Below are 72,089 nucleotides of genomic sequence, written 5' to 3'. Positions count from 1 at the left end.
AGTTGTGATTTTGTGTTAGGCTATTCCTTTGGTTGTATATTGTCACATGGAGAGGTTTTGTGGTTGGGAGATGTAGTGTGAAACCTCAATAAAGTCTGAAAACTATGATGTCTAGCACATAGTCTGTGTCTTCCTTTCTCTTTTTGCCTTCTATTTATCCAGTCCAAAGCTCCCTCTTAAAATGCATGCTCTGTCGGGTGCCGGTGGCTCATGTCTGTAATCCTAGCTACTCAGGAGGCTGAGATCTGAGGATTGAGGTTCAAAGCCAGCCCGGGCAAGAAAGTCTGTTATCTCCAATAACCACCAGAAAACCGGAAGTGGTGCTTTAGCTCAAGTGGTAGAGTGCTAGCCTTGAGCTGAAGAGCTGTGGAACAGCACTCAGGCCCAGAATTCAAGCCCCACAACTGAAAAATGTATACTCCCAAAAATGCATGCTCTCATTTTTGTATACCCAATAACCTATACTTTTACCCTCAAACAGAGTCCTGGTGAATACCTGATAGCCAGAATGCCTGGCCTACATGCTGGTTTTTGGCAACAAGGTAATAGGGGGGAGGCATTAGGGAAACTCACCAAAGAAACATGAGAAATGTAGTTCATTCTTTCATCCTAACTGTGAACTTCAACCTAACAGTGAACCTGAGATTGTTCAACTCAAAAACTACACAAGGCAAGTCCAATTCACCATGGAGAAATTAATTTGTCATACACCTCCATCCAACACAAGCTTTCCATCTAGGGACCAATTTCAGTCCACTATCACATTTGCTTAATCTTTGGATTTTATTATTTTCTAGTTTAAATTTGGTACTTTTTTTTTTGTCAGTCATGGGGCTTGAACTCTGGGCCTGGGCACTTTCCCTGAGCTTTTCTGCTCAAGGCTAACATTCTGTTACTTCGAGCCACAGCTCCACTTTCGATTTTTCTGGTGGTTAATTGGAGATAAGAGTCTCATGGACTATCCTTACTGGGCTGGCTTTTGAACCGCCCTCCTCAGATCTCAGCCTCCTGATTAGCCAGAATTACAGTCATGAGCCACTGGTGCCCAGCTAAATTTTGTACTTCAGACATTTGGGAAAGTTCACTTAATCTGAATACATGCCTGCCTTCTGTGGGAAAGCAATCAGAACGATAATAAAAACCAAATAATTGAGATCCACATTCCATCAAGGATAAAGGCAGCTGGGTCTGAGGTAGGATTCAGCCATTTTAGGCTCAGAATCTCTCTAGTTGCCCCTCCCCCAGCTGGCCTGCTTCACTGTAATAAAATGCACACTTGTCCCTTGGAGGCATGTGTCTGTAACTTCATGGATACACCCAGCAAATCCTTCCCATTTTAACTTTCCTTGTCCTGACTGTGTTCTTAGTTCATTTGTTGTCTCTTTATCTCACAGGTACTTTGGATGGGAGGGGGCTGCCAGGCATTGTTTAGGTAAAGGTATTGATGGTGCTGATGACAAAGCAGGGAACAAATAAAGAATGACCTTACCCACACAGGCACTTCATGTTAGGGACAAAGACTGTGGCCAAGCTAAGTAAATATACTTTTGTAGCGGCAAGCGCTAAGAAGGAAAAATAAAAGCAATGTATGGACTTGAAATTTCAGAGAGGTAGGTTTGCCAGGGGAGGCATCACTGAGCACTTGGCTTTTGAGTGAAATCCTGAAGGTCATAGTGAAGTGGTCCTGTAGCTGTCTGAGTGAAGGACCATTCCAGGTAGAGGGCCAAAAAATATTGAGGCCCCAAGGTCTGGTATATATGAGGAGAACAGGCAGGATGGCAGCATGGCTAGAGCTGAGTGAGCAAGGTAGGGGAGAGCAGGAGGAGATTTCAGAGAGCTCATGGGGTGTGGGGAATCAACAAACTTAAGAGCCCTGTCAGTTAGCAGTCTATGACATTTATTTTTAACTTATTTATTTTAACTTATTTAACTTACTTCTATTTATTTATTTATATACTATTTGTTTTTACTAAGATCAGTATTAGAGTCAGGGCTTGAGTATGTTGAGAACTCTCCTCAACTAAACCCTAGCCACTTTGATTGTGGATTTTTCATTAAGAGGAAGCTATTCAGCTGTTTATAGCAGTGGACTGATACTATGTTTTAACAGGATCACTCGCAGCTCTAGAACATAGATTTTATGATATATAAAAATTCAGTAAGGATGATCATATATAACAGAAGAATGACAGACACAGAAATTAATCATAATAGAAGTGATATTTCAGATGAGTAATGATAAAATCTTTCACTTAGTAAATAGTAACAAATTAATTTTCCATTTTTTAAAGATGAACTTAAAATTCTTCACTCTTTACACATGAAATACATTTCAAATAGACCTATTATAGAAACATTATGAATCACATTAATTTGTATAATAAATATATGTTTATAACCTTAAAAGCAAATTGTACAGATAGGTGCTGGTGACTCAGGAGGCAGATATCTAAGGATGGAGTTTTGAAGCCAGCCCAGGCAGCAAAGTCCATGTGACTCTTATCTCCAATTAACCACCAGAAAACTGCAAGTGGAACTGTGGCTCAAAAGTGGTACACCACTAGCCTGTAGCAAAACAAAACAAAACACAGACACAAACACACAGATACACAGACCAACGGACACACACACACACACACACACACAAGTCAGGGAGAGAGTCTAAGCCCCACCGCTAACAGAAAAAAAATTGTACAGATTGCTTATTAACAATTTTTGTCAGCTACTAAGAGCATTACTTTGTTTAAAAAACATTTAACACCCAACAATGAGCTAGTGGCTCATACCTAGAGTCCTAGCTACTCAGGAGGCTGAGATCTGTGGATTGTGGTTCAAAGCTAGCCCAAACAGGAAATTTTATGAAACACTTATCTCCAATTCACTACCTAAAAAAGCTTTAAGTGGAGCTATGATTGAATTGGTAAAGCACTATCCTTGAACACAAAGCTTAGGGACAGCACCTAGACCCAAAGTACAAGCCCAAGGACTGATACAAAAAATGTTAATACTTGTATTTTGTAAGAGACATTTATGAAAAATTTAGAATATTAGTTGGGAGAATGTTCATCTTCTTTGGAAATTTGAAATATATCTTTTAAATGCATAAAATGTTGATACTGCATGAAGTTTAAATAAATTTCTTTATATTAAAATATATATTACTGTATTTCTAAAACCTATATACATAGTGGAAGAAAGTTAATAGAAGGCTACAAACTTGCATATTCCAAATGAAAAAATTAGATTTCAGCATATTCATGTGCTTATTCACGGAAACAAACTTTGCCTTGCTGAACAAAATGAAAAAAATTATTTGTATTATATCTTATGAATAAACACAAATGACTGACACTAATTTGACAAAGGATACTAATAGAAGAAAATGCCCCAAACAAAAGCCCACGTAATCAAAAAATACATTATCTTAATCTGTTCCCTGATACTAACTCTATCTTTTCCATAACATTTGTTATGTTCTAACTCATATAAGTTTCTTAGTTATATTTATTGTCTTCCTCTTTCCATAATGTAAGTTTTATAAATACACGATTTTTTTTTTTTGTCTGAGATGGGGCTTGAATTCAGAGCCTTGCCACTGTCCTGAACTTTTTTGCTTATGGCTAGTGCTCTAACATTTTGAGCCACAGTGCCACTTTCGGTTTTCTGATGCTTAATTTGAGATAAAAGTCTTGTGGACTTTCCTATCGCAGCTGGCTTCGAACCCCCATCTTCAGATTTCAGCCTCGTGAATAGCTTGATTGTAAGTGTGAGCCACCAGCATCCAGCAAATACATGATTTTTTTTTGGTTCATGTTTTCTAATGTATCTCATGTTCTTAGGACCATATTTACTGTATTCAGTGTATTTTTGTCTTTATTAATCTCAGCATTCCGGAAAGTAGAAATGAAAATGACATTTTCTCATACATTAGATCAAGGACATGTAGATGTTTGAAATATATATAATGCCACCAAGTAAACAAGTCAGAGAGAATTTACACCACTAATAGGAGTTTTAAGTTGGAGATAATTTTTTTATTATCTAATGTAGTTACAGATTGCATATTTCTACCAATTTCATTGTTATATTGTCCAAAGACAATTCTGCATCATTATCTTGTGCTTCCCTATATCTCATAAGTAGGGCAAAGAGTTGGTTATTAACTTTTGAAGAATTTTTTTTTATTGTGAACACACTGTACAGAGGGGTTACAGTTACATGGGCAAGATAATGAGTACATTTCTTATCAAGCATTGTAGCCTCCTCCTTTGTTTACCCTTCACATCCCTTCCAAGCCTCCCCCACCCCCCGCCCCGCTACCCAATCCTCCCCACTGAAGAATGTTTGAATAAAATAGAAGTCTTTGTAAAATACAGATGGTAACTGTCTACAGAGTGAAAGATGTGAATTCATTCTGCAATGTTGCAAATATAACATCACTTTCTGGTCTAAAAGAAGAAATATTTAATGTATCTTACAAGTTTCTTAAACTGAGATTTCCTCCATAATGAAACTTAATACATATATATGGTCAGCTATCCATTTCTTATTATTATGAGGTAAACGGGGCTCAAGAATCAGAGTTAAATTCTGGTATTCTGGCTATAGTTTCTTTCTTTCTTTTTTTTTTATGGCAGTCATGGGGCTGAACTCTGGGCCTGGACACTGACCTTCAGCATTTCAGCTCAAGGCTAGCACTCTACCACTTGAGCCACAGTGCCACTTCTGGCCTTTTCTGCTTATGTGGTGCTGAGGAATCGAACCCAGGGCCTCATGCATGCAAGGCAAGCACTCTACCACTAAGCTACCTTCCCAGCCCCTGGCTAAAGTTTCTAAGTGAACAATAAAGTATTAATGATTGAAATTAAGGAGGTAGTTGGTATTAGTATAAATGCCAGATTCAAAGACAGAGGCTGGAACCATACTTGTTTGTTGCTTACTCAGCTATAATTTATAGACTTTAAAAAAATTATTTAAAATAAATAAAAATTAAATTTAAAAATATTTAAAAGAAATATTCCAAATTAAATTGTTTTATAACTGGGCTTCAATTTAACATGCCAATTTATGAGTACAATGCATCTTAATCAGTATCATTGAGGCAATTTTACTATCTATCTGTTGGGTAACCTCTGGCCTACTCCTCTCTCACACATACACTCCTCTCTCACACATTCATTCTGGGTTTTTGTCCCCTTCCAGAAAACAGTGACAGAGATATAGCAATACTGAGAGCAAAAGGATTAAAATAACTAAGAAAATAAGCTGGGTGCCAGTGGCTCACTCCTGTAATCCTTGCTATTTAGGAGGCTGAGATCTGAAGATCTATGTTGGAAGCCTGAGCAGAAAAGTCCATGAGACTATCTCTGATAAACTATTTAGAAAAAGCCAAAAGTAGTGCTGTCGTTTAAGTGGTAGTGTTAGCCTTGAGCACAAAGAGGCTCAGGGACTGAGCCCAGGCCCTGAGTTCAAGTCCCAGAACCTGAAAAAAAACACTTATGTTAGTTACATGGGCAATGAGGGGCTAGACAAATAGTTCCCAAAGACAAAGGCTGTAGGGGCTGAGTCATGTCTCATGACTCAATTCATCCTTCAGACAATCATGCTATCTTAGATACATTGAGAAATAAGTAAAGATAAGTTAGAAATTCTTTTTCTGATGACTACTTGCTACTTAAAGGAATTTTGTCCTTCACAGATTTCTAAGACAAACAAAATTTCTGTGGACACCATGGATCAGTCATTTATTTGTATTTGTGTCCTTACTGCCTCACATTGGGTATATAATGCTGAAAAAGTTAATCAACAAGGAACAGACCCAAAGAAATACAACTTCTTTTGAACAAAACCTCAATTCTAGAAAAAACTACTAGTCTTAATATTTAAATCATATGAGAAAATTAATTTTTTTATCTTGTTACCTTTGGTTCTGATTAATGTCTCAGCACGGTATGAGACATGTTAGCTAGAGAGCACAAAACCTACAGTCTTAGGTAAAAAAGTGTTGCTTGCCATTAAAACTTTTTCATGTCATTTGAATCATCTGAAAATATTGAAAGTTAAATCTGCCGGGACACAAACGATCACTACAACACAGAGAATGAAACGTAATTATAAAGTTTTCCTAATGGTACTGACTAGCTCTCCCTCTGTATCCCATGCTTCCACAGATACTGCATGAAGACAAAATAATTATAGACTGAGGCCTTAGGCTCTAGCTTTCTTATGAAAATCAAATACTATAGTGCATTTAAGAAGTCTGGGTAATTTTTGGAAATATTGGGAAAAATTAAACTTTTATTGTTCTGTTAGACAGATGCCAAGGACACTAGGCTACTAGAATTATCAGAAGAAAAGGGATACTGTGTGAGTGATTTTTTAGGTAAATATTGCATACTCAAAGTGGTATATCATATCTGAATATATATTAGAAACATTATTATTATTATATTTCCCAGATAAAAAATTCAACCATATGAAGAGAAAAGCTAGCAATATGCATAAATTCCTTTTTTTCCAGTCTTCCTGTCTTCTTCTGATTGTCCAATGCAAAAAGTATAGAATTCCAGGAGAAGGAAAGAAAATCAAAGCACTTATTTAATATTAAAGGAGTTGCTAGTGGAAAGAGATACAAGATCCCTATAAAACAGCCTTGTATGCACAGTGATGGATATAGAGTTAAAGCCTTATAGTGGATCATTGCCAAATAAACTCATTTGTTTCTCCTATGGTTCCAGCTGTTACTGGACATTAGAACTCTAAATCCATTATGCAGACTAATGCTACATGAGTCACTGTTTTGTACATTGGCAATGCCTTTCCTATACTACTGACACCTGTAAGATCTGTTTGCATTCACCAGGAATGCTCACACATTCCTTTGGGAGGCCCAGGCAGGAGAATTGTGGGTTCAAGGCCAGCCTGGGTCAAGTTTGTGAGAATTTCACGTTTCTTTGTTTATGTTTTTATTGTAAAAATACTGTACAGAGGGGTTACAGTTACATGAGTAAGGTAATGAGTACATTTCTTATCTAGCATTGTTACCTCCTCCTTTGTTTTTCTCCCACTGTCCCTTACCTCCCCACCTCCCTAACTTCTCCCTCCCCGCTCCAAAGTTGTAAGGTTTGTTTCCAACATAGTGTCTTGTACATCTCATTGTTACAATGGGTCAACCTGTATTCTTATTTCAGCATTCTGTTATTTCCTTTCCCCTCCTCAAATTATTTGCAGGGCACCGGAATCAAATATAGTGAAAACAGGGGTTATACCGTGGGGGAAGAACATACAAAAGAAACAAAAAAAAATCACATAGTACATTATAAATATCTCACAAGTTTCTGAGATCACAAAAACAAAACATAAACAAAAGACCTGTAGTATTGCTTGTATAGTGGAATACTCTTGTAACATGCCTAAAGTCGAGGGCTCAAACCCCAGTACCACATAAAAAAAGATCTGCTTGCATTTATACAACATGATTCCTAATATGCCTCAAAAAAGGTTGCTTCTCAACAGTAAATAATATTTTTATTTAATTTCACTCCACTTTATTGGTATACAGGCATTTAATGAAAATAAAGTGTGTTGGACTTTCAGGGAAACTCCCTGCTCTGCCATCTGAACTAAAGCTACTACCTAAATTAAGGCCTTGACTCATAAAATTTAAACTAATTGCTTTGACCTGGTTCACTGATGACTTGGATAAGTTGAAACTCAATGGTGACTTTTGGGTTATTGCTTATGTTCAGTCCCATTGTGTGTCAGCATATTCAGAATTTAATACCGATATGATTGCTCTCCTGAGTGGCCACAACTCAAGGCCATTTTCATAGATTTTGGTCATATACCCCTAAATAAAGTTTGGTATTGTTTTACTGATTCAAAGAATATTGACTAGTGTCCACTTGTTCAGTCTGCCATTTGGAAAACTGTGGGCTAAAAACATCTCTTTTAGAGCTGCAAACAACAAAAACAAATTGTTAATACTCAAACTACCTGAGTCATTCATGTACATGATGATCATAGTAATATAACATTTTCTGATAAGACTGTATTGAAATTGAGCATGCAGTACCTAAGTGGCTAGAATACCTTACTGAATCTGCCATTATACTAGACATGGCAATACATTCACTTTCATAATTGTAATCAAAGTTAAATGACTCTATTTTGATTGCTACCACATCTTTTCATACTTTACCTACAATTGAGCAATGCCTCATTGCATGAGATATTGTGTCCCATTCTAGACCTATCACATTGATTACAATGGCTTTTTAAAAATCTCCTTTATAGCCAGGTGCCAGTGGCTTATGCTTGCAATCCCAGCTACTCAGGAGGCTGAAATCTGAGGATCACAGAATGAAGCCAGCCCAGGAAGAAAAGTCCATGAGATTCTTATCTAAAATTAATCATAAAAAACAACAGTGTAACTGTGGCTCAAATGGTAGAGCACCAGCTTTGAGCACAAAAACTCAGGGATAGCACCCTGGACCAGAGTTCAATCCCCAGGACTAGCAATAAAAATGTCTCCAAATAACCAACACACCAACACACACACAGGCACACACACATCATAAGTGGAGCTGTGGCTCAAGTGGTGGCACGCCAGTCTTGAGTGAAAAAGCTAAAGGCCAATTCCATTTCCATTACCAAATATTGTTCCTTTCATTTTCCCATTCCCCACCAATCCTTCCATCCTCCAGCTATAAGAAACCACTAATTTGCCAGGTGCCCGTGGATCATGCCTGTAATCCTAGCTGATCGAGAGTCTGAGATCTGAGGATTGCAGTTTGAAGCCAGCCTGGGCAGAAAAGTCTCCGTGAGTCTCTTATCTCAATAAATTACTCAAAAAAGCTGGAAGTGGCACTCTAGCTCAAGTAATAGAGTGCTAGCCATTAGCACAAAGAGGCTCAGGGACAGTGCCTAGGCCCTGAGTTCAAGCCCCAAGACCGGCAAAAAAAAAAAAAAAAAAAAAAAAGAAAGATAAGAAAAGAAACCATTAATTCCCTGTTTGCTATTTTGAACACTTCATATAAATGGAATCCTAATAATCAGTCTTTTGTGACTGTGTTCTTTCAAGTGGCATGCTTTCAAATTTTATCCACATATGTAGCATGTACCGCATCATTTTATGACTGAAAAATAATCCATTATAATATATCTATTTATCTATATATCTACATATCTATGCTATAGTTTCAGTCTTCAATGTCCCCCAAGGGCTCATGGGTTAAAAGTTTTCAGCTTGGTGCTGTTAGGAGGAGGTGGAGACCTTTAAGTAGTGAGGCCTACTGAGAGCTCAGGTCATTGAGATTGTGCCTTCAAAGGGGTAATGGAACCCAGCCCCTTCCCCTTCCTCTTACCTCTTCCACTGCAGTATATGGGTGAGTGGACACCCATACACTGTTGTTCTATGTCACCACAGGCCAAAAACAGTGGGACCAATTGATCGAAACCTTCAAAACTTGACCCAAAGCTGGTTGCTGGTGGCTCATGCCTGTAATCCTAGCTACTCAGGAGGCTGAGATCTGAGGATCGCGGTTCAAAGCCAGCTTGGGCAAGAAAGTCCCTGAAGCTCTTATCTTCAATAAACCACTCAGAAAACCGGAAGTGGTACTGTGGTTCAAGTGATAGAGAGCTAGCCTTGAGCTGAAGAGCTGTGGGACAGCACTCAGGCCCGAGTTCAAGCCCCACAACCGACAAGAAAAAAACAAAACAAAACAAAAAACCTGATCCCAAATAAGCTTTTCCTCTTTTTAAGTTAATTTATCACATTCATCACAGTAGGGGTTGGGGATTTAGCTCAATGGAAAAGTACTTTCCTGGCAAGTGAAAAGCCCTGAGTTCAGTCCTCAGCTCTGGAAAAGAAAAAAAAAAGAAAAAGCTACAAAAGACCATTCATCACAGTAATGAAAAGATAACATGTTAACTACTAGCATAATGAATATAGCACTTTTTGTTTATTCATTTAACTCTCAAGGGATATTTGTGCTGTTTTTCATTGAGCTCTCTGCTAATGGGCATTAAGGTTGATTTAATATTTTGGTTAGTGTGAATAGTGAAATGAACATAAGAGTACAGACTTCTCTATGATAATTTTATTTCAAAGTACTTTGGGTAAATAACTACAACTGGGATTGCTGAACAATATAGTAAATCTACTTTTAAGTTATTTTGAATTGAATATAATATATATAATATTATATAATGTTCATATTAATTTAGGTTTTATTAGCAATATATATAGGTTTCATTTTTCTCTACATCCTCAATAGCAATTCTTAAAACTGTGAACTAATATTTCCTTCAAGGTATGATTTACATTTTCCTGATGATTACTGCTATTGAACTTTTTTCCAAATACTGATTAGTCACCTATATATCCTCTCTTGAGAAATATCTATACATTTCTTTCCCATTTGTAATTAGATTGTTTTCTTTTTATAAAGATGAACTCCTGATATATTCTGGATATTACTCCCTTACCAGATGTACGTGCTACAAAATGTTTTCTCATTATGTGGGCTGCCTCATTAGTATGTTGATAGTTTATATTGCTGAGCAGAAACTGTTAATTCAAAGTGGCGCTGTAGCTCAAGTGGTAGAGCGCTCACCTTGAGCTGAAGAGCTGAGGGACAGCTCCCAGGCCCAGATTTCAAGCCCCATGACTGACAAAAAAAAAAAAAAAAAGAAAAATGAAACTGTTAATTCAATACAACTTGTCCGATTTTTGCTATTGAAAGCAGTGCCTTAGTGGTAAAAATCTAAGAAAATAATTGCTCAAAACTATGTCATGTAATTTTTCCCAATGTCTTTTCCAGAAGGTTTTTTTTTGGGGGGGGTGGCGTTTGTATGTTCTGTTTTTGTTTTTTCAGTGCTGTTTCAGGAGCTTGAACTCAGGGCCTGGGTGCTGTCCTTGAGCTCTGTGTACAATACTGAGTCACAGCTTCACTTCCAAATTTTTTGGTAGTTAATTAGAGATGAGAGTCTCATGGACTTTCCTGCACAAGCTGGCTTTGAACCAGAATCCTCATATCTCAACCTCCTGAGTAGCTAGGATTACAGGCATGAACTACTGGCCCCTAGCTTCTTCTAAACAAAGTCTTAAGACCTTCGTTTAAATTTTTAATCAGTTTAGAATTGTTTTTATGTGATGTCAGATAAGGGTCTAGTTTCACTCTATATGTGGCTATGTGGTTTTCACAGAATCACTTATGAAATACCCTGTTTTATTACTCCCATTGTGCATTTTTGGCATCTCTGTCAAAGCTTCGTTGACAATATATGCTTAGGTTCATTCCTGGAATCTTTATTCTGTCCACTGATTGGTGAGTCTATTTTTATACCAGCACTGAACTGTTTAATAACTATTGTTTTGTTCTTCCTTTGAAATCAGGTAGCATGATTGATGCTCCCAGGTTTGTTCCTTTTGCTCATGATTTCCTTGAATATATAGGATGTTGTCTGGTTTAGTATTATTCTAGTCTTTTTATTTATTAAAAAAAATGACATTGAAATTTTGACAAAGCCTCCTTTGAATTTTTAGATCTGATTGGGTAGTATGGACATTTTAATGCTAACCATGCACTCTTCAATTTCATTAATGTTTTATTAGTTCTTAATATGTAAACATTTCATTTCTGTAGTTAAATTTATTTCTGAGTATTTTTGAAGCTATTGTAAATAGGAGTGTTCTAATTTCCTTTTCAGAAAGAAATATTATTCATTTGTGAGTATTGAATTTTTGTTTTAATACTTTACTGTATTTGTTTATTAGTCCTAACATTTTGGTGAAATATTTAAAACTTTCTATATACAAGATTTGTGGTCAACAAACTACAATATTTTAACTTTTTCCTTTCTTATTTTGATGCCTTTTATGCTTTTCGCATCTTTCTTCAGCATTATTGCTCTGGCTACTACCTCTAGTGCTAAATTGAAAAGAAGTGCTAAGATTAAACATCCTTATGCCAATCTAACCTTAGAAAAAAAGCTATGCATCTTTTGAGTACGCTGTTGACTGTGACTTTCTTATATATGGCCTTCATTGTGTTGATATCAGGTGTAAATTTTGTTGATTTAATTCTCTGAGGACTTTTTGGTAGTACTTGGGTTTGAACTTAGCACTTTACCATGTAAGTCGTATCTCCAACTTTAGAGAATTTTCATCATGAAAGGATTTTGAATTTTGTTAATTTTTCTCCTATTAATAAAACCATACCATTTTAGTATTATTAATATTGTTCCATTAATGTGGTCTATCATAGATACCAAATTGTTTCTGTAGAGCTATATTTGCATCTTTAAGATAATTCCTCCTTGATGATCGTGAATAGCATTTTTATAGTGTTGTTGAGTTCAGTTTATATTATTGACATTTTTTGCACTTGTGATCATCAAATATATTGTCCTGTAGTTCTCTTTTCTTCTTCTATTATTATTGCTATTACTATTATTATTGGTGATTTTGGTATCCAGATAATCTTTTTTTGGGGGGGTCCAGTCATGGGGCCTGAACTCTGGGCCTGGGTGCTGTCCCTCAGCTCTTCAGCTCAAGGCTAGCGCTCTACCACATGAGCCAAAGCACCACTTCCAGCTTTTTTCTTTTTGCTTATGTGGTGCTGAGGAATCGAACCCAGGGCCTCATGCATGAAAGGCAAGCGCTCTACCACTGAGCCAGCTTCCTAGCCCCAATCCAGATAATCTTGACTCCATAAGATGAGAGCTTTAGGGCCAGACTCAGAAAATACAAGTAACACAACTTTTCTTTCATATGCAAAATGTAGTAATGGCTTGGTTCTTAATGTGACACTATTAGGAGATGTTGAGCTAGTGAGAAGACATCAGTTTATTGGGAATTTCACACAAAGGAAGTATGGGACTCTAGTCTATTCTTTTCTCTTTGCAACCATAAGGTGAACAGCTTGCTTCACTACCTGTCATGATTTGTTCTCTCACCATAGGCCCCAAAGCAACAGGACCAATTGATCATAAGGTAGAACCTCCAAAACTGTGTGCCAAAATAATCCTTTTTAAAGTTTATTGCTTCAGATATTTTTTATAGCAAAACTGATTAAAATAGAAAGTTGGTATTGAGAATTAGGGTAGTTTATTATACATGAAACCACACAGAAAACCTTTGAAATTGGTTCATAGGAGGAAGATGAAAAAAATGGAGAAACAAGCAACATAAACCCTAGAATGCCATAAATGGAACTTACTGGGCAATTCTGATGAAGACATAAAATTAGAATAATGACAGAAATACAGACAGTAAAGTTATGTTCATAAGATTTTAGATGAAAATGGAGACTATTGGGACTTTAAGATAGAGGCTACTGGTATGGCTAAGAACATAGGTCCATTTTGAAAGTGCCCTGAACCTTTATGAGGTGAAGCTTATAGAAGATGGACTATTTTATCTGGCAGAATACATTTCAAGTCTTTGTTACATTCAGACCTGCATGAGTAAAAGTAGCTTCTTTCAATCAAATTTATAGTGTGGAAACAGAGTGGAAATATTTGGGAAACGTAGTTTATCCATAATATGAGTGTATTTATTTATGGAGAAAATTTAGTCCCTTCAAAAACAATTTAAATACCTTCAAGTAGTTGTACAAAGGAGTTGCCATTCAACAAAGCAGTTTATGAATACAACGCATCATGATCAATATAGCCAAGGAGAGTGTAGTTGCTCGATGAGAAGTAACAAAAAAGGCCAAATGCTTTGCAACAGAATGATAGGAAAGATGCCTTCAGGGCATTTCAAAACTCAGCCAGACCTGACCCATTACAGATTCATCCAAAAGTGCTTAGGAATTATGTCCCTGGTATTTGTGTCACCACATGCAGCTGGCAAGATATTTAAAGGTCTCTGTAGATGTAGTTCAAGGTCTAAGTACAGCTTGTGCTGTTGGCAAATGTTGACCATGTGATATTGGTTTTGCAAGCATGCATAATGTAAGAGATATGGAGTCTTTGAGGTTTCCTCCAAGATTTCAAAGGAAAGACAGGATAGCCAGACAGTGCTGGCATGGGTTTGCCTTTGAATCCTAGAGATGTAAAATGAGACAAAAGTGGCAATGAAGACCTCAGAAAGTCATAGGTGTCAGAAATTTGGGATGTTTGCCAAAAGTCACACGATGTGCAAAGCCGACTCAATGGCCACCAGCAAAGTCATAAACATAGGGGTTGCCAAATCTCTTGGGAACCCACATCCCACCACAGTATGTCTAGATGCCAGTCATGGAGCTATATAATTTAATGTTTTCCTTGCTGGGTTTCAAGCTTGCTTTATCTTGAGCCCTACCTTTTTGTTCTTCTATATAAAACATTTTAGAAGCAGCTCACAGATGAGTGTACCTTGAGTCACAGGCATTTTGGAGCTCTGGAGACTTTTGGAGATTAGATGAAGGAGCTTTCCATTATGAAAGTGACATAAGCTATTGGGAGCCAAAAATAGAATGTTATAGCTGGGTTTGGAATGTTGCTCAAAGCCTCACATGAAAAAAAGATGGTGGTGTATGTGGTAATCATATTCTGTGTTACCCGCTTTCTCATTTTTCTCCCACTTTCCCTCCCTCCCGGCTCCCCTCGCCCCCCTAGTTGTAAAGTTCATTTCCAATATAGTGTCTTGTGAGTATGGCTGTTGTTCATCCTTTGTCCTTTGTCTCACCATTTTGTTATTTCCCTTCCCTTCTCCAAATCAGATAAATATATATGGTACCAAAATTAAAAAAAAAGTGACATCAGGGATTAAACCAAATTTTTAAAAAAAGAAAGAACTTCATACAGTACATTAACAAAAACTCTCTTGTTTCCATATCTTGGAGTTCATTTCAATTATCATCATTTTATTTGGTCATATGTATATAGCTATTGAGCTATTGTGATCCTCTGCTAGGACTATCCTAGACATATACTAATTATTACAAATGAGGAAAACCATGGGACTTATGTTTCTTTAGGTCTGGCTTACTTCACTTAATATGATTTTTCCCAAGTCTTTCCATGAAATAGGGTTTTGATTCCTGCCTGGACACATGCCTGGGTAAGGATCTGCTTATTTTCCTCCCATCACTGAGATGATGGGCACAGGTCACTGCGTCCATCTTCCCTTCATTGAAATGGAATCTTGTAAACTTTTTTTTTTTTTTTCGGTCGTGGGGCTTGAACTCTGGGCCTGGGCGCTGTCCCTCAGCTCTTCAGCTCAAGACGAGCGCTCTACTACTTGAGCTACAGCGCCACTTCCGGTTTTCTGGTGGTTTATTGGAGATAGGAATCTCACCGTCTCTCCTGCCCGGGCTGGCTTTGAACCGCGATCCTCAGATCTCAGCCCCCTGAGTAGCTAGGATTACAGGCGTGAGCCACCAGCACCCGGCTACTTGTACACTTTTCTGCCACTGAACCTAACTATAGGTTGAGAAGGGGTCCAGTGAACTTTTCTGCCTCAGATGGCCCTGAACTGTGATCTTCTCATTTTCAGCCTTGCAAGTACCTAACAATACAGGCAAAAGCCACTGGTGCCTGAAATAATGTCTCTATAATAAGTTTTTATTGATCTTAGTACAATATGCGATTGTATAAATTTTAAAAATCATTCCTTAACAGGCCAAAAGGAAGTCAAGAGATTATCTAACAGTACATTGGCCAAGGACTTGAAGCTAGTTTGTTGGGCTTCTAAAGCTGAAGTAGTATTATTGACTTTGATAAAGATCAAGAAATTGTCACACACTATCTCTAATTCAATGACTTAAGAAGTGAGAATAATCTCCCCTAATGTGTGTGGTATCAGAGTTGGTAGTCTCTTGGAATTTCCTGTGCTTAATCAGGGTTTATTTTGTTTTCGAATTTCCAATTTAGTCATATGTATGACATTTTCAAAGAAAGAAGCTTGAGTATTCAGAAGTCTGTTATAATGATGCATACATATACATTACATTGATAGGAAGAAGGCAAGGGAAGGCTTTTAAAAATTAAGCAAATACTACTTCAACTGAAGTGCAGTACTAAGAGTATTAGAGTCATTGTCTACAACTGGGATTAAGCAGCCAGAAATCCATTCCAAAAGGCAGAATCTTTGGGTGAAATTGAAAAGTATATGTAAAAGCAGAAATAAGTATTACAGGAAGAGATGCCCTCAAATAAATCAAAGGAAGACACCATACCATTTCCCCCAGAAGTTCCAATGCAACCCCCTTAGTCAGCAGTTGTGAGTTTACATGTAAGAAGGCATTTTGGGGGCTGGGAAGGTGGCTCAGTGGTAGAGCGCTTGCCTTGCATGCATGAGGCCCTGGGTTCGATTCCTCAGCACCGCATAAGCAAAAAGAAAAAAGCCGGAAGTGGTGCTGTGGCTCAAGTGGTAGAGCGCTAGCCTTGAGCTGAAGAACTGAGGGACAGCACCCAGGCCCAGAGTTCAGGCCCCACAACTGGACCCCCCCCCCAAAAAAAAAGAAGGCATTTTGTTCTTACATGTTAGATGTGGCAACACATCAATTTCACATTAATAAAGTTGATGTGACTAAGGTACCATAAAGGTACTTCCATTTAGAGAGGTACCATATTTACAGGAATTTCCATTTATTGAGTTACTGTATTCAATGATTATGTATTTGATATTTGTCTGTGGAGTCAGATAATACATAACATATCCAGCAATAAAAGGGCTATTAGAACTACCTGAGACAAGCAGATAAATTAATTTGACAATATGATGCCATACACACTACTCTGTGGAAAGAGAGAAGGCAGATCTTTACCTCGTCTCTCCATATCACATGACTGAACATGTTCATAGCCTTATTGTCTTGGGGGACATTTCTCTACCATGACATGAACAGCCTTCATTGTTCAATGAGCAATATACCATTAATCTCCACAGCAGAGTTGGTGACTCAAGAAAAGTTTTTATATTATATATCCATATCAACTCCATGGACAAATTAGCATAGACACATTAAGGAAAATGTTGAGCTAGAAATCTCAAATCAATGATTGTTATCTTTGAAGTGTTGGCAAAATCCATTCACTGAACCCAGAGGATAAAAGTAAATGGATGTTATTGGTTTTTGTGCCCCTCTAATTAAAATAGCTATTCTGATTTGTCATTGATTTGAGTTTTCAGAAATGAGTTGTAGGTGATAGAAGGCTCTTTCTGTTCTTTCACAAGAAAAATGAGATCTATAAATGTAAATGAACAGTATACAATTGAAGAGAGGGAGCGAGCATACAATCTTACCAAATATATAGTCAATATAAAATATTTTTTCAGGAAATCTAGAATCCCCAGACCACTTACCTGAGATGTGTTATCCAAGCTGGAGTTAACTTATCTCCTCCAAATAACTTGCTTAGGTTTGTCCTTTTTTGTATGCTAGTCTTCGGGGCTTGAACGCGGAGTCTGGGTGCTATCCCTGAGCTTTTGTGCACAAGGTTAGTTGTCTAGCACTTGAGTCACTGTTCCACTTCTGGCTTTTTTGATGGTTTAATTGGAGATAAGAGTTTCATAGACTTTGCTGTCCAGTCTGGCTTTGAACCAAAATGCTCAAATCTCAGCCTAGTGAGTAGCTAGGATTACAGACAAGAGAACTAATAGCCAGACTAGGCTTGTCCTTAAATTGTTCATTAAAATGTTTAAACAACTCTATAACTTATGGATGCTATAGAGCATGAAAGTCCAATACAAACCATAACTGGACCCATTGTTATATTGCTTAGGCCACAAATCAAGGACTGTTATCAGATGCAGTGTGTTTAGGAAACTTGTACAGGAAAAAACATAGTCTAACATTTTCTGGACAGTGTAGCCTAAGTTTATAGAACACATAGTGATTGCTAGGCCAAACTCAAAGAACATGTCAACTGTGATCAGAATCCAGCCAAGCCTTCAGGATGAGCAAGAGGTCCAATGCAACCCACTTAGCCAAGAACATCGTGACCTCTTGGTGTGGGGAATCTTTTTCTGGACAGTATTTTTAACAAAAGTCAAGTGTTACAGCTTTTTCATGCTCTTTCAGCATCTCCTGGGGACAATAATAGTTGATTCCCTATTCTAGAACAGTGTTTGAATTTACAGAAGATGTTATGTATTGAGATGATCAGTTAAACTTTAATTTACTGTAGGAGAAGAGACTATTCTATTTCTATTCAATTTATTTAGCTGATTACCACAATCTGCTCATTGATGATTATAAGTTCCTCATCAATGTAACAAACATTCTTATAAGCAGCCATATAGAGTGTTTTTTAGTTTATTAGCAAACTGGGCACCAGTGGCTCACACCTATAATCCTAGCTACTCAGGAAGATGAGATCTGAAGATAGTGGTTAAAATTCAGCTCAGGCAGAAAAGTCCATATGACTCCTATTTCCAATAAACTACTCAGAAAAAGCCAGAAGTGGTGCTGTGGCTTCAGTGGTAGGTGCTAACCATGAGCACAGAGAGGATCAGGGACAGTGCCCAGTCTCTGAGTTCAAGCCTCAGGACCAGCAAAAAAAAAAAAGTTAATTAGCAATCAGGCACCAATAGCTCATGTTTGTAATCCTAGCTACTCAAGAGGCTAAGATCTGAGGATCTCAATTTTCGCCAACCTAGGTAGGGAAGTTCATGAGACTGTTATCTCCAAAGATATCAGATATCACCAAAGAGCCAGAAATGGAGTTGTGGTTCAATAGATAGAGCTCAAGGAAAGTGTCAAGGTCCTGAGTTCAAACATCAGGAATGGCGTGCATGCACATGTGAGCACACACGCACGCGTGTGCACGTGCATACACACACACACACACAATTTATTAGGAGCTTACTTGCTTCATTCAAATTTCATCTCCACAAGAAGCTTTTTTAGGATCTATTTCAAGATTGACCATTAGCCAAAACAAATAGTAAAAATATTAGCCATATCTCATGAGATAGCAAAACTGCTCTTTTTGTTGAGGCGGTCTTGACAAGAAATTGCACTTATTTTACACAGCATTGTTTTTGGTCCTTAGTAAAAGACAGATATCTTTCAAATGCACAGGCATCTGCTTTCCATTCCAATACCATAGAATTTAACTAGAAGTAGTTATCAACAAACCTGACCCATACATGGTTCAATGATATGTATGTATCTGGGCACTCAATGAGTATAACCATTTATTTGACAATATGACCAGAAAGCTGAACACTACTGAGGCTTGTTATGTGTATGTGCCAGTCCTGGGGCTTGAACTCAGGTCCTGGGTACTGTTTCTGAGCTTTTTTGCTCAAGACTAGCACTATACCACTTAAGCCATAGCTCCACTTCTGGCTTTTCGGTGTTTAATTGGAGTTGAGTCTCATTATCTTTCCTGCCTGGACTGGCCTTGAACCGTGATCCTCAGATTTCAATCTCCTGCGAAGCTAGAATTACAAGTGTGAAACACTGGCTCTAATTGCTACTGAAGTTTTTTCTCATGGACTTACAAGACTCTACTACAACTGAATTTTACCCACTGATTTTCCTGTATATTCATATCTGTACTTTTTCCTAGAGTTTGGGAAATTTCCAGCTATTCCTTCTCTAAAGAGGTTTTACCCTTTTTGCATTCTCAAATCCTGCTTGATCCTCACTAACCCAAATGCTTGCTCTTTTAATATTGTCTGAAAGTTTCTCACCATTCGTTTTCATTCTTTTTCACTTTTTATCCTCTGGCTGTGAGGCTCCTTTATTGAAGAAAAACACAATTTGTATTTATATTGTCTAGTTTTTTCTTATAGTTTTATTTTTAGAAGTAACTTATAAAACAGATAGAAGCATGGAGTAATGTAGTAAGTTATTTGATATTTTGAACATATTACATTTCATGGATATAGATTGCACAGGAATTCTATTTTATATTTTTCAAATCAAAAGTCCATATTACATTAAATTATAAAAGATATTTCAAAGGACTTAGGATTTGAAATGTATTTTTTAACTTACAAGATTTTATTTTTATTTTTATTTATTTATTTATTTTAGGTCAAAGACCTAAACTTGAACTCAATACCTGATGCTTTTGTTCACTAGCTATCGCTCTACCAATTGAGTCACACTTCCTATCCCTGTATTTTTTATTTTTATTAGCATCGATAGGATATAAAAGGCAGTTTCACAATAATATATCCATCAAGATATAAATATATATACATATGTGTATAATGTAGTATATGTGTACACACACACATACACATACAATATACCTTGATCAGATTCACTCCCTCTGTCACTTTCCTTCATCCTCCTCTACTTCCCAAATCAATCCAATTAGGTTTTATTGTTCCATTTCCACACATGTACATAAAGTATATTGAACATATTTGGTATCCAAAACCCTCTTTACTCATGCTTCTCACACCCATTCTACCTGTTTTACGTTCTTGTCATTCAGCTTTTAGTATGTGCTAATTGTTCACATGGGTTTTGCCATGCATATTCAGATTAACTCCTTCATTCTCACTGGCCCCATTCCCACTATCCCTTATTATTCAAGCTTTCAATGAGTTTAGTGATCTAATATCTTAGTAACTTGGACTAGTGTTACAATAAATCTGGCCCTCTGTGAATCTCGTGGTATGATTATTTCATTTCCTTTGGACTTATGCAGAAATGAGGTGTGTAAGATCAGACAAGAGTTCTATTTTTAGTTTTCTGGAGAACCTCCATGCTGTAGTGGCTATAGCAATTTATATTCTCACCAACATTGAACAAGAGTTCACTTTTGGGCTGGAAAGGTGGCTTAGTGGTAGAGCGCTTGCCTTGCATGCATGAGGCCCTGGGTTCGATTCCTCAGCACCACATAAGCAAAAAGAAAAAAGCCGGAAGTTGTGCTGTGGCTCAAGTGGTAGAGTGCTAACCTTGAGCTGAAGAGCTGAGGGACAGCTCCCAGGCCCAGAGTTCAGGCCCCACAACCGGACCCTCCCCCTCAAAAAAAGAGTTCAGTTTTCTCTACAATCCCATCAGAACCTTTTTTTACTTATCATTTGAAAGGGGTGAAATGAAATGGTAGTTCATTGTAGCTTTTATTTGTATTTCCTTTACAGCTAATAATACTGAGCATTTTTCATATACTTGTCCATTTGTATTACCTCATAGAAGTGTCTATTCAAATCAAATACTATTTTTAAAAATTGGATTAATTTTATATTTTATTGTTTTGGTGCTGAGGTTTGAATACAAGGCCTTGTACTTGCTAGGCAAGCATTCTACCACTTGAATCACACTACCAGCCTGGATTACTTGCTTTCTAATTGTTCACATTTTTTAGTACTTCATATATTCTGGGTATTCACTCTCTTTGAAGTGAATAGTTGGCACATACCTTCTCCCATTATACATACTGGATTTTCATTATGCTCACTATGTGATTTGATATAAGATTTTTAGTTTCATGTAATCCTGTCATTGCTTATTTTTTTCCCCTCTGTGCTTTGGAGTCATATCCACAAAATGAGAATCTTGAAATGTTCCCTCGTTTGTTTTGAGTAGTTTCAGAGTTCCATATCTTTTTGTTTTCTTATATCTAGGCTTTTGTTTCATTTTGTTTTGATTCTTATACAGAGTGAGAGATAACAGTCAAGTTTCAATTCTGTGCAAATGGATATTCAGTTTTCACAGCACCATTTGTTCAGAAGGCTATCATTTCTCCAATGCATATTTGTGGCATCTTTCTTAAGAACTGTTGGCAGTAAATGTATGAGTTTATTTATGGGATCCCTGCCCCTTTACTCTGGTCTATGTGTCTATTTTTATGAAAATACCATGCTGTTTTCATTACTATGGCTCAACAGCTAATTTGATTCCTCTATTTATGCTTTCTTTTTTTCTTTTTGCAAGAATGCTTTGGCTATTCAATATCTTGTGTTTCCTTATGAATTTGAGGATTTTTTCTATTTCTGTGAAAAATGGTATTAGTATTTTGATGGAGATTTCATTTAATCTGTAGATGCTTTTGGATAGAATGGCCAATTAAACAATACTAGTTCTTCCAATGCATGAAAATTAGGAGTTTTTTTCACCTATTAAGGCTTTTTCAATTGCTTTCTTCAGTTTTTAATTATTTTCATTGTAAAGGTCTTTTGTTTCTTTACCAATAAAAAAATTATTTCTGTGTGTGTGTGTGTTTGTGTGTGTGTGTGTGTGTGTGTGTGTGTGTGTGTGTGTGTGTGTGAGTGAGTGAGAGAGAGGGGGGAAGAGAGGGAGAGGGAGAGGGGTAGGGAGAGGGAATGGAGAAATGAAAAAAACACAGAGAAAGGGAAAGGACCAGGGCACTCTCTTTTAGCTCTCTTAGATTTAGGGTAGTGCTCTACCACTTTAGCCTTACTTCTATTTCTGGCATTTTGCTGGTTCGTTGGCTATAAGTCTCATGGACATTTTTGCTAAAGCTAGCTTCAAGCCATGATCCTCAGATTTCAGCTTTCTGAGTAACAAGGCCTTCAGTGCCAGGTTATTTATTTATTTATTGGTGTGGATATTGTGAATGGAATTGCTTTTTCCACAAATTTGTCATTGTATAAAAAAACCTAATCAATATTGTATATTGATTTTATATTTTCTGTTTTTCTAAATTCATTTTTCGTTTCTAGGATTTGGCTGGACCTTTGGTTTTGTTAATATATAGGATTGCATTGTCTGAAAATTAGGATAGTTTGACTTCCGTTGTCAAATTTACATAACTTTTATTTATTTATTTTTCCTCATTGTTCTAGCTAAAACATATAGTACTTATTGCTAAGATAAGTGAGTTGTCTTGTTCCTTAGCTTGGGGAAAATGCTTTCATTTGTTCCCAATTCACTATAGTGAATATAATGGTGGCTGTAGGTTTGTGATATACAGTGTTCACATTTTGAGAGATAATCCTTTTTTTTGCGGGGGGGGGGGGGGGGGGGTCCGGTCGTGGGTCCTGAACTCTGGGCCTGGGCGCTGTCCCTCAGTTCTTCAGCTCAAGGCTAGCACTCTACCACTTGAGCCACAACACCACTTTCTGGCTTTTTTCTTTTTGCTTATGTGGTGCTGAGGAATCAAATCCAGGGCCTCATGCATGCAAGGCAAGCGCTCTACCACTGAGCCACCTTCCCAGCCCCGAGAGATAATCTTTTTATATGTAATAGTGTCAGAAATTCAAACATGAAAGCATGTGGAATTTTACCAAATGGTGTTCCTGTAGCAGTTGATATAATCTTCCAAGTTTAATTCTGTTAGTGTGATACATTTACTGAATTATAAATATCAAACCATGTTTGAACCTCTGGAGTAAAACCAAATTGATTCTGGTGTATGATCTTATGTAGTGCAGAGTTACATTTGTTGGTATTTTGTTAAGGATTTTTGCATCTATGCTATTCAAGATGAGATTCTAAGAATAGGAGACTATAGGATAATGATTATATAATTCTTTCCTACACCCAATTTTTTTCTCTCTTGCCCACATCATCACAACTTTCCTTATTTTTCTACCTGAGGAACAGATGCCAAGACAAGGGCTTCTTTTTCACTTGTCATAACAGGAATGACTTCTGATATGGTCTAAAACATGATTTCCAAAATTTGTATGTCAAGGACCTAACTACCATAATGGTATTATTATAAAGGATTTTTAAAGCAGTAATTAAGGTTAAATTAGTTCATTGAGTTGTTCCTAAACCAATATGATTTGTGTCTTAAGTGAAGAAAAGATTAATACATGTATACATGTACAAGGGTATCCACTTAAAGATACATGGAGAAGAAGATATCCATGTTGATGCAGGCCTCAAAAGAAATCAATCTTGCTAACAACTTGATCTCAGATTTTAACCTAAATAATTCCAAAGAGATAAATTTCTGTTATTTAAGCTACTCAGGCTGTCTTACTTTGTTACAAAAGCCCTGTCAAATTAGTTTAATTCACAAGCAATACATTCTATACTTTCAAACCTTTATGTAAAAATTAATCAAAAATCAATATAATGGATGGAACTTTAATACCACCTGAATAATTAAAGTTGACAATAAATACAACATTGGCTAATTCTGAAGATATATAGTTAAGCCTATGCAACCTTACCTAATATGTGCAAATCTAATTTAAATGAGGATGGATTGACTGACATGTGTTAAATAAATATTGTTCCTGTCAATTGCAAAGGCACAGTAACAGAACCTGATATATCATTCAAACAAGTAAGTGTTTGGGTAAAAATAAATAATAACTGCTGAGAAAGATAGTAGCTGTTAGAAAGGGAAAAAATAAATCAATTAAGCAGCAGTGACAATTCAACTGATGTTGCAAGTGAAGCTCAAAGTAACAAGATAGTATTATCTCTTAGAAAATTTAGCAATTTAATGGCTCTTATTTTTCATATTTTATCTACTATAAGTGATATAGTTTGAGAAAGAATATATGGAAACTGCTCCCTTATGGGTCATAAACCTTGTGGTATACAATTTTTTGGCAGACAGGTTATTGTTTAACTGCAAATTTTGAGGATTGAATACAACAAGAAAAATTCCTTGTTGTAATGGAAAAATATTGTAAGAATATTCCCCACATGCCACAGCCTACTATACTCAAATAAATCTCAACCTTGTTTTTGTTTCTAGAAAGCTTTTTTCTAAATTGGAAAAAAGTAATGTGATCCTAAGCAGCTTAAAGCAGGATGTGTCATGAGGTGGGCCAAAATTCCCCTGAGAATAGTTCCACACAGAGGCAAAGAAAGATATTGTAGATCTTATGGCATACTCAAATCAAACTACATCTTACTGTCACCGCTACTATTTTTTTTTATTGTGAAAATACTGTACAGAGGGGTTACAATTACATGGGCAAGATAGTGAGTACATTTCTTATCAAGCATTGTAGCCTCCTCCTTTGTTTGAAGCCAAAAATAGGTTACAAACAATCAAAGAAGAATATTAGCCCTGTATTGCTGTGTTAAATTTGGAGACAGGAAGATAAAGTAATCTGGGTCCCTTTAAGATGGCTGAATAGCCAGGCACTAATAGCTCATACCTGTAATCCTAGCTACTCAGGAGGCTGAGATCTGAGGGTCACAGTTCAAAGCCAACTTAGGCAGGAACGTCTGTGAGACTCATATCTCCAAAAACTACCAAAAAACCAGAAGTGAAGCTGTAGCTCAAGTGGTAGAGTACTAGCCATAAACAAAAATAAGCTCATGGACAGTGTTCAGGCTGGAGTTCAAGCCCTAGGACTGGCATCCTCCACCCTCTTCCCCGCCCACCTCCCAAACAAAAGATGACTGACTAGAAATAATGTTACAACAGAAGCTTCCTTCATGTAATTAACTCCATGAATGAGAGGAGTCAGAGTAATGAAGAAGAGACTATTCCAAAGAAAAGATGAGTATCATAAACCATGAAATAGGTGAAAAGAGAGTTGAAGTCCCTTGGAGGAATAGATAGGCCACCCACCAAGAAGTAGGAAACATCCCACAGCATTGAACTAAAGGAAAAGGAAGCCAAATTGACAAGGTAAGCCAGACAGTTTTGACAACATACTAGCAGTCCTAACTACAGGACAAACCAACAGCCCTTGCAAGTTTAAATTCAGTGTATGAATTTATTGTGACAATCAACCTTCTCACATAACAGACTAATATTGGGAACTATGGCTGGGAGCCATCTTGACAGCTACACTAGGGGCCTGAAAACAAGGGATAAATGTGAGTCTGTTTAGAAATTTGAGGACACCTAATGATACACAGGGTGAAATACAACCAGGAGACATAGTTATTTTATGAGGAGGTGCAGGGTTGGACTGGGACCCACTGACAAGCCTAGATCTTAGGAAACTTAGGCTGTAAAAAGCCTAGATATTGGTAATTCTAGACACTGTAGTGAAGAAGGAACCCCATCACCTGTGTATAATCAAGAGACTGAACCATCGAAGCCAGTCAAGGGACTGCTCAATATCTGGGAATGCATCCATGTCAAATGTGGTAGCTGGAAGTTGGGACTGAGAGCTCTGAGAACTCAGAGCTTAAGTCTAGTGGGTTATTCTTTCTCTAGTTGCCTCCTTCCTGCAGGGTGATTTATTGTTGGTCAGATTCAGAAATGTCTATTATGTTGAAATCAAATGCCAGATACCCTTAGTCCTCCCCAACAAGTGAAGATCTCAAGGCTCTGTTTGCATAGACTCTGTGGAAATCCCTAGGTTTGGACATTTATTATCCATGTATGCACAGAGATATGGGTGAAAGGAAGGTGCCTAGCCAACAGCTATGGTTCTTAGGGCCAGCAGCAACTCTAGGTACAAAATGATATCTTAAAGTGAATGCAACCCTGATGCTCACAACTAACCTTTGACTAGCCCCGCCCTCACACACAATTCAACTTGAAACAATTGTTATAAGGGCTTGTTATTTCCTCTATGAGTGATCCCTCAAGCAAATATAGCTAAGAAGTCAAGGAATAAAATTGGAAGAGGTATCTGTTTTAAAAGACATGGAAGGATCAAAGAAACAGCTGAATGAAGCATGATCTGGATGAGACAGTCATCGACACAGATTAGTAATTCAGGAAGGATATGGGGATTGTGAGGGGAAATGAGAAATATGAGAGGAAGCAAAATGACAGGTTAGAAGCATCCACTATTTTTATTTCATGAATGAGAAAAATCAAGTAACACCGGTGCTACTAGAGTCTGAAGATAGGGAAGGAACAGTATCAGGAACCATAAAAAGTTCATCAGAGAGGCAGGAGACCACAGAAAAACAGGGGGGCTGGGGGAATAAACAACAAACAAACCAACAAACTAACAAAAAACAGCAAGAAGTTCCAAGCAGGCCCTACTGGTTCCAGAAGGGAAATGAAAGCAAAAAACTTCATTACAAGTTAAAATAGATGGACCTGATAACAAACTGCCATTTCTAACTGCACAATAAGTTCACACCTCAATCCTTAAATCCAGAGTAGGGATCTGTGATACAGTAATGGTTCTGGTGTGGAATGCTAGCCTTGGTGAAGAAAGACATTCTGTGTCTACCACCTTACTTCAGGGGACAACCAAAAGATTCCATGTTGAGAGAGAGCCTGCTACTTGGAACTGGAACACTCTGAGGGGGGTGGAGGGTACTGGCAAACAAGACACACTCAGGCTCAGGGAGTGTTGGAACATCATGTCAAATTTGGGGTGAAAAACACCCATGAGTAGTGGTCAAGGATGTGTAGGCTGAGCCATGAGATGTGCAGAGTTTAAGCTGTGAGAAACCATTCAGGCAGCATAGGATATCAGAAGTTTAGGCACCTGCAACTGCTAAGCTTCTGTCTACTGGCTGCTACAGTTTAGGTACAGACAAAGTGTAGTAACCGCCTGTGTCTGTGCTTACCTAGGTCTCCACAAGGGCAGCAACTACCTAGGTTCCCACACATTAGGAAGAATTGAATCTACCAAAGTCCCCATCTGCTGGAAAGAGCATAGACCACCCATTTCACCATCCTCTGAGAACATCTGCAGCCACCTAAGTCCCACAAGGAAGACCCCTGCATCCATCCTGTCAGGGAAATGCTTAGTGGAAACTGTGTAAGAATGGCGGTGGTAAGGTCCCAAGCCTCAGAAATCATCACAGGAGATTAAACAGATCTCCAAATTCATAGTCCTTAAATTAGAAAACAAGTAACAATGAACTCCACTCTAGACTCCAATCTAAAGACTGCCACCTTCTGGTTCTAAATGTAGAGATAAATAAAAGTTAAGATATTTGAATGGTCTTAGTATATTTAACACTGCTAATGCCATCCATAGCATGTACAACCGAGAATTCTTTCTGGCAGTTTTGGATTCAGAGTCCGAATTCCCAACTATGTAGCCTTGAACACATTTTGGTAAAGCCCTCTATTTTTCTTTTTTTAAAGTGAGGACAAAATTAGAACTTAAAATATGTACCTGAGATTGAATTGTTTAACTCAAAAGATATATTGAAGTTCTATCCCTTGGTCTCACTGGATTAGATGAAAGGGACAATTTGAAGAATCAAACAGTTAGACCATTCAACACTTAAAAATTATACAATTCCCAGCCTGTCCGGATGGCATGCCCTTAAAACTAAAGCTAAAAGTTGGTCTGGCCACATATTTGTTAAGGTTTGTAAGCCTGGGATTTATGAATCCACTCAACCATTTCAATAGAAGCCAAAAACAGACATGAAATTTAACCATGAAGGATATGAGGAGAATCTTCATGTCTAATGGTGTGGATTTCCTTAAAACTACAGAAAATCAACATACAGTGTCAGAGTTGTTTTTTTTAAAGATCTGCTTTAAAAGCCTAGCAGCTGCTGCAGAGAATAGAAAGAATGGCATTTCACAAAAGAATGGCCCAAATGCAGAAGAGATGATATCCAAAAGATAAGCATTCTCTTCTTCAACATGACATTGGCTATTTGTGCATCAAAAGTCAGAGCCTATTATTTCTTTTTTTTTTCAAATTCTTTATTGTGATTAAGTGATTACATAATTTCCCAAATTTCACAGTATTGTGGATAGTGATGCTTAAAGTCACAAACACATTCTAACTTTCATGGGGCAAATTGTCTATTGTGGTCTATAACATTTATGAGTTCTATGAGCTTTGCAATGCAGTTATTTCTTCCACATTGGGTGATATGTACATTTCTTTTGTTTTACATAGCATCAGCTGTTTCCTCTTTCCCACTCATTGCCAGGAACCAAGTGCTGTTTGCTAGAAAATACAACTACTACCTTCGATGATAAGAGCTATTAAGCCTTGGAGACTATTGATACCCTGTTTGACAACATTGCTTGGAGCCACCACTTTGCATAAGAACCGCCACCACTTTGCATAAGAGCCTTTAAACCTTACAACTTACTGATGTCCTGTTTGACAACATTGCTTGGAGCCTTCTGAAGATTCCCCACCTATGACCTTTTGCAAGATATACTTTGTAGTTTTGGTGCCTAGCAACCCTATTGACCTGCTGATGCTAATTACCCTGCTCAGCGTGCTATATATACTGCTGTGTAAAAAATAAAGTTTGAGACCTTGATCAGAACCCTGTCTTGGTCTCCTTCCTCATGGTCTGGTTTGTCTTTCATTCAGGTCAGTTCCTCTTCGAGCCCTTGTTGACCGACCCGGCGGGCTGGGGCAACTCATTTCAGTTTTATGTCTTCAGAAATCATGCCAGATAGACTGGCAAACAAAAGAGGAGGTTGGGAGAAAAGTCATAAAGTTTATATGCCAGAAAGTATGGGTCTACTTATGTGCAGAAATAAGAGCAGGGCCCCCCAGTAGAGCTAAATAAGAGTTCACTAAACCACAAGTGATTGTTCTATTACCTTGGAATTCAAGAAATTCTCACTACTAGTTTTAGATTTGTTTGAAACAATTCACTTTTGTTCCTTCCAAGTTATTCATTTCTTCCATTGTAAATAACTTTTTCTTTTACAATTCTTTCCTTATCCCATCATTGTATATTGGAATCATTTAGCTTGCTATTGAGGTTCCACAATCCACAGATGGAGAAGTTTTTTTTTTAAATATTCAAGTTTATTTAACAAATTTTAAAAGTATTATAAAATGTTTAGCTTTCATCAGCTTCCAGGTTTATGTTGCTGCCAAATTTCACATATAGCTGAACTTTCAGATCTCTCTGCATGGCTGCCACTCTGGATACTAAGGTGTCAATTTCTTCTTGCAAGTTTTTCTTTGCGTCTACTAACATATGTTGGTTTTCCTCCTGAGAGTGGCTAATGAACACATCTCCAATTTGATAGGGTATCGTTACGCAGTCGTCATCTGCAAGCATGATGGCATCACAGGCATCTTCTAAGTTTTGGAGCTGTTTCTTTTTTACTTCTATTTCCTCCTTTAGCTCTGTGATTCTACTTGTATTCTGTGCAAGTTTGTTTAACTTTTGTTGATCTTCAAAAGTGACGCTGATATCTTCTGCAGCCTCCTTCTTCCTGATGGCCCTGAAGAAGAGTTTTGCCACAGGATAATTAATACCCAATGGCCTTAACTCAAGTGATAAAGATAATTTAGAAGATGAAATTTAAGAACTTCTTAGCTGGGTGCTTGTGGTTCATGACTATAGTTCTAGCTACTCAGGAGGCTAGATCTGTGGATTACAGTTCAAATATATACTGGGCAAGAAAGTCCATGAAACTCTTATCTCCAATTAAACACCAAAAATGTAAGAAGTGGATCTGTAGCTCAAAGGGAAGAGGGTTAGCCTTGTGCAAAAAAAAGTTCAGGGAGAGTAACTTGGCCCTGAGTTCAAACTGCTGCAGAATCTGAACCAAAAAACAAAACAAATAAAAACCTTGATCATTAGCTTTAGATATTTTGGATTTATATTTGATTCTGGAATAGATTAAGTGTAGTCAGGATGTTAAGATGGTCTGAACGCATTTTGCAGGTGAATAAACAATAAGATCCTTGGGAGAACTGGGGTCAGAAGGCACTGTTATGAACTAAATTGTGCCAGCCCAAAAGCTATACCAATGAAATAATGTTTTCCAAGCCCTGAAGCAAAACATCTGCCAAACTAGATTATTGTGTTTAGCAAAACTTCCTTTCATTAAAAAAAAAAAAGCCAGATGTCGGTGGCTCATAACTGTAATCCTAGCTATTCAGCAGGCTGAAATCTGAGGATCATGGTTCAAAGCCAGTCTGAGTAGGAAAGTCTGTGAGATACTTATCTCCAATTTACCACCAAAAAGTCTTAAGTGGAGCTATGACTCAAGAGATAAGAGTGCTACTCTTGACAAAAATGCTCAGGAACAGGGTCCAGGACCTGAGTTCAAGCCTCACAACCAGCAACAACAACAATGAAAATCCCTTCCATGACAAACAAAAACAAAAGAGAAGATGGTGCCCATTGTTTTGACTCCATGAATGAGAAAAGTTAGGGTAACAAAGGAGGGAATGCTGAAGAAAGGAATATCATTAAGAATAACAAAAGAGGTAGAAGAGAGAAGAAAATCACAGAGAAATGGAAACAACAGAGAAAACCAGAAAACAGTTAAACATCCTGACATTGGCCCGTAGGAAGGGAGGATAAAACTGAAGACACTATCACAATCACAGATGGCCCTGGTGACAAAACAATAATTTCAGCTTCAGAATAAGACCATACCTCTTCCAAATCTTAAATACAGGGTGGTGAAGGAAAAACTGGTAGAAAATGAGGGAGAAGGTGACACTGTTCAAAAGAAAATGTACTCATTACCTGACTTATGTAACTATTAGCCCTGTGTACATTACCTTCACAATATTTTTTAAATAGTTAAGGGAAAATATAAAATAAAATACAGCGTAGTGATTTGGTGAGAAAATGACTAGTCCTGTATAAAAGGTTAACCTTGATAAAGGAAGAAATTCTGTAGCTCCCCTCACCAGTGAAACCAATCAAGGTGCAATCTTGACACAGGCCTATTGATTGAGACTGAGTTACTTTGGAGGCTTGAAAATAAGAAACAATCATTTCAGAGAGTGTTGGGACACAATGCCATAGTGTCTGAGTAGAAGACATCCACAAAAGATAGTAATAGAAAGAGAGAGACTGATAGAGTTCCATAGAGAAGTGCAGGTAATAGAGAGCTTTGGAAGCAAAACCAAATTGGCACAATTGTCAGATACTGTGATCCCCCAGGCAGGGAACAAGGCTTATGGCCTGAGGGTTGCACTAGAAACAAACACTGAGCCTTCCGGTGGCATACTATTTATTCTTTAAAGTCTACCTACTAGTTGTATCTGTTGGCTGTAGGTAAGACTAAGAACCTTGGCTGCTTTTCTTCAACAAAGAGATGAACGGCAATACATGACCTAAAAGCCTTAAGGCCCACATGTGGGATCTGTAGTCCTGCCTTGTCTTTGCTGCATGTCTTTGAGGGCCGTAAAGCACACATTTGGTGTGCATCCTCCACACCCCATGCATAAGATCTGTAAACACTGAGACATACCTCTAGGAATTGCAACCTGGTGAATGTTACAAGGTGTGATAGAAGGCCCTGAGTCTAAATCCTCAAAATTAGAAGACTTTTACAGTTTACTCCAAAACCCTCAGACAGACAGATTACTTGATAGCTTCTGGGAACACTGAAGCAGAAGGCAGAGAGGCTTAATTCACCTTCTTGTCACTATCAAACTCAATGCTCTATTTGCACATTCCATTTGCTGATGCATTCAGGGATTACCACTAGGATTAGATATTTGCTGCATAAATCAATAAATGTAATACAGGATATAAACAGAATCAAGGACAAATGTATGACTAACTCAATTGATGCAGAAAAAGCCTTTTCTACATGATAAAAAGCCTTTTCTCTCATGATAAGAGATGTGAAGAAACTAGGAATAAAAAGAGTGTGCTTCAATATAATAAAGGCTATATATGATAAAGATTGTTTTTTGGTTTTTTTTGGTTGTGAGGCTTGAACTCTGGGCCTAAGCGCTGTCCCTCAGCTCTTCAGCTCAAGGCAAGCACTCTACCACTTGAGCCACAGCACCACTTCCAGTTTCTGGTGGTTTATTGGAGATAAGAGTCTCACAGACTTTCCTTACCGTGCTGGCTTTGAACCATAATCCTCAGATCTCAGCCTCCTGAGTAGCTAGGATTACAGGCTTGAGCCACCGGCGCTCAGCTTTTCTATGATAGCTTTAAACGTCATAATTCTATATAGGAAATAGCTGTAATCATTTTCTCAGAAGCCAAAAGTGAGACAAGGACATTCACTTTCCGCACTCTTTCACAATATAGTACTGAAACTTCTAGCCAGAGTAATGAAGCAAGAGAAATAAATAAAATAGACTCAAACAGGAAAGTAAAACATCAAATTATTTTTGTTTATAGATGATATCATCCTATTCTTAAAATACTCTAAAGATTCCACACCAAAAAAACCTTTTAGATCTAATTATGACTTTTGACATTGTAGCAGCATATAAAATCAACACACAAAACCAGTATCTTTTCTATTCATCAACAATGAACAGTCTGACAAAGAAATCAGGAAAACATTTCCATTCACAGTAGCTTTCCAAAAATACCTAGACACAATTTCTTTCTTTCTTTTTTATTATTAAGTAGTTGTACAAAGAAGAATTACAATTCCATACCCACATAAAAATTTAACAAAGAAAGTGAAAGTAGCGCCAGGTGATAGTGGCGCAAGCCTATAATCTTTAACTATTTGGGAAGCTGAGATCTGAAGAATGTAATTTGAAGCCAGCTCAGCCCGACAAAAAAGTAGCACCTCAGACATATGCTAGGTATTGCCAATAAGGGAAACCATGGGACCTATGTTTCTTTGGGCCTGGCTTACTTCACTTAATGTCTTTTCCAAGTCTTTCCATTTCCTAACAAATGGGGCAATGTCATTCTTTCTGATGGAGGCATAGAATTCCATTGTGTATATATACCACAATTTCTTGATCCATAGGCAAAATGAACCCCAAGATAAGGACTCAAATGTTTTTTTTCTTTCTGGCTATTCTTTTTAACATATTTATAAGATATTCCTTTATTGCTTTGTATGTTCCTCCCCCACGGTATAACCCCTGTTTTCTCTGTGTTTGATGTTGGCATAATTTGTGGAGGGGAAGGGGAAAAAACAAATTGTTTAAATAGGGATACAGGTGGATCCATTGCAACAATGAGATGTACAAGATGTTATGCCGAAAAACGAACTTTACAACTTTGGAGCGGGGGTGGGGGTGGGGGGGAGGATGGACGGAGGGGGCGAGAAATGGGAAGGGATGGGAAGGGGAAACAAAGGAGGAAGCAACAATGCTTAATAAGAAATGTACTCATTACCTTGCCCATGTAATTGTAACCCCTCTGTACGGTATTTTCACAATTAAAAAAAAATAGCACCTTAAAATCTATTGCTGTCACAATGTTTTCAGACATAGACTTCCAGAGGGGGACCTTGGGCTGTTCTTCAAAGTTCCTGAAAATAGGAGTAAGGGTTGGGAAGGAATAGAGAAGACTGCATTGTAGGCCTTTTTGTTTTGAGTCTTCAGATACAGTTAAGGGTCCATTCTGCACAGAGGCAGGAATAATTGACACGTGTGCACAAGTGGGCAGACATGACCCAGACATGCTTTTGCTGAGCAAAGTACAGGGTGATTTTGGCCCAGGGTCCTCCCTCCACTCCTGTGCATGCACAGTCCATGCCCCTCCCCCTATAAGTCCTTATTGCGCAGGTTGCCACGTAGAGCAAGGTCTTTATTGCGCATGCCTATGCCATGTGCTTATTGCTCATTGCATGGGCTCATAGGGATTAGTTGTGCCCAGCTACCAGAGAAGAGTGCCTCTTCTTTCTCCTTCTCCTAGGACTTCAGGTAAGGCCTCAGAACACTCCTTGACACTTTAAGTGTGATAGTGTGAGGAGGTGCTAGAGGGCTTCTGGTGGGTTGGACTTGTGGTGCTCGGCCTTGGCCTCTGGGTCCACATCCTTAATCCCAGCAGGTACTGCTGCCACCACGAGTCTTTGCCATGGTGGCACAGCCTGGACCAGGGAGTAAGGTGTCCCACAGGGGAGGAAGGAGTAATATGAAAGAGAACAAGAATTTTTTGTTATTCGAGAGGTACTCACTGAGCCCCAGATTGGAGCCACTTGTAACCGCTACCCAGATAGGTCCTAAGGCAGGCAGGCTCTAAGAGATTGGGGAAGGGAGGGCAGTTGGGCCCTGGATGCGGTGGGATCTATTTAGTACCCACTGAGGGTAAAGTAGATGGGGACAGGGTCACAGTGCTAAGTGAATATACTTCTGCTCACTGCTGTGAGCTGATGGAAGCTCACGCGAGTAATAGTAGCTACTTGAGATGCTGAGAGTGGAGGGATCCGTTTTAAGGCCACCCTGGAGTAAGGTGGTCTGAGGGTGGTGGGGTGGGGGAGTAACATGAGAAAAGATAAGCTGGTATGGGGGTTATTTCTGAGGTCCTCACTGAGCTCCCAAAAGGGCACCCATGATGGCAACAGGAAAAGCCAGCCACGGGACAGAAAATCTAGTTCTCAGTGGGAGTTGGGGTGTGAAATTGCTTGGTAACTCAGCACTCAGGCAGGGCAAGTGTCGAGGAGGGGAAATCCTACTGCTCTGTGAATCAATTTCTCCTCCTCTGCCTTGGGCAGTAATAAAAACAGGATTCTGATGGCTCATGCCTTTAAAAGTAGCTACTTGGAAGGCTGAAAGTGGAAGGATCATGTTAAGAAGCCTCTCTTGTAAGGTAGCCTTCAGAGAGAGAGAGAGATTTAATATGAGAGAGACCACTGAACCAGTCCTCCACGGGGATGGGGCTGGGGATAGGGTGAAGTGGGTATGGTAGGGGTGGGATGGGGTGGAACAGGCAGTGAGGAAATTGCTTGGCAACCTTTATGTGGTAGGATTTGTCAGCAACCAGTCAGAGTAAGGATGGTAGGCAGGGGTCCTAATGCTTTGTGAGTCTATTTCTCCCCTATATCTTGAACAGGAATAAGTAATGAACACCAGTAGCACCCAGCTGTAAAGGTAACAACTTGGAAGGTTGAAAGTAGAAAAGAACAGGACATCAAGCTTTGCGGAGTAAGTTGGCCTTGGGTTGGGAGGGATGGAGTAATATGAGAAAGACAACACTTAAACTGATGTTGGAAGCATTCACTGAGCCTTAAGGGGCTCACAGGATAGAAGCCCTAGTCTTCTGAATTTTCCCTGAAGGTGGGGGTTGGGGAATAGAGCAGACAGTGGAAATTGGTGCGATCTGTTTAGCATCCTGTCAGGGCAGGAATGGGAATGGGAAGGGTTGTTTTTAGTCCACTCTGGGAAGGAAAGTTTGCTAGAATCTGTCTCAAAAACAACAAACAAAAAACAAGGGTAGTGGTGTGGCTTTAGTGGTAAAGGACCTGCCTACCAAATTAGAGCCTATAAGTTCAAACTTAAGTACAAAGAAAGGGAAAGGAAAGGAGGGAAAGAGAGGGGGGGGAGTGGAAAGGTAAGAGGAGGGGGAAGGGGAAGGGAAGAGGGGAAGGGAAGAGGAGAGGGAAAGGAAGGAGGGGAGGGGAAAAGAATGAAACAAAGAAAGAGAGAGAAAGAAATAGAGAAAGAAAGAAGAAAGGAACGAAAGAAAAAGCAGAAAGGAAGGAAAGAAAAAAGAAAGAGATAAGATGATGTTAGGGAATGAACCCTAAGATATGTATTCAAATGTTTTTTTTTTTCTTTCATGCGATTGTTTCTAACACATTTATAAGATTATTTCTTTGTTGCTTTGTATGTCCCTCCCCCACAGCATAACCCCTGCTTTCACTGTATTTAATGTTATAATTTGTGGAGGGGAAAAGGAAAAACAAATCGTTTAAATAGGAATACAGGTGGACCCATTGCAACTATGAGTTGTACAAGTCCTTATGTCAAAAAAGAACTTTACAACTTTGGTGGGGGGAGGAGGGGGAACGGGGAGGATTGGGTGGGGGGGCAGGGGGAGGATGGGAAAGGATGGGAAGGGGAAACAAAGGAGGAGGTTACAATGCTTGATAAGAAATGTACTCATCTTGCCCATGTAATTGTAATCCCTCTGTACAGTATTTTCACAATAAAAAAAAGAAATGTACTCATTACCTTGCTCATGTAACTGAAACCCCTCTGTACAGTATTTTCACAATAAAAAACTTACAAAAATATAAAAAAGAGAAAGGAAGGAGGAAAATGAAAGGTTTTGATGAGTTTGTCTCACTTGGCACTATGCAGGAATGAATGGGTGATGCAGTTCCTTTCAACAAGCTCTTTCCTTTTGCTGAATAGTCTTAACTAATCATAAAGTGATCAAGATAGCATTGACTAGGTTTTTCTGTTTCTGCTGTTTTCTTCAAGATAGGTTCTACTTGTGAATCAAGCCTTATTAATAAAGTCTGAAGTAATCTTCTGTTGATTAGAAATAAAATATTACAAACAACTGATTTTTCTAAATAAGGTTGGATTATCAGCAGTCTTTAAGCAAGAGAATCTAGAACAATATGAGTTTTTTTTGACACGAGCCTTGAGGAAATTTCTATGCTTATTTGAAATTAAATAATCAGATGTGTATGTACTTTGATTGGAAAGTTTGGGTGTTCAAAATTGCTCTATGAAATGTTAATGTATCTCCACAATTTATAAAATTTACAAGTCAGCCTTTCACCATAATAGTGATTAAATGCTGTTGTTTCTGAGGTGCATTTTCCTAATGTCAGTGTTACTTTCAGAATTAAGCATGAGCACTCCAAGGAAATCCACCCGCAAATCAAGGAAAGATAATCAAGCACCTGACCTGCAGACCAGAGCTGAGGCTGCTGTAAGTATCTTAATACTCCAGGAGTATAGTCACAGGAATTTATCTTTAAATATAAACTAGAGTAGATGCAGGTGTATAGAAAGACAGAACGCCAATAACATGAGTAAAGAGCCTGGAGGATGATATTCTGGTGATACCTGAAGATGTATGCTCATCTGCTTCCCAGAAATATGTCCTACAGCTGCCTTCTCATGCTTTTATATAAGAGTTGACACACACTGATCTAATTATAGATGAAAATACCTCAAAGTCCTTGTGGCCAAATATTTGGAGTCATCTCTCTGAAGGAAGAGTAACATTACTATGAACATATATATTTTCAACTTATGATTAGATCTGTCTATTGGTTATTTGTGAATAGTTGAAATATATAATATATAAAATGTATATATTCAGCTGGGCACCGGTGGCTCATACCTGTAATCCTAGCTACTCAGGAAGCTGAGATCTGAGAATCTCGGTTCAAAGCCAGCCCAGACAGGAAAGGCCGGGAGATTCTTGCCTCTAATAAACCACGAGAAAACCAGAAGTGGTGCTGTGGCTCAAGTGGTAGAGCGCTAGCCTTGAGCCGAAGAGCTGAAGGACAGTGCTCAAACCAGGAGTTAAAAAAATGAATATATTCATTACATGTAGACATGCATCATATATTATCAATACATGTTAAGAATAAAACTTTGCACACATACTCCTAGGCTCAGCAGATTACTGTGGAGAGACCACAGCCAGTAAGAGCTTCGGCTGAACTTCATAATATTAGATCTGGCCAGGAGAAAGAAGAAGAAGAACTATGCGCAATTCCAGGTGAATCCAGGGGAAGATTGCGGAGAAAGGCATATATATCCAAAATTGTGAAATATAAGGAGGAGGGAGAAATAAAATGTTAGAAATGGGTCTGAAATGTTGCTGAAAAATGACTAGGGATAGGCAGGTGGTTAGTTTTTTTCTAGTTATTTTCTCATATAGTAAGGTATTTTGCTCCCCCTCCCTCAAGATATAATAGAATCTATAGAAAATTTCCAGGAGTACAAAAATAACTCATTTCATTTAGATTTATCAGTTTTGAATAGTTTTGGCTTCTTATCTGCCTTCTTCTCCATGCCTACTTTACTCTTTCCCCTATGTATGCGCCTACACATGCACACTTTTTTTTTTTTTTTGGTCCGGTCATGGGGCCTGAACTCTGGGCCTGGGCGCTGTCCCTCAGCTCTTCAGCTCAAGGCTAGTGCTCTACCACTTGAGCCACAGCGCCACTTCCGGCTCTTTTTCTTATGTGGTGCTGAGGAATCGAACCCAGGGCCTCAGGCATGCAAGGCAAATGCTCTACCACTGAGCCACCTTCCCAGCCCACATGCACACTTTTTTAGTGTTTCATCTTAAAGCTGAATACTTCAAAGTTTCAGATATTATGATTCTTTGCACCACTCAATGGAATAAACCAATTAGAATATGCAACATTTGAGCATTTAATCTGCCTTTGTATTTTCTCATGTCTCTTGATAATTTATAAGAACTTATCTGAACCAGAGTCCAGTTATGAATGACATAAACTGGTAATTAACATTTATTCTGTTTCAATATGGACCAATTCCTTCATTTGTTTGTCTTTTTGAGCCTTCATTTGCATTGCTTTTGATGACACCAGAAAATTTCATCAGTCCTATTCTGAAAGACCATTCATTAATTTTTGCCCATTTCATATTGTTTAGTATTCTTTTCATTCAACATTAGCTCACTCATGGCACAAAATGTGGTAGATGCTAGGATATAAATTCTAGCCACCCTTATGATTTTAGATGAGCTTATTCTAGTCAGAGAGCTTAGGTCTGATCTAGTATTTTAGGAATATAAGCAATATGTATTCAGTCATTGAATATAGTAAACAACAAAATCAATAATAAGTAAGTATAAAAAGTTCAACTAAGTAGTCTGAAGGCAGTCTTGGGAAAAGGAGAAGGTGATTACTTAACAACTTAACTTTCTTTTGTTTCTGGTAGAGAAATTTTCACGATTCTCCAGCAGTTTTTATTTGTGACATTTATTGCCATACTAGGCAATAAGCTTTTATTTCGTGATCTGTGGGGATAAATACAGTTTCTTATTTGCCTTGGAACTTGAGATAAATAAGTATTTTTTTATTTGTCAGGAATCGACCTGATGAAGGATCAGAAGGCACCTCCTAAAAAATCTGATGGTAAGTGTCACATGATTCTGATGTGAAGGAAGCCATTCTACCAAATTTAGAGACATTTCTAGTGCTAGGGGAAGGCAGGCGCACCAAGATGAAGGCAAATCAGGAGATTCTTTATATTTAAAGAGATTCTTTATATTGAAATCTCATCTTTCACCACCTTGTTCTTTTAATCATGTACAGGAATCACTAGTACTCTTTTCATACTGAAATACACACATCAAGTTTCTTTAAAAGGTAGTTTAGGACCCAGATGTCTGTCTTTGCTTGAGGTACAAAGCAATTAGGCTAAATTCATATTAAACTGTGAGAAATGAAAAAAAATCTTTATATATTTGAACATTTTTATACACTTTTTAAAAGTATATAGTTTTTTTAAAAGTTTTTCACAAACACTAACTTATTTGGAAAATATGTAGTTTGTTTTGATAGCTCCCTGACAAAAATGTCTTCAAACTCTGGTGGAAATGTATTTTTCCATACAAATTGGACTTGTTTTTATCATGTGAAGAGGCATTCTTTCTATATAAACTGGGATTGCTGATGAAAATGAGGACTAATCATTATCCTGTTTAAAATAACTACACAACGTCTAAATAGCCCAGAGAAATATCTTTTAGTCCTCTACAGTAGAAATGTAAAAATACTCTTGCTTATACATATTTCATTTAAGCAATTCCAGTTATGATGTTCCTGTTGTAGGCCTCCTATATTTATAATATTATTGCAAGTAATATATCTAGATGGTAATTGTTAAAACATTTCCTTTTTAAGTTGTTTCATGGCTAAATTTATATAAAAGTATACTCAATTCTGCTTCTCTACTAAAAATTTCCCTCAACTCAGTTTGTTTAATCTTTTCGGAGGTTAGAGTCTCTCTTATATAGTTCCTTATATCACCAGAGAGTGTTGTATTTCAAGGTAGCATAAAGATGTGTGAAAGTCCACCTTCACACTATGCAAGAGTTCACTCCCTGTGAGCCAAAAGGTCCACCTTAGGGTTCTGGTCCAGTCTCTTTTGTAAAATCCAGTGTGCTTTTAGCATATTCTCCATGAAATTCTAACGTTTCCATCTGCTATGCTTTCTTATAGGAGAAGGAAAACCAAAGCATAGTTGAACACAAGCTGCAACCAAGCATGTATTGCCCTTCTGCCATACATCTCATAGTTCAATCAGAATAAAGCATCACTGGTAGTTGCATTGAATTTTTGCAGTGCACTGTCTACTTTATTTCTAGGTTTTAATGGTATTGAAAATGACATCTTTGGAAATTCTTTATTTGGGTAGATATGTAAATCAAAAAATTTAAATATGGATTTATCTGAAAATGTAATTAAGTATATTTATTGAATCCAGCATTTTATCTCTAGCTCCTCCTTTTAATCTACCATTGCAATCATTGCATCTTTGTAAAACAGTACTTTGTTCCTGCTACTACAAGCATTATTCTTTTTGTCTGCTTTTCTCATTTTAGCACTGTATACAATTTTGAATAAAACTCTGGACACTGGAATTTCTTTCTCTGTCTATGAGCATAAATAGAATATTCTATCCCTCCCATAATGGCATGATGATGTTTACTGATCTTTTTGAAAGTACAATTTCCCAGATTAAACTTTTGTCTTGAACATATGCTGAATTGCCTTCTCAAAAACATAGTGTGTCTGTTGAAAATTGTAAGAAAATTTATTTCCTCCACTGGTCTGTTACCTTGGGATTCCACTAATATGTTTCTGCATGCTTATATTTGAGGCTCCATTTACATGTTAACCCCTGGTAGATACAACATTATTTCAACAAGAAATTCTTCCTAGGTAGTCAGATAATAAATGGCTATTATATTTACATAGATTTAATAAATTTTTCCTGATCCCCATATGTTTAAAAATGGATAAAAGCTGGGCCCCAGTGGCTCATGCCTGTAAATCTAGCTACTCAAGAGGCTGCAATCTGAGGAGCATGATTCAAAACTGGCCAGGGCAGAAAAGTCTTTGAGACTCTTTTCTCTAATAAACTACCCAGAAAAGGCTGGAAGTGGTGCTGTGACTCAACTGGTAGAGCCCTAGCCTTGAGCACAAAGCGGCTCAGGGACAGTTCCCAGACCCTGAGTTCAAGCCCCATGACTGGACCCCCAAAAATGGATAAAATGGGACTACCTACTCAGATGGTAGAGAAAGGAGAATCATAATTTGAGCTAGCTTGGGCAAAATTTAGGAAGGCACTATCTCAAAAAACAGGAATGCACTCACCTGTTTCTCCAGGTGAGTGCATCTCTTTCCTCCAGGAAAGAGATACAGGAGGAGCATAGTTTCAGCCAATCTAAGGAAAGTCAGCTTAAGACCCTCTCTGAAAACAAAAGGGACTAGGAGATGTCTGAAATGGTAAATATTTACCTAGCAATAACAACATGCTGAGTTCAATCCCCCAGTAGCATGAAAACAACAAAAATGTAGTTTTGGCTGGTTATTTTGGAATTAGAGTCTAGTGAACAACTCTTCCTGGGCTGGTTTTGAACCTATGTTCTCTAGATCTCAGCCTCCTGAGTAGTTATGATTAATGTTGCATGAGTCACTACTGCCTGGCTGACAGTTGTTTTTACATAACAGAGATCTGACATGATCCTCTTAGCCATAGGTATATCAGCTGAAAACTTCTTTGCTATGTATATTGTCCAGGGAAATAACTCAGGCCCGGTCGTGGGGCCTGAACTCTGGGCCTGGGCGCTGTCCCTCAGCTCTTCAGCTCAAGGCTGGCACTCTACCACTTGAGCCACAGCGCCACTTCTGGCTTTTTTCTTTTTGCTTACGTGGTGCTGAGGAATGGAACCCAGGACCTCATGCATGCAAGGGAAGCGCTCTACCACTGAGCCACCTTCCCAGCCCTGTATGTACATTTCTAAACATGCATATATACATATATACATATATTTATTTTACTTTGAACAACTAATCCGCCTTGTAAAAATAACCACATTATGTCAGTCCTCCTCTTGCTTCTCTAGACCCATAGTTAACTTTGAATCAGAAGTGGTTAATTGAATTATCCTGCCCATGTAATTGTAACCCCTCTGTACAGTATGTTCACAAATAAAATAAAATAAAATTTAAAAAAATGATGAAGCAGAAAAAAAAAGAGAAAAAAAGAAGAAGTGGTTAATTGATAAACTTCATTTATGGATCTCCGACTATGTCATAAGTCATAATGTGATTTTATAGTCCACAGATGAACTCTTAAAACCCAACAAAGCAAAAAGAACTGTGCTCATCTGGAAGTTAGGAGATGGATGAGGAATGGCCCATGTTATCGTCCAGCCTGACAGGGAGGTAGGTGAGAGATTGCTCAGTAGCAGTGCTTTAGTATGTTATCACATAGGACGAACTGCATGTTATTTTTTGAGCCCAAGTTAGGCTGTAGTTCTTTGTCCACAAAGACCTTTGTGGATCCAAGGGCAACATGTAAGGGAGATAATTCCATATAAGATCTGGTCAAACACTATATGTAGGTGCCTACAAACTTGCATTTTGATGTTGCTTCATAATTGTGGAGCCACTTGTTGAGGCTACTACAGAAGATGAGCTAACCAATTCACACATATCAAGAAATATCTGAGATGATAGAAACAAATAGTCCAATGGTACTTGGTCCTTATTGGGGGGGTGAGGAGGTCAGCCACTATAAACAAGCATGTTTTAAAAAGGAATTTGATCCTGAAAATAACTAACAGTACAGCAAAATGAGTAACAGGAATCCGGCACTGGGAGGAGGTCAAGTGAAAGTGGCTGTAGATGATTGAAGGGAGGAAGTGGGGAGAATGCAGTCACAATATTGAATGCATATTCTAGGAAAACAGGAAAGGTAATGGTTGGGGAGGGATGGGTTAGAATTATGAAAAGGGTGATCTTGATCTTAATATGCATTTTACTTATGAACTGATTGGATTTGTTGAATAGTAACCGCTTTGTATATATAAAAATAAGATTTAATTTTTAAAAAGAAATTTAAAGTACAAAATACAGCAAAGGGTCTTAGTAAAAACCAAACAAAGCCAAGCTCTGGTGGGTCACGCCTGTAATATTCAGGAGGCTGCGATCTGAGGATCACCTTTCAAAGCCAGCCCATGCAGGGAAGTCCATGAAACTCTTATCTCCAATAAACTACTCAGAAAAGGTTAGAAGAGGTGCTGTGGCTCAAGTGGTAGAGCACTAGCCTTGAGGACAAAGAGGCTCATAGGCAGTGCCGGGCCCCTGAGTCCAAGCCCCAGGACTGGCAAAAAAAAAAAAAAAAGCAAGACAAAAAACAATGGAGTAGCTTAGAAGCAAAAATCAAACATGGAGGAGGACTCGTCAAACTGAAAGAGGTGCTCTAGACTTCAGTATTCACTGGTAACTGGGTTCATTGGCTGTTGACATAAGGCTGAGTGGCATTTATGTATTTATACCTGTCATTTAAAAGCTTAAATCAATTAATGGGAAGTATTATAATTCAAAGTGAATTTGCTGACAGAATAGCCACATACATATGTATAACATTATATACATTATATAATATACACAGTGTATAGAATATATTCAGACCTTTTATGTACAGGAAACCAGTCAATTTACCAGCACAGTCCCTAACTGAAAGTAGATCAGAATAAGTAATAGTGCCATGATTTATTGTGAACATGAAAAGACACAAATAGCACCTAAGAAGGTTTTTGGAGAGAAATTTCCTTTAATCACTCATTTCCAATGTATTTCTTCCACTAAAGTACTTGCTTGTGTTTTGAAGGTTATTGCAGTGAATCTGTAACTGGCTTTCAGTGGTATAGCAGTTTCCATAAGACTGATTTGCTGATCCATGAATGGGAAGGCTTTCATTAATGTTCAAAGTCTTTCTTCAATGTTGCATAGTTTTTATTGTAGTGATCTTTCACTCCTCAGGTTCACTCCTAGGTATTTTTGAGGCAATAATGAATGGTATTATTTTCCCAATTTCTTTCACTGCCTATTCATTACTGCTACATGAACACTCTACTAATTCAATGTTTTTTATACTTGATTTTTATACTTGACTGCTTCACCTGACTTCAGAGGAAATTGTTCCATTTTTTAAAGTTTACCCTCATTTTTTGTAAAATATTGGTTCTATATTTAGTATAGCCTTTGTTGTGTTTAGGTATATTCCCTCCTGACAAAGAATATATGATACACACACTCTACGGTATTCAAACATGTTGACAATTGACCTTATGTCCCTTGCAGGAAATCATTGAACACAATAAGCCAAGCTCAGAAAGACAAATAAATATAGTCAATTTTCCCTCATTTGCAGACTTTTAAAAATGACACAAATGGCTGGATGTTGGTTGCTCCCACCTGTAATCCTAGCTGCTCAGGTGGCTGAGATCTGAGGATTACAGTTCAAATGCAGCCCAAGCAGGAAAATCCATGACATTCTTAAAAGCTGGAAGTTGCAAAAATCTTGAATAAACTGTCCCTCAACATTTCAGCAAGAATCAGAATAATTTGTCTTACTAGTTGGATGTCCATGATTCAGAAAAATCATTTTCATCATTGAACCACTGGACCATTCACTCCATAGCCTTTAATATTTCACCTTCATTCCTGACTACATTGGTGAATCTGATTCATGATCCAATCTAATATTCCAGAGGACAATGAAGATAGGTTGATTGATAGGTACCACCAAATGTGTTTACTTCTTGATTTATGGGAACATTCTAGCTACCACAAATGAGAGAAACCACTCAACCAGCATTTCTCTGGGTCTAGTCTACTTCACTTAATATAATTTTTCCAAGTCTTTCCATTCCCTTATGAATGGATTCTTAATTATTTGGTAGATATTAGATAAACCATCTGGTCCTGGACTGTTTTCTTGTCTGGAGGTGTTCCTTTGTTATTTGGCAGTACTGGGGTTTGAATTCAGGGCCTGATGCTTCCTATACAACAGTGCTATATAACTTCTGCAACATAGATCTCCAGCTGCTGGAAGCTTTGCTTTTTTTCCTGCTTTTTTCCCTGATAATTATTTTTACTTTTGTGGATCTATTTGGGCTTACTAGTTTCTCTGGCAATTTGTGGGTTTCTAGTAATTCATGCATTTTTTTAAACTTAGGTTACCTAATATGTTAGCATACAATTGTTCACAGTATTCTCATATTTCTTTAACTTTGGTAAAATTGGTTGCAATGTTATGTCTAGTTTCAATTACAGCTCTCATTTCTTAGCATGATTAGGTTAAAAAAATCTATCAAGAAGTGGTGCTGTGGCTCAAGCGGTAGAGCACTTGCCTTGAGCTGAAGAGCACAAGGACAGCGCCCAAGCCCCATGACAAAAAACAAAAATCTATCAATTTTTGTTAACATTTTTGAAGTTAAAACTTTGGATTTCATTGATTCTATTGTTTTTCAGTTTTCTATTTCATTTATCTCCATGGTAGGTGTCATATCCTCCCCCTTTCCAGTTTTGGGGTTAGTTGACTGTTTTATCATTAATTAAAGTAGAAAATTAGATTATGTTTGTACGTTTTTTTTTACTGTAAAGAGAGGGGTTACAGTTACATGAGCAAGGTAATGAGTACATTTCCTATTGAGCATTGTTGCCTCCTCCTTTATTTTCCCCCTGCCATCCCTTCCATACCACCTCCACAGAAAATTAGATTATTAATCAGAAACTTATTACTCCTTTTAATTCCCCTTGAAATTTTGCCTTTACTATGTTCTTTACTTTTTGTCATCTTCATTTTTGTTTATAAAGTACTTTCAAATGTGCTTTTGATTTATACTTTGGCTCATTGTTGATGTATACTGCTTGATTTTCACATATTTGTGAAGTTTTCACCTTATAACTTCATTCCATTCTATTGATAGGAAATAATATGTATTATTTCAATACTTTAAAATGTATTGGGCATTTGCTTTTATGTGTAATGTATGGTATATCTCTCTGTGAGAACATGCTAGGGACACTTGAGTAGTATGTATACTCTGAAATTTTTAGTGGAATAATTTATATATGTCTAGCTTTACAATATTCATGCCTTTGTCATTGTTGTGAGAATAAATAGGTAGATAGTTTTATTTATTTTGTCCTGTGAGAATTACAATTAATGTTCCTTTTATAACAATCTTGTTTGAATGTATATCAATAAAGCTTCAATGGCATATAAAACAATTTTCATATATAGCTCTACACTCATTTGTGTGATTCTTCTCCCAAATATATCTTTATACATTGTCTATCCATCATCATGAATTTATAATCATTTATTTTGTGTTTTTGCCTTCTAAATCATATGGAAAACAGAAAGAAGAGTTAATAAAGCAAATATATAATGTTTGTTTTATATTTAACTTTGTTGTTGCCTCTTCCAGGGTTCGTTCTTTCTTAATGTGAGTTCAAGTCACTATCTAGAATCTATTCCTTCCAGCCTGAAAGACTTCCTTGGTGACGAACTGACTAAACTTTTCTTTATCTGGGAATACACATTTTTTTGTTTGTTTTTTGCTGGTCCTAGGGCTTGAACCTTGGGCCCAGGCACTGTTTCTGAGATTTTTGTGCTCAAGGCTAGTGCTCTACTACTTGAGCAGCTCCATTTCCAGCTTTTTGTGGTTAATTTGAGATGAGGCTCATGAACTTTTCTTCCTGAGCTAGCTTTAAACCATGATCCTCAGATTCAGCCTCCCAAGTAGCTAGGACTATAGGCATGAGTCAATGGCGCCTGGCTCTCCTACATGTTTTAAGAATAATTTTATTTCCTCTTCAGAGAAGTGAACTCCAAATAGAGACACAAGTGGTTTTATCTTTCTTGCTGTTGTTTCTAATTTATTTATGATTGTACCATATGATTTTTTGTTTCTTTTGTATATTCTTCCCCCACAGAATAACCCCTGTTTTCACTGTATTTGATTGATATCAGTGCCCTGCATCTGAATATACATTCTTCTAATTTGGGGAGGGGAAGGGAAATAAAATGATGAAATAAAGATATAGATTGACCCATTGTAACAATAAGATGTATAAGACACTATGTTGAAAATGAACTTTACAACTAAGGGGGAGAAGAGGTGGTAAGGTGGGGAGGGAAGGGATGGTAGGGGAAAAACAGGAGGAGCTAACAATGCTCAATAGGAAATGTACTCATTACCTTATGTAACTGTAACCCCTCTGTACAGTATTTTTACAATAAAAATATACAAAAAGAGAATTTTGCCAAGTATAGAGCTCTTCATTAGCAGTTTTTTAAATTCTACATTTAAATTATGCCATTTCAATGCCTTTGGGACTACATGTTTTTATGAGAAATTTTTATTCTTATTATTGGTTATTATTTGAACACTGAATCACTTTTGTCTTGCTGCTTGGAACATTTTCTCTCTTTGGCCACAGATGCCACATTTTCTACAGCAAAGCTGAAGGGCTGCCCTAAGGATGATAATTTTGGATCAAATGATAAAGGAGTATAACCCCCCCTCAATAAAAGGTGGAGATAAAGGATAAGATTATTTAGAAAGGCAGATAAGCAAGCTGCTAAGGGAACTATCTAGGCAGCTCTGCAACAGAACTGCTCATTTGAAAATCCAAAGTGTTTTGTTCCCACATGGTAAGTTTTCCTGATGGACCTCAGTTGATGATTGCAAAGGATAATCTGCTTGTTTTCCAGAAAATAGGCTCCAGGGCTATTTCTCAAGAAAAGAGCCCTTTTGTGGGAGTGGGGGGGCGCCTGCAATATTAATGCATGGAGTAGCACTGCCATCTGCAGACTTGTGATTCCAACAGCCACCAATTCTGGAGGAAAAGTGACATTTTCAGTTCCTTGTGGCCTGAAGGCATGGAGATCTTAGCTGGAGAAGTCAAGTAAGCTAAAAACAAGGACGAAAGAATAAACTGGTATCGACAATAGTGGTCCCTGTGATTTGTTTCCAGTGTGGAAAGAATACTTTTCCTGCCCTTCCATGGAAACCACAGGAACAGCCACAGGCAGGCCCTGACAAGCATGGAATTTTCAGCTGCTCAAGGACTAGGATTAGTGGATTATGGACCTATATGGGAGGAGGGGGGAGAAAAGTAAGGCCACTGTCACTCCTAGGGTTCTTCTGCATTTTTCCTTCAGTGCTATAGTTATCTGTAGGGTAAGAAATGGCACAAGTGGTATCCAGAACCTACTCTCCAACTGTCCCCTCAGCTCTACCTCTGAGATCTGCAACAGTCTTCTGGACATGCTCCTCTTACTCACCCCAACCTTCTGACATACTTCTCCTGAGGTACTGTCACTGCCTTCTTCTCATCCCTGTGATTCCAAGTACACACTTCAGAGTTAATGAGGCAGAGCAAACTATATTGAGCCTCTCCTCCTAGGAGGTGTTCTCTTTCTCCTAAATCTCTCCTCCCAAGTCAGAAGAACATAACCACCAATGGTGCTCTCTCTCTCTCTCTCTCTCTCTCTCTCCCCCCGCCCCCCGCCTTCCTCTTTGAAGCAATGTATATATACTCTACTCTCCTTCCAGCTCCTTCTCTAAAGATTCAGCATCCACAGCTTTCAGCCTCCTGGAGGCCTCCATAGCACTGATTGCTTCCACCTGCATTCCAATCTGTCCATCAGACCCTTCCTTACCAAGCTTACCTACAGCTATGAGCTCTCCCTCTGACATGTTTCTTCTCCCTTGTCCCTTCTCCGTAACTTCCTGGCAATATACCTAAATGGACAAAGTCTGTACCTTTTACATGGGGACTCTTGTTTACATATAAGAGCTCTCCATCAGCAAGGGAAAAAAAAAAACTCTTCTCATGAGATTCACTATTCGTTCATTGAGAAATGAGAAGATTTTAGATGAAAACTCTTGATACCTCCAACCACACTGAACATTATTTCTAATATCTGGAGGAGGTGACCTGATCTTATTTGATGTTAGGCTCTTGGCCAAAATCTCGTGTCTTCTCTCCTTTCTTCTCTACTTTTTCTGTAGTACTAGGGTTGTAACTCAAAACATTATTTTTGCTGGGCTGGTACAGTACCATTGAGCTGCTGCTCCTTCCCTGCTCTTTACTGGTTATTTCTGGGATAGGGTCTCAATAATTTCCCAAGTGTTCATCTGAGCTTCAATATGCCTGATTTTAACTTTATCATCATTATTGAGCCTCATCATCACTAGCCTTCTTCTATGGAGATAGTTTTACTGACTTTTGTGCCTGGGCTAACCTAGCACCACAGCCTCCCAAATAGCTTGGAATGTTAATCACAAGCTACTGCATCCAACTACAGATTGAAAAGATATCTTGTGAGCTTTTTCCTACTTGATTGGCTTCAAATGGTTATTCACCCATGCTCAGCTTCCTAAATAGCTAGGATTAGAAGCATGAAGCACCTAGGCTTTGCCTCTTTCCATTGTTCTAAGGGCTTGACTTGCAGTTAAACTTTCCCTTGATATATCACGCTCTTCCTCTGTACCGCCTGATGCTATCATGCATAAAAGTTTGCCTTTTAGGAACCTAACTTTATGAAGCCCATCATGGTTCTCTTGTATTGTGAGCTCCTAGCACTAGGCTGCTTTCTTTTGGAAGGAGATTATAGAAAAATGGATGAGTCAAGAGCCAGGTATTACCATGAAGGAGGCTTAAGCCAGCCAGGGACTACTTGTCTTGCAACTGAGGCTATGAGCATAGCCATGAGCACAGGAGGAATGATGGAACATGAGACCAAGGTTCAGAGGAGTCTTCAACTACATGCCCAGTGGACTGAGGCTGAATTTTTTGGCCTGAGAGACACAAAATGCAAATGTCAACAACCAGGGTCATGAGTGCACAGGTCAGTATCACCAGTAGGACCAAGGAAAGAAGTAACATTGATAATAATGTGAGAATGTCACAGATCCCTACTCTATCACTATGGACACTCTAAAGCCATACAGACCCCTTTCTATCTTGCAAATCAGAGGTCAGTTACAGTAGAAGCGTGAGAGAGTTCATTTTCACCAAAACAGACTGGTACTTATTTGAATGTACATCATTATTGTATCATGTAGCACTAGAATAGATATAATTCCAGTACTGCCCCCATCTCGCCTATTTATCTAGTTCAGAGCATTGTCAGGATGAAGATCAGGTGAGATAAAGCAAATGACCCTATGTGCTTATAGGGCCTGAGGGACACAAGTAAATAAATAAGTAATCTCTGTACAGCATCTCCACGGATTCCCTCTTTGCCCTCTCCCTTGTCAGTCCTCATTGTCAGGGGTATGTGGTGTCTGTCCTTGCCTTCTCTTTTCCCTATGCAAGGAAAAAAATTCAACCCTCATAATGAGATTCCCCATAATGATCACAGAAAAGAGAAAAGAGCAGAAGACAGAAACAAAGAGTGGAGTCACAGATGACAATTTTCCCTGAGATGATCATGGTCTTGGAGCTCATCCTTGTTACCTCCTCCCCAACCCTCCATGAACCACAGGCTCCTTGCTCAGTCGTTGAATAAAGTAAAATAAGATGTATACATTTCATTAATGTAAAGAATATGTTCACTTCCCCTAAATACCCCCCCCCCTCTTTGGAGGTACTGGGACTAGAAATTAAGGTCATATATATGGCAGGTAAAGCTCTCTATCACTTGAGACACACTCTAGCTTTTTCATTTGTATCTCTTTTTTTTTTTGAGATAAGAACTTGCTAACCTTGCCTAGGCTAGTCTCAAACTCTAAGTCCTCCCAATCTAGCCTTCCAAGTATTTAGGATTATAGACATGCAACATCACATCCATCTCACTAATATTTAATATTGCATTTTCTGGTAAGTTATTAAGTTTCTTGTTTTTGAACATAGTATGGTTTGAAATCAAAGCATGTATGTTTGATAAGCAACCACTGCACTACTTGATTGACACCATTAAGGCTTTTATTCACTTACATTTGTATTTATATTAGTCTGTTTTAAATGGATCTAGTAAAATCAATGAGGCATTAAAGAAAATAGTTTCATATAGCTCACAGTTTAGGAAGCAAAATTCATACAGCACAATTGTAAAGTGAGGAACCCTTGACTATATCATCACATGCTGATGGCAGTGGCACAAACACATATTAAAGATGAAGAGAAATATGAAAGCACAATTACTCTTATCACAGGTCATACTTCAAAAGGAGATAGCCTGGGAAGAATTATCTCAAACCAAGATTAGCCCTACATGCTTGGAAATCAGCTTTTGAAGTTCTGGTCAACCCTACTGAACAGCTCCCACACACTCTTGGCCTTTCAATCCTGAATCATCATTGGTCACAAGAGTCTATTAAGGTTCCCAAACCCCACCCATCTGCCTCCATGTTCTCACCCACCCTTCATGCACCACTGATTTCCACATAGATGTCATGTCTCAAACTCAACAATAGACTTTCAGCACTCATACACTCAGCCAATTAGGATGTATTTATGGGAAGTCCAGCTTTTCCTGTTTTCTGGAGTATATACAACACAATAGAGTCCACGTACTCCAGCTGAAAGTCAATTTGCAGTGGGTGAACCCTCTGCCAGGGAAAGAGGTATTGGGGATTAACATTGTATTAATTGTTGGGTAGGCCCTGTGATTGGAAGCCTTGAAAAAGCCTTAGAGAGGAGTTCCGGGAAGATGGTGGAGGAGAAGCTGGAGGCTAAACAAGCTCTTGCATAGAAAGCAGTTTTAGTGCTCCAGTCAACAGTCCTAAACCAGAAAATCACATCAAGTGTGCCATCACAGGACAGAGAGTTAGGCCAGAGAGGGAAAATCCAGGCAAGGAGACAGATCTGAGCACTTGCCAGCAGCCGTGACTGCTGCTGCAGCAGTGGTGGTTGCTGTAGCCGCCATACCTGCAACACAGAGAGTCCAGGACAAAGGCGCTAGATGCGGCAGGTGAGCGCATTCTACTCAACACCAGCAAGAACTGACAAGGAGCAGACATCTTCATTCTGCAGTTCGCAGACCAGAGACGACCCAGGAACCAAGACTCCTGCATGAGTAGAAGCCTGACATCCTCACTCCTTCTCAGGGAGCAGAGGAGGGAAGGCCACCCCTCTCTTCCCCCACTACCGGAGATCTCCATCTTTGATACTGAAAAAGGCCTGGCTGAGCAGCTAGCTCCAACTCAGGCCTTGGAAGAAAACAAGAGTCATTTAACAGGTCACAGGAACCTGACCTGACCTGCCAGGCTCAGCTCCCCTAAGGAAAAGTCACCCAGCCCAGGCCACCAGCCCCTGGAGGGGCTTTCTTCACTGGGTAAACAGAGCCAGAGGCTTCCCCTCCCTACAGCAGCCTTGACAATCAATTGAAATTCAGTAAACATAAACCCTGAGAGTAGCTCCAGGCTGGGCTCTGTGAGTTTCTCCCAAACTAGCCCCAAGGAAAAGCTACTGTTTGCTGAAAGGCCTCAACTCTACCCAGAACCTAGCCTCATCACAGCATCTCCAAACTAGAGGAAGTAGTCATCTCCCTCTTTTGTGATACTCAAAGCAGATCTCCCTCCCATTGAACTAGCTTGCAAGGAGGATCACAAAATCCTGGGTAAAGCACAGCATTTTTCTGCCTGCTCAAACTGACTTAAGAAACCATCCAAGCCACAGGAAAATTAAACATCACAAGCAGACCAGAGACTCGAACAAGAGACTGGTTACAGACACAAGGGAAATACAGTATCTTCCCATCCCCTCAAAAATCAAAGAACTCTTTTTTTGTACCTTCTATAAAAAATTTTTTTCTAAAACTTTTTTTAATTTTTAACTTTAAAAAATTGTTGTTTTCTATTCTTTTTTTCTTCCTCTTATAATTTTTATTTTAGGAGTATATGTGCATACTTTTTTTTCTTTTCTTTTTAAAAATTTGGTTTTGTTTAGCTCTACTGACCATTTGATCCTTTTTTTTCTTTCCTTCTCATTCTTTTCACTTTTTCTTCTCTTTCATTCTTCTTTGCATGACTTAATTGCTATTCTGCTCATCCTCAGATATAGCCGTAGTCGATTATTAGACCTTATCCCCCATTGTTACACACTTAATCCAGAAATTTATTACTCAATTTAAAACCTCTTAGACTTAAATTCCTTAATAGCAGTACTACCTCTTTATACCTATACATATTTTAAGCTTTTTTAAGTTTTTCACATCTCCTTTCTATCCCTTCCTTTCTCTTATTCTATCTACGTTCTTCCCTGAATATTACGTTTTCAATTTTTATAATTTTTAAGTGTTGCATTCTTTAATTTTTAATTTTTGTTTTTCTATTTTTTCTTGTCTTTTTTTCTTTCTTTTTTTTCTCTCGCTACTATCATTCTATCCAACCTATTTCCCATTTTGAGATTAGGATTTAGTTAACTCTCCCACTGCCTTTCCACATCCCTCTATGCCTATTTTTACCCACATCTCTCCCTAAACCTAATAATTTCTGTTTGCCAAATTCTTCTTTGTGGTTCGTAGCCAATTAATACATAGTTGTTTGATGTTGAATAGATATATCTGTTCAACTAGATTGTATCTGCAGACTTTTGACTGTGCAACTACAGACTTTGGTTAATGCTTGCCTTAAAATAGCGTGCTAGCACAAAACTGGTGTTACTTTCATCCCAAATGGGCAGAGCAACCCAGAAAAACACAAGAAAAATGGCAAGTCCGGGTATCTCAACTCCCACTTGTGATAATCAGGGGACAGAAAAGATAATGAAAAATCCAGAGGAGAGTTCCCAAACTCTCAATAGTGTTCTACCAACACTACTGGTAAACATGGTAAATGAAAAGATTGAAAACCTGCAAAGGACTCTGTATGAGCGTGATAGGGAGAGAGAGGAGGTAAAACAAAGGTTAATACAGGAATATCATGAGCGTGACGAAGCTACTCAAAGATTGATACAGGAATTGCATGAGCAGCTTGAGAACACTCAAAGAGAAATAAAGGAATGGCGTGACCAGGCTGAGAACTACAGGAACTGCGTGAACATGAAGAAGCTAATCAAAGAGTAATACAAGAATTGAGAGAGCAGGATGAGAATACAGAAAGATCACTAAAGGCATTCATGGAATCCATAAACAGAGAGCTGAAAGAAGTTAGGGAGACCACAAAGGGAATGCTGAATGGAACCCAACAGAAGGAATAGGAGTCCAAGGAAATCATAGACAATCAACTAATTGATTTGAGAATAAACATTGAACACCAAATTAAGGAAGTAAAGAAGTTCATACAAGACTAAAACAAAGCTCCAACAAAGAATTTGAAGCCATCAAAGCCGACCAACCAGAAGGAAAAGAAATAAAAAACAAAGTAGAAAGAATTGAAAGTAGGTTAGACCATGCAGAAGATCGAATTTCAGGGATTGAAGACAGCCTAGATATTATAGAGAAAGAACACATAACCATCCAAGACAAATCCAAGAAATATGATAGATCTATTCAACACTTGGAAGACACCATCAGAAGGCCTAATCTGAGGATAATGGGTATAGAGGAGCACCTAGAGACAGAAGTGAATGGTCTAGGAAATTTGTTTAACAGGATCCTAGCAGAGAACATCCCAAACATGCAAAAAGATAGGCCTATTCAGATACAAGAAGCTTTTAGAACTCCAAATAGACCAGAGCAGAATAGGACATCCCACCATCACATTATAATCCATACAGGATCAATTCAGACCAAAGACAAGATCCTTAAAGCTGTAAAGGAGAAAAGATCAATCACCTATAAAGAGAAACCAATTAGAATCACCTCAGATTTCTCAGCAGAGACAATCAAAGAGAGTAGCCTGGAATGATGTATGCCATGCCCTAAAGACAAACAACTATCAACCAAGAATTCTGTACCCAACTAAACTCTCCTTCATAACCAAAGGTCAAATAAAAACCTTCCATAGCAAAGAAAAATTGAAACAATATATCTCCACCAAACCAGCCTTACAAAAGATTCTTAAAGTTGTCCTACACATATAAAACCAACAAGACCACAATAAAGGCCAAGAAACTGCACCCAAACTGAGAATCCAAGAACCATAGGTAGAACCCAGTTGCTGCAGCCCCCAAGAAGGTGGATAAAATGGCAGGAACTCCCAAATATCTCTCAGTCCTATCTCTCAACATTAACGGACTTAACTCTCCAATTAAGCGACATAGACTGTCTAGTTGGATTAAAAAGCAAGATCCTTCTATCTGCTGCCTTCAGCAGTCACATCTTGCCCATAAAAACAAACACATTTTCAATGTGAAAGGTTGGAACAAAATCTACCAAGCAAATGGCCCCCATAAACAGGCGGGAGTTGCAATCCTAATATGAGATAAAATAGACTTCAAATTAAAATTAGTGAGAAGAGATAAATAAAGTCACTACATACTAATTAAGGGATCTCTCCTTCAGGAGGATACCAAAATCTACCAAGCAAATGGCCCCCATAAACTGGCAGGAGTTGCAATCCTAATATGAGATAAAATAGACTTCAAATTAAAATTAGAGAGAAGAGATAAAGAAGGTCACTACATACTAATTAAGGGATCTCTCCTTCAGGAGGATATCAAAATCTACCAAGCAAATGGCCCCCATAAACTGGCAGGAGTTGCAATCCTAATATGAGATAAAATAGACTTCAAATTAAAATTAGAGAGAAGAGATAAAGAAGGTCACTACATACTAATTAAGGGATCTCTCCTTCAGGAGGATATCAAAATCTACCAAGCAAATGGCCCCCATAAACTGGCGGGAGTTGCAATCCTAATATCTGATAAAATAGACTTCAAATTAAAATTAGTGAGAAGAGATAAAGAAGGTCACTACATACTAATTAAGGGATCTCTCCTTCAGGAGGATATTACAAATCTAAATATCTATTCTCCAAACAACGGAGTACCCAAATTTATCCAAGAAACACTACTTTCCCTCAAATCCCACATAGATCCAAACACATTAATTGTTGGGGACTTTAACACACCACTTTCCCCACTAGATAGATCAACTCGGCAAAAATGCAACAGAGAAACCACAGATCTAAACAACTGCATAGATCAACTAGATCTAACAGACATCTACCGAATATTTCACCCCGCAGCATCAGAACATACGTTTTTCTCAGCAGCACATGGAACATTTTCCAAAATAGACCACATTTTAGGCCACAAAGCAAACTTGTCTAAATTCAGAAACATTGAAGTTATACCTTGCATTCTCTCAGACCACAAGGGAATAAAATTAGAACTCAACACCAAAAGCCACCAAAGAAAATCCTGTAACACATGGAGGCTGAACAACACACTGCTGAATCACCGGTGGATCATGGAAGAGATTAGAAAGGAAATTCAAATGTTCATGATATTCAACAAAAATGAACACACAAATTACCAGCTCCTCTGGGACACAGCAAAGGCAGTACTCAGAGGCAAGTTTATAGCTCTGAGTTCCTACATCAACAAATTGGAGAGATCTGAAACCAACAATTTAATGAGACATCTGAGCCTCCTTGAAAAACAGCAGCAAGATGAACCCCAATTCAGTAGATGGAAATAAACAATTAAAATTAAATCAGAATTAAATGAATTAGAATCCAAAAAATCATAGAAAGAATCAACAAAACAAAGAGTTGGTTCTTCGAAAAAATTAACAAAATTGACAGACCCTTAGCAAATCTAATCAGAAAAAGAAGAGAACATACCCAAATAAATAAACTCAGAGATGAGATTGGAAACATCACCACAGAAACAACCAAGATTCAGAAAATTATAAGGGAATACTTCTGAAAACTTTATGATAATAAGTTTGAGAACTTGGCAGAAATGTAACTTTTCCTAGCAAATACTGACATGCCGAAACTAAACCAAGATGAGTTAAACCATCTTAATAGGCCCATATCAAGCATTGAAATAGAAACAGCAATAAGAGACCTCCCATCTAAGAAAAGCCCATGACCAGATGGCTTTACAGCAGAATTCTACAAGGCCCTCAAAGCAGAGCTCACACCAATACTACTCCAAGTCTTCAATGAAATTGAAAGAGAAAGTTCACTATAGAACTCATTCTATGAAGTCATCAAAACCCTCATCCCCGAACCAAGCAGGGACTCATCAAAGAAAGAGAACTATAGACTCATTTCTTTGATGAACATTGATGCAAAACTTCTCAACAAAATTCTGGCCAATCGACTTCAACAATTCATCCAAAAAATCATACACCACGATCAAACAGGATTCATTTCAGGGATGCAAAGCTGGTTCAATATACGCAAATCAATTAATATAATTCATCACATCAACAGGAGCAAGGACAAGAACCACATGGTTTTCTCAATAGATGCAGAAAAAGCATTTGACAAGATCCAACACCCCTTTATGATGAAGGTTCTGGAAAAATTAGGAATCCATGGACCATTCCTCAATACAATAAAGGCTGTATATGAAAAACCTACAGCCAGCATTATACTTAATAGTGAAAAACTAAAGCCATTTCCTCTTAACTCAGGAACGAGACAAGGATGTCCATTCTCTCCACTTCTCTTCAATCTATTATTAGAATGCCTAGCTACAGCAATAAGACAAGATGCAAACATAAAGAGGATCCAAATAGGGAAAGAAGAAGTAAAACTCTCCCTCTTTGCAGATGACATGATCTTGTATTTAAAGAATCCCATAGACTCCACTCCCAAATTACTCAAGCTGATGCAAAACTTTTGCAAAGTAGCAGGGTATAAAGTTAACCTTCAAAAATGAATGGCTTTTCTGTATGCCAACAATGAGAAAAGCATGGCTGAAATTAGGAAAGCAACTCCATTCGTAATAGCCCCACAAAAAATAAAATACCTAGGAATTAACTTAACCAAAGAAGTGAAGGACCTCAAGGTGAAGGAAATCAAAACAGAACTTAGAAAGTGGCAAAACCTCCCATGCTCCTGGATTGGAAAGATCAACATCGTGAAAATGGCAATACTTCCCAAGGCGATCTACAAATTCAATGTGATACCTATCAATATTCCAACCTCATTCTTCCAAAAATTCATATGGAACACTAAAAGACCCTGAATAGCAAAAACGATCCTCAACAGAAAGAACAGTGCTGGAGGTATATCAATACCAAATTTCAAACTCTACTACAAAGCCATAGTAATCAAAACAGCTTGGTACTGGCACAAGAACAGACCTCAGGACCAATGGAATAGAATTGAAAACCCAGAAATGAACCTACAGACCTATACCCATCTAATCTTCGACAAGGGAGCTAAAAAAATAGAATGGAAGAAAGACAGCCTCTTCAGTAAATGGTGCTGGCAAAATTGGTTAACTACTTGTAGAAAACTAAAGCTAGAGCCTTATATATCACTCTGCACCAGAATCAACTCCAAATGGTTCCAAGACCTTGGAGTCAAAGCAGACACTCTGAAAACATTACAGGATGGAGTAGGAGGAACCCTAGGTCTCCTTGGCACAGGCCAAAATTTTCTTAATAGAGACCCAGAAATACAACAAATCAAAGAAAGGTTGGACAAATGGGATTGCATGAAACTGCAGAGCTTCTGCATGGCAAAGGACATAGCTAGCAAGATCAATAGAAAGCCCACGGAGTGGGAGAAGATCTTCACTAGCCATACAACAGACAAGGGTCTGATATCTAAAATATACCTAGAACTCAAAAAATTAAATCCCCCAACAACAAATCTTCAAAGAAACAACTGCCCAATAAATAAGTGGGCTAAAGACTTAAAGAGAAACTTCTCTGAAGAGGAAAGAAGGATGGCCAATAGATACATGAAGAAATGCTCAACCTCTCTAGCCATAAAAGAAATGCAAATCAAAACAACATTGTGATACCACCTCACCCCAGTTAGAATGGCTATAATCAAGAACTCTAATAGCAACAGATGCTGGAGGGGATGTGGACAGAAGGGAACCTTACTGCATTGTTGGTGGGAGTGTAAACTTGTTCAACCACTTTTGAAAGCAGTATGGAGGTTCCTCAAAAGACTCCACATAGAGCTCCCCTATGACCCAGCAATCCCACTTTTGGGCATTTACCCAAGTGTTCACAAACAAGACCATACTAAACCTACCAGCACGACTATGTTTATTGCAGCATTATTTACCATAGCTAAGATATGGAACCAACCCAGATGCCCCTCAGTAGATGAATGGATCAAGAAAATGTGGTATATATACACAATAGAATTCTATGCCTCCATCAGAAAGAATGACATTGCCCCATTTGTTAGGAAACGGAAAAACTTGGAAAAAATTATATGAAGTGAAGAAAGTCAGGCCCAAAGGAACATAGGTCCCATGGTTTCCCTTATTTGCAATAACTAGTATATGTCTGAGTCAAGCAGAAGAGGTCAGATAAGTTTATGACAGGGAAATGTACCTTAAGATATGTATTCAAATGTTTTTTCTTTCATGCGGTTGTTTCTAACACATTTATAAGATTATTTCTTTGTTGCTTTGTATTTCCCTCCCCCACAGTATAACCCCTGCTTTCACTGTAGTTGATGTTGTTATAATTTGTGGAGGGGAAGGGAAAAAACAAATCGTTTAAATAGGGATGCAGGTGGACCCATTGCAACAATGAGATGTACAAGTCCTTATGTCGAAAATGAAATGTACGACTTTGGTGTGTGTGGGGGGAACGGTTGGTTGGAGGGGGCAGAATGGGTTGTGAAGGGGAAACAAAGGAGGAGGCAACAATACTTGATAAGAAATGTACTCATTATCTTGCCCATGTAATTGTAATCCCTCTGTACAGTATTTTCACAATAAAAAAAATAAAGAAAAAAAAAGCCTTAGAGAACAAAGTGTACCAATCTTAACCCTCTGCACTGTCCCGATACAACCCATCCCTTCTAAGGCAAGATTTTTACTGTTTTTTTTTTTCTTTTTTTTTTCCCCCAAAACTGATGTTTGAACTCAGGACCTTGAACTCGCCAAGCAGCAATTTTTATTCTCTTTATTTATTCATTCATTGATTTATGTTGCCACTTCTGGGGCTAGAATTTAGTGAGTCACACTCTTGTTTGGCTTGTTTGCCTTAAACACTCTACCATTTGGGCCATCCTTCCAGTCTACGGATTTACTTAACTATTTGAATTATATATTCCCTCAAAACATCCATGAAAAGCCTGGTCTTGTTCCTAGAAAAAATAGCTATCATTCCAAGTGTTTCAAGCTCTTGGCTTTTGTATTTGCAGTTTCCCATTCTTGAAATACACTTTCCTCCATTGTATTTTCTGTCTGAAAATGTGCTTATTTTTCCGGGCACACTGAGATTTCTATCCATACTCTATGCTTAAAGCTTGAGTGCAATTATTTCTCTCAGTTGCAATCAACATATTTTCCATCCCTCTGTTATAATATTTACAATTGGCAGTATGTGTGTATTACAGTTTGTGTGTATATGTGTGTAAATGTCTTAATCTAAATGAAATGAGTAGGTTAGAGTTTGAAGTATATGAGCATATGAAGTATATGTGAGAAATATTTTCTATATCTAATTTGTTTTGATGAGCAAAGATCACATCTGTCTCTGGATAGTACATTTCTGTTAATGATGCTATAGCCATATCAGTTTTATGATCATTTAATCAATTTTCTGTAACTCTCTTCCTCAGACCCCTTTTTCTGCCTTACAGCCAAGTATGCATCATATGTAGTAATGGGTTAGCAAACCATGACCATGGAACCAAGTCTAGTTCACATTGTTTTTGTAAAATGAAGTCATCTTGAAACACAGCTGTATTCATTTACATATTGCCTATGACTGTTTTTGCTACAAACACAGAGCTATATAGCTGTAAACTAGAGCACATATACAGATTGCATAATTTAAACTAGTGTTTGAACTCTCACATAAAATTCTGGTACTGAATTCCAAGGATTTTTTAATAGCAAGCATTTTGTAAGTCTTCATGATACATAAGTAAACTTTGCAAAGCATTTTGTATATTGCATAACTATATTGAGCAATTTATTCTAATTTAATAGGCATCATATGTTAAAATGGAAAATCAAATACTAAGAATGATAAAAATGCCTTCATCTAAACATTTAAATTGGTGAATGTGAAGTTACTAGAGGAAAAGGTAAGAAATCATCAAATAGTTCAATAAAGAGGAGTGGAACGTTGGCATAAACAAATATATATTTACAGCAAGAAACTCAGAAGAAAATGGTTGAGCAGTTCAAAACAGTTTCACATTAAAGATTAAGCTATAGGTTGCATTTTCCTATCAAAAAATAAATAAAGGTCTGGGAAGGTGGCTCAGTGTTAGAGTGCTTGCTTTGCATGCATGAGGCCCTGGGTTCAATTCCTCAGCACCACATAAGCAGAAAAAGCCGGAATTGGTGCTGTGGTTCAAGTGGTAGAGTGCTAGCCTTGACCTGAAGAGCTGAGGGACAATGCCCAGGCCCAGAGTTCAAGACCCACCACCGACAAAAATATAAACAAACAAATAAATAAATAGGCTAGGGTATAGCTCATATGGTAATGAACATGTTCTCTTGGATTCAAAATCCAGAACTTCAAAATGTATTAAAAATGACAAGTTTATTGATTTGAATTAAACACCTCAGTACTGGCACTCCATTGAACTCATGTGAGGCATAGTTTCATGGCTCCCAAATTGCAATACACTAAGATCTTAAATGATCTAATGTATCTTGAAGATATCAGAGCAGTCCCAAAAGACCTCAGGAACAGTGAGTAAGCCCTGAGTTCAAGCCTCATGACCACCAAAAACAAAAACAAAACAAAAAATCACAAAGTTAAAATTTTAAAAGAAAACTATTTGCTTGTATTATTGATGACAGAACTCAATTGGAGATCATAGATTAGACCTGAGGCTAAAATGAACATGTATCCCTAGTGTCAAGAGTTTTGAATCTATCACCCTAAGGGAAAAGTTGTATCTATAAGGCAGATGATGACTAAGTCATGTAGCAAAGGGCTACAGCTTCTTCCATATCTTGCAACAATGAATAAGTTCAAAAGCTGAGGGGCCTAGACTACCTATGTGTTAGAACCCCCTTTTCAAGTTCATCAATTTATTCCTTCTATATATGGAAGACTAGGAAAGAGGATGTAAGTAGAAACTTTCTTCCAAATATTTTTGAGAAGGAAAAGTCATTTTTCCCCTTGAGTCATGAACCTGGAGAGAGGCAGAAGATGCATCTCATCATTGCATAAAATCTTTTCTCTTGAGCCATAGTTATTAACACTTAAGACTCAAGATCACAATCAGGGCTGTGGCTGTCAATTTTTGGGGACATCGGCAGTACCTTAGAAAAGTTCTACTTACACTGAAAAATTTAATAAAAAATTCTACTTTTGTCCTCAGGTAGCTCTGAAATGAGACAGAATAAAGCAACAATTAAGTCTAAGGTTACATTACACTCTACACTTAAATTTTCTTTTTACATACATACATACATATATATATATATGTATGTATATACTGTAAAGGTGATGAATGGGGGGGTTGCAGTACATAAGTAAGGTAATTAGTACATTTCTTTTTTTGGGGGGGAGGGGTCTGGTCGTGGGCTTGAACTCTGGGCCTGGGCACTGTCCCTCAGCTCTTCAGCTCAAGCCACTTGAGCCAAAGCACCACTTCTGGCTTTTTTTCCCTGCTTATGTGGTGCTGAGGAATTGAACCGAGGGCCTCATGCTTGCAAGGCAAGTGCTCTACCACTGAGCAGCCCCTACATTTCTTTTTTTAATTAAGTTTTTTATTGTGAAAATACTGTACAGAGGGGTTACAGTTACATGAGCAAGGTAATGAGTACATTTTTTATTCAGCATTGTTGCCTCCTCCTTTCTTTTTCCCCTACCATCCCTTCCCTCCCACCTCCTCAGCTACATCCCCCCAAACCCCATCCCCTGCCTAAATTGTAAAGTTCGTTTTTTCAACATAGCATCTTGCACATCTTATTGTTGCAATGGGTCAAGTTGTATCCTTATTTAAACCATTTGTTTTTTCCCTTCCCCTCCCCAATTTATACCAACATCAAATACAGTGAAAACAAGGGTTATACATGGGGAGGGACATAAAAAGCAACAAAAAAATCACATGGTACCTTATAATTACATTAGAAACAATAGCAAGGAAGAAAAAAAAAAAACCACTTGTGTCCTTATTTGGGGTCATTTCGCTTAACATCATCGTATCTAACAATACATTTCTTTTTAAACTCTGTTACCTCTCTCTCATTTTCTCCCACTTACCCCTCCACACTCCCCTTTCCTCCAAGTTGTAATGTTCATTTCCAACATAGTGTCTAGTGAGTATCATTGTTATATTAGTTCATCCTTTATTCTGCTGTTTCTATGAGTCCCTTTTACTTCCACAGATCAGATAAACTTATATACAAGACAAAGAGTATGGAAAACTAAAACAGAACAACAAACAGAAATAACTGCACATAGGACATAATAAGAACCTTATGTTTCCAACTCTTGGAGTTCATTTCGATATGCTTCATTATATATGGTCCTATGGACTTAGCGATTAGGCTATTGTGAATCCCTGCTAAGAATATCATAGACATCCTTTGTCCTTGGTTCAGCATTTTGTTATTCCCCTTCCTCTCCCCAGATTAGACATATGTATGCGTATATAAGATGCAGGATATCAAAATCGAGTACAGTGACAACAGGGGATATGCCATAGGGGAAAGAACATACAAAGGAAACAACAACAACAAAAAATAATAAAATCACGTGGTACATTTAAAGCAGTAACACTAAAGACAGACCTCTTGTGTCCATATCTTGGGGTTCATTTCACTTAGCATCAACTTAAATGGTCATTTGTACATGGTTTTTGAGCTTTTCAGCTCATCTGATAAGATTAGCCTATATTGATGACCCATTGCAATGAAGATACCTACTGGACAGCATATTGGAAATGAATTTTATAATTTCTGGAAATAGGAGTGTGGGAGCTAGGGGAGGGAAGGGACAGTGGGACAACAACAAGGAAGGGAACGAGTAACAATGATCAGCAAGTAATGTAGCCATTGCCTTACTCATGTAACTGTAACCCCTCCACACAACATCTTAACAATAAAACAAAAATTTTTAAAAAAGAATATCATAGACATATTCTAGTTATTACAAATGAGGGAAACCATGCAAACTACATTTCTTTGGGCCTGGCTTGCTTTGCTTAATATAATTTTTCCAGGTCTTTCCATTTCCTTATGAATGGGGCAATATTATTCTTTTTGATGGAAGCATAAAATTCCATTGTGTGTATATACCTGTAATCCCAACTACTCAGGAGGCTGAGGTCTGAGAATCAAAGCTCAAAGCCAGCCCAAGTAGAAAAGTCCCTGTGAGACTCTTATCTCCAATAAACTATTCAGGAAAAGCTGGAAGTAGTGCTGTGGCTCAAGTACCAGAGCATTGGCCTTGAGCATAAGTTCATTAGTTCATTCAGGACAGCATTTAGACCCTGAGTTCAAGCCTCAGCAAAAAGAAAAAAGAAAGTAATTAGAAAACACACACATACCCAGACACTGGAACAGTTCTCCAAAGTGGACTTATTTTCTCAGAATTTAATGCATACAGAAATACAGACCCTTATTCTTGCTGTCCGTAACTATCATATTACAGACTCAGTAAAATAAAAAAGTGGGAAAGTAGACTTAGAAAAATGGGAGAAATTATCATATCTTCTTGATTTCATCCTCAGCAGGAGGCCATTTCGTCTTTGTGGCTAGTCTGGACTCCATGATTTATGACCTTAAATAATTCGGAAAACATTGCTCAAAAGAAATTCAAGACTTTAGCCTGCTACTAAAAGAGCTTCCTGCAGAATCCCAGTGGAAAAATTTTGACTTTAACCAGATTCTTCTCTCTAAAACCATGTTTATTTTTCCTTCCTTTCTTAGATTTAGTTTTCCTTTACTAATTCAAAAGAATGTGAAATACCTCTTCCATGAGTAAATTTTGTTGCAGTTGAGTTTATCTTCATACATATATGAGTTTCATTCAGCCAGACAAGAAACAGAAAAATCTGTTAGATTTCTGTATATACACACCAGCATTTAAAACATCACTAGGCCCACAGATAATCTAGTACTAACTGTTCCATAGGCCTGCTGAGACATCATAATTGATGATGATTCTACCAGTTCCTGAAAGCAAGCCTGATTGCAGTCTCCCCCCCCCCCCCCCCCCCCCCCCCGCCCCGGCCTCTGTGTATGTCAGTACTGGGGCTTGAATTCAGAGTCTTATGTTCTTGCTTGACCTTTTTACTCAAGGATAGTGCTCTACCACTTGAAACACGCCTCCACTTCTGGCTTTCTGTTAGATGAAGATGCCCAGGCTGGCTTCAAACAGTTACCCTCTGGTTTCATCCTCCTGATTAGTTAGGATTAGAGGTGTGAGCCACCAGCATTGGCTAGTCTTTCCTGGTTCTGGCAAGTACTTTGCTTACTTCATATACTAGAACTATGAAGTATTCTAATAATGAAATCTATAATCTAATCCAAAACTTCTGAAGACTCTTTCTTGAGACAGGAAAACTATGAAGCTCTGTCTGCTTTCTCTTCCTTCCTTTGTTGTCCTATATAGACCTATTGACCCTTGCTAAATCCAGCCTTTGTCTTGTAACACTACTCTAGCTAGTATCTGGCTTAAAGCTCCACTGGGTTTGCAAAGCCTATACATCTGCATCAGCTTAAAATCTGAAGACACCAGTCAGAGTTGTTACACACAAGAGGTCCTGATGTCATTGATTTTCAAATAGTAGAAACAAACTCCACCAGAAGTCATAATCTCTCCACTTGTAGTTTGGTCCTATGCTTTCTCTCATAGTAGTTTCATAAGATTGTAAAGCCTATGCTTAAAACAATAAAATAAAAAGTAAATACCAGTTTGATTCTGAACCAGTTGAACAACAGATGCAAGAATCAGAAAGGGAGAAAAATATTGGTATTATGTATGGAAATATGACAATGGACTCCTACAACTAAATGTATCTTACATATATGTTCTAGCTGGGTGGTATATCCTAGCTACACAGAAAGATGAGACTTGAAGATCACAGTTCTAAGTCAGCTCAGGCAGGAAAGGCCATGAGACTCTTATCTCCAATTAATCACCAAAATTCCAGAAGTAGAACTGTGGCTCAAGTGGTAGAGCACTAGCCTTGAGCAAAAATGCTCAAGGAGAGGACCAGGGCCCAGGCCCTTCTTTCAAGCCTCAGGACCTGCATAAAAACATAAGAAAACAAAACAAATGTACATTCTATTGCTTTGCCAATCATGATTCCTGCTAAATGTGTATCACTGTTTCTAGATGATGAACTCTTATTAGTAAAGATTTAGAATGATAGCAGTTTCAACTCTGTAAGGTTCTTATTTATAAGCACAATCAAATCAGTCATATTTGAGAAGATGCAGAGAAGGTTTTGCAGTACCACAATGATTTCCTTCCACTGTGTTAGAGATTCATCTCCATCTGTTCATCCATGCTGATTTCTGCAACCTGGGATGATCTTCTAAGACTAAAATGTAGGATTGCTTCTGTGCTTATAGTATATAGTCTTCCTCTGCAATATAGTAACAGATACTCTGGCAGGCATGTCTTCTCCCCATACTGGACCACTGTACTGCAGCTTCCTTTCCCAATAGACTTTATAGACCTATAAAGATAACAGATACCATGCAGATTGACACAAGAAGAGAGCAAAAAAAGGAGAATATAATGAAAATACTTTACATATGGGGAATGAAAATGTAACAAGGAAGCTTGCTGAGAACTTGTTTGGGAAGGAGGAGGAAGAGTGATGGAGGGGGTGATTGATCAAGATGCTTTGTTTACATAAATGTACATGTAGGTATGAAACCTTCTCACACAACTAATTGGTGATAATATAAAAAAGCAGGGCACTGGTGGCTCATGCTTGCAATCCTAGCTATTCAGGAGGCTGAGGTGGGAGGATCAAGGTCAAAGCTAGCCTGGGCAGGAAAGTCTGAACCTCTCCAATAAGCTATTCAGAAAAGGCCAGAAGTGGAGCTGTGGCTCGAGTAGTAGAGGGTTAACCTTGAGCACAAAGAGGCTCAGGGACAGCCCCAGGCCCTGAGTTCAATCTCCAGTAACAGCAAAAGAATAATGAAGGAGAAGGAGAAAAGAAGAAGGAGAAAAGAAAAAGAAGAAGGAGGAGAAGGAGGAGGAGGAGGAGGAGGAGGAAGAGGAGTAGGAGGAGAAACAAGGACAAGAGGAGGAACAACAAGAAGAGTGAGAAGCAGAACAAAAAAATAAGAAATTCAACATGAACACTGGTGAGCTATTTGTCTTAATCAGCGTACCTCATTAATCCATATGAGTTTTGACCAAAAGCTATATAGCAAAGCTGAAAATCAAAGCACCAAATCTCCATGCCTTCAGCAACCTTCTCAACTCATTCCTGCTATTAGCTAGGACAGGGGTAGATGCTATGAGGGTCAATGAAATAGGAGAAATCACCCTCCGTTGTTTTTACCACCCTGAATTCAACAGGATTTCTGATCGGGGAAAGAGATTTTTCATGTGTCCAACAACTGGACGCTGTGAGCCTGTGGTAAAGAAGGATCCACAAAAGACCAGTGCTTCCAGCAGTTACAAGGGGGAGGTTTGTAAGTAGGCAAGAAATGTGTGTTGGAGGGAGGTGGGACGCTTAGCAGCAATATGCTCTGTGCTTGACTCCTGCGCCCTCTGCCTACCAAGCAGAGGAAGTGACCACTCTGCTGAATCAGACTGGCCAATGGCTGCTTCCACTTTCTTCTCTTTATTTTTTAAATACAAGAGCACAAATCTACTTTATTTAATTTTCATTAGTTTGAATCCTGGAGCATCACACGGCTTCTGTTTTCGATGGCCTCAGCAGGAAGGTTGCTTCAGAATTTGGCAAGGAACCATGCCACTGTTTCCAAGGACACAAGTTACTTTTCTCCAGATTACTCTGGTTTTGTCAGTTTGCTGCCAGGAATCGTTGTGTTGTTTTTTGCTTTGTATTGGTAAATACTTCTTTTGCTCAAGTAGATATCAGTATCACCTATGGCATAAACACCTTCATTTATGTAGTATGTATGTATTTTGTCAGTCCTAGGTCTTGAACTCAGGGCCTGGGCACTGTCCCACTTGAGCCACAGCACCACTTCTGGCTTTTCCTGTTTATTTGGTACTGAGGTATTGAACCCAGTGTTTCATGTATTCTAGGCAAGCACGCTACCACTAAGCCACATTCCCAACCCCACCTTTAATTTTTTAAACAATAAAAACTATTGTAAAGGTGATGTACAGAGGGGTTACAGTTACATAAGTCAGGTATTGAGTACATTTCTTTTTGAACAGTGTCACTTTCCTCTCTCTTTCAATTTTAAGAAGAGCCCTGGGCTCCCTTTGGTTCTGGAGACCCTGCTTATAGCCAACAAAAATAGCCTTGCACCACAGTTCCAGATATTTTACCTTTTAGAAGTCCTGTTCCCAGCAGGCCTCCACAGGTTCCAAGATGCCAGAGAGAACTCTTTCCTCTTTCAAAGGGGCCAATGGATCCTGATGGACACCACCACTTAGCAACCAGCTCCCTCAGTCTATATCATGGTTCTAGGCACAGAGGAACTCTTGCTGTCTGTGTCCCAGCCATTGTTGTAAATCATGGCTCTGGAACTCTCAAGGAAGCCCACAAACAAATCTCAGCAATCTCTGCCCTCCAAGCCATCTGCATTCCAAATTCCAGGAATTTGCATTCCCCACACCCTTGTGCTTTCATTGAGATTTTTTTCTTGTACACACACATATACACACACTTTTCATACAAGAGGAGTTGGAATAGGAAGAGAGAAACACACTGTGCTGTGCCCGGGCCCCTCCCCCCTCTTGTAAATCTTGATTCTTAAGGAAACCCAGGGACAAATGTTAGTCAGTTAACGGTTACATGCTCCGCCCTCCAATTCCAGTTCCACATGTTAAGAGCCGTTAACCCATCTGTGTTCCGAATTCCAGGAATTTTATCCTCCCCCACACTTGTGCTTTCATTGAGAATTTTTGGTACACACACACTTTTCCTATCACTTAAGGGGATATGAGGTTGTAAGCTGCCCCGTGCTCAGGGCTCAATACCCATCTTGAACCATAGTTGACTTTTCCTGTTTTTTTCATTCCGAGTCTTTACTTTCTGAGATTTTTTTTCTTTATTATTCTTTTTTCTCACCAGGTCAAAAAGCAGGAGACCTTATCTGGAAAATAAAGCAAAACAACAACAATCACAAGAACAAAAGGCTGGAGATAGCTTAAGTTGTATAACTGCAGAAGGTCCTCAGTTCAAAACTGTACCAAAAAATAATATCTCCCATATGAACTTTTTTTCTTGTTTTCACTATTTCTTGTTTTTTCTTGTTGTTGTTGTTGTTTTATACTATTTCTTCTGGTTTTCAGACACTTAGGATTTTCTTAATGGTTATATTTTTGCTTATGCAGGAATTATTAACATTATCTCTTAAACATAGTAAAAAAAATCTAAACACCAAACATAATCAGATTAGCCATTAAAATTGCAACAAGAGTTTAGTGTTTCAACATTGTGAGACTATAAATCCATGGAAGAAGGCTTATATTGAAGGGATGTAACCATTTCTACCATTATAGTCATTCTAGTAAATGTGAAGTGGTACCTCATTATGATTTTAATTTGTTTCCTTCTCATAACTAATGATTATAAGTGTATTTTTCTTGCTTGTTGGATATTTGTGTATCTTGGAGAAATTTCTGTTCAAATTCTTTTTTCTTTTTTTAATTTTAATTTTTATTGTAAAAGTGATGTACCAGAGGGGTTACAAGTACATAAGTCAGGTAATGAGTGAATTTCTTTTTAAATATTTTCTCCCATTTTTCCATCCTAACTCTCCTTTCCCACAAGTTATATAGTTCATTTTCAACAGTGTCTAGTGAGTGTCCCTGCTGTATTTGTTCACCCTTTGTCCCACCATTTCTGTGCTTCCCTATCCACTCCCCAAATCAGATAATCTTACAAGACAAAGGGTACAGAAATCAGAAACAGTGGCAAAAGGGAAAAAAAAAACAGACTAAAAAAAAAGAACTGCAAATATACAATAAAAAAAACCTCTTGTTAGCTGGGTGCTGGTGGCTTGTGCCTGTAATCCTAGCTACTCAGGAGGCTGAGATCTGAGGATCTCCCTTCAAAGCCAGCCTGAGCAGGAAAGTCAGTGAAACTCTTATCTCCAACAAACCACCAGAAAACTGGAAGTGGCACTGAGCCTCAAGTAGTAGAGCTCTAGCCCCGAGCTGAACAGCTGAGGGACAGTGCCCAGCCCCAGAGTTCAAGCCCCATGACCGACAACACACACACACACCAACACACACACACACACACACACACACACACACACACACACACACACACCTTGTTTCCATTTCTTGGAGTTCATTTCAAGAAGAAACATTTTTATATGATCATATGCATATACATATTGAACCCCTGTGATCTTTCCTAAGAATATCTTCCTTTGATCTCACTGTGTGAATGTGGAGTCCTGTTTCATTTATCATATCCAAGTATATTTTTTTGTCTTTTACTATCCATTGTGTTTACTAGTAGATTTATAGGCACATTCAAATTACTACAAATGAGGGAAGCTATGCAACTTACATTTCTTTGGATCTGACTTATTTCACTTAATATAATTTTTCCAAGTCTTCCCATTTCTTACGAATGGGGTAATAGCATTCTTTCTGATGGAAGCATAGAATTCCATCGTTTTTATATTCCACATTTTCTTGATCCATTTGCCCACTGAGGGGCATCTGGGTTGATTCCATATCTTAGCTATGGTAATCTGTTCAAATTCTTGTTTGTTTGTTTTTTTTGGGGGGGGAGGGGGTCCGGTCGTGGGGCCTGAACTCGGCCTGGGCACTGTCCTTCAGCAATTCAGCTCAAGGCTAGCGCTCTACCACTTGAGCCACAGCACCACTTCCGGTTTTTTTCTTTTTTTGCTTATGTGGTGCTGAGGAATCAAACCCAGGGCCTCTGGCATTCAAGCAAGTGCTCTACCACTGAGCCACCTTCCCAGCCCTCTGTTCAAATTCTTAATCCATCAAATGCTTTATTATTGAGTTTTAAAATGTACCTTTAAAAAGTTTGGATGGAAGAACCTTATCAGATGTATGATTTTAAAATACTTTATCTTGCTGAGTGCCATTGGATTGTGCCTGTAATCCTAGTTACTCAAGAGGCTGAGATCTGAGGATCGACATTCAAAGCCAGCCTTGACAGGAAAGTCCATAACCCTCTTATCTTCAATGAACTACCTAAATGTCAGATGTGAAGGTGTGGCTCAAGTAGAAGAGTACTAACCTTGACCACAAAAGTTCAGTGACAGTGCCCAGGGATGGTTCCGTATTTTGGTTATTGTGAATATTACTTCAGTACACATGGAAGTACAAGTTTCTTTTTGGTATAAATATTTCACCTTCATTGGATATACATGAGTATTCGAAATTGTTAGATTATATGGTAATTCTATTTTTAGGGGCTTTTTTTCTGTGTGGGGGGAATCGCCATACTGTTTACCACAATGACTGTACTAATTTATATCCCATCAACAGTATATGAGAACTCTAATTTCTCTGCATCCTTACCAGAATTTATTTCTTGTCTTTTTGAAGATAG

At 38.2% G+C, this 72,089-nt stretch overlaps 1 protein-coding gene across 1 annotated transcript; it reads right to left on the bottom strand.

The window, feature by feature from the left end:
* Positions 1–29,498: 29,498 nt before the first annotated feature.
* LOC122128302 (prefoldin subunit 4-like) lies at positions 29,499–52,288 on the bottom strand. Its single transcript, XM_042702543.1, has 4 exons — positions 52,240–52,288; positions 50,639–50,727; positions 48,958–49,157; positions 29,499–29,928 (listed from the first exon to the last, which is right to left on the bottom strand). Exons 1-4 carry the CDS (start codon positions 52,286–52,288, stop codon positions 29,538–29,540), a joined length of 729 nt encoding a protein of 242 aa, XP_042558477.1. The 3' UTR covers positions 29,499–29,537.
* Positions 52,289–72,089: the final 19,801 nt, after the last annotated feature.

Source organism: Dipodomys spectabilis, unplaced genomic scaffold (assembly GCF_019054845.1).
Source record: "Dipodomys spectabilis isolate Male_0828 unplaced genomic scaffold, ASM1905484v1 ptg000328l, whole genome shotgun sequence".
NCBI lineage: Eukaryota > Metazoa > Chordata > Mammalia > Rodentia > Heteromyidae > Dipodomys > Dipodomys spectabilis.
Note: the sequence above shows the minus strand (reverse complement) of the source record. Positions and strands in the feature narration are given on the sequence as shown.

Coding starts and splice junctions, on each gene's coding strand:
- LOC122128302 (XM_042702543.1), bottom strand. CDS start 52,288: ATGGCGGCTACAGCAACCACCACTGCTGCAGCAGCAGTCACGGCTGCT. Junction 49,158..50,638: donor AGGGAATCCGTGGAGATGCT/GTACAGAGATTA, acceptor TTGTCCATTTAG/GTATATTGCCAGGAAGTTAC. Junction 29,929..48,957: donor GAGAAGGAGCTGGAAGGAGA/GTAGAGTATATA, acceptor ACTCTTCTTCAG/GGCCATCAGGAAGAAGGAGG.